The sequence below is a fragment of the Lissotriton helveticus genome, chromosome 1_1, assembly GCF_964261635.1.
Source record: "Lissotriton helveticus chromosome 1_1, aLisHel1.1, whole genome shotgun sequence".
In the NCBI taxonomy this organism is placed as follows: domain Eukaryota; kingdom Metazoa; phylum Chordata; class Amphibia; order Caudata; family Salamandridae; genus Lissotriton; species Lissotriton helveticus.
Genome location: NC_136057.1, coordinates 923,902,024 through 923,974,112, shown reverse-complemented (window position 1 = coordinate 923,974,112; position 72,089 = coordinate 923,902,024).

The window sequence follows — 72,089 nt, the reverse complement described above, 5'->3', positions numbered from 1 at the left end:
GAGTTCTAACTAACTGATATAATAAATACAACGGTGAGAAACTACTAAAATGGCGGTGACAGGAGTACGTAATCAATGTTTGGCGCGTCGGCACTACTTTTCAAATAAATATATAAAAAATATGACTATTAATACTGTACAAAAGTACAGCACCGGATGAATCACACAAACCGGGAAAAGAAAGCGACAGATTTACTAACTGATATAAAGAAAGGTTTGCTTGTTGAACTTGAAGAAAAAAACGTGAACTTCGAAACGACGCTGAGCATGCAAAGAGAGTACAACTGCTACACCAAAAAAAAGGAAAGCTTTACATACAAAAGGCGATACATTCATTATCACCGCTTTTATCGACAGGAAACTGCCGATAAAGCAGCAATACAATGCTTGATAATAGGCCCTTGTAACTTCCCATAGCAGCCCAGGTTCTGATCCTAACCTAGGCTGCTATGGTTATTCACAAGTACATATTATCAAGCCCATTATCTCCGCTTGATCGACAGTTTCCTGCCAATAAATGCGACGATAATATATCGCCTTTTGTTGACAATATGGACCGTTCCTCTTTTTTGACCAGTAAACTTAGATGCATATTATCAAGGATCGGTGTTAAAATTATCGCAGTTTTATTGGCAAGAAAGTGCTGATAAAACGGCGATAATGAGCTTCATAATACAGCCTTGTTATTTCACATAGAACCCCATGTTAGCACCAGAACATAGCCTCCGAGGGGTGCCGCTCCCAGAGACTGCGGAGAGTAGGACCGTAACCCCCCCACATACTTCAAAATAAAACCAGAGGAGTGCCGTTCGCCAGTGCTCGGGCACCTTACAAGCCTCCATTATGCAGAAAAATTGCCCCCGTAATTTAACCCCCCGGGACCTAATGAATAAAACAGACTTCTACTTTTATTTTCACCTTTTCCACCGCATACAAGTACTGCACGAGTACCTTTTATTTTTTTTTTAAATAAAAATTGAGCCTAAAGATCCATGTACCACACCCTGACCAAGAGTATAGGCTCAGAATGTTTCTACCCTGCCCCCTTTCCTTATTTCTCAACTTTGTTTTACTGTTTTCTTGTGACTCTGCCCTTCCGACAAACAACATGGCTGCCAATACTTCCTGGTTTGGAGTATTGACAGCCAATCAGCATGCAGCTCCTGCTCGTAATTGTAGGTATTTACATATGCGTACGCCGCGATTTTTCTTTAAAAAAAATAAAATAAAAAATAGAGCCTAAACATCCATATACGACCCCCTAAGCAAGCCTAGAGGGTCAGAATATCTCTACCCTACCTCCTTCCCCTTTTTCTCAACTTTGTTTTACTGATTTTTTCTGACAGTTCACAGCCAATCAGCATGCAGCTCGCGCTCGTAATTGAACAGATTTCAGTACGCGTACTGAACTCCGACTCTAGATATCGCTATGATTTTACTTGCAATTTTCTCAAACTACTGAACGGATTTACACCATTTAACAAATAACGGTGGGCGTAGTACGCGAAGCTCCGCAAAGTGGGGTGGGCGCTTCGTCCACCCACACACTTCGCGTAGCCCCGCTACGCACCGGTCGCCTCCCTTCAGCCCTCTTCTAGTCCCATATTTTTTACTATTAAAGACATTAAAAACAAAAGAAAAATACACTTACCTGGATGCGGCGTCCCGGGGCTCCCTCTTCCTGTTGACCCGCCGGCTTCTTCATAGGAATGCGCATGCGCGGCCGCCCGCGCATGCACATTTCTTGCGAGGAATGCGCATGCGCAGGTGCCCGCGCATGCGGATTCCTCTGAAGAAGTCGGCGTGTCAACAGTAAGAGGGAGCCCCGGGACGCCGCATCCAGGTAAGTACCTTTTCTTTTATTTTATGTCCTTATTAGTAAAAAATATGGTACTAGAAGAGGGCTGAAGGGAGGCGACCGGTGCGTAGCGGGGCTACGCGAAGTGTGTGGGTGGACGAAGCGCTGAGATGTCATCAGTGATGTCACTGACCATGTCATGAATGATCTAATATGTGACATCATCAGCAGTGGATTGCGGGTGCGCGAAATATAGTTAGTACAACTAACTATATAGGAGCAATTTCAATGGTTTTGTATGAGTAAAATGTCCAGCTAACTATAACACCACTAAAACTTATAGTTTTTTGAGTGAATTTCAAAGGTTTTTTAAAAGCTAATTCCTAACTATATAACTCCTGAAACCTATGGTTTTTTCAGTGAATTTCAAAGGTTTTTTAAATGCTAATTCCTAACTATATAAGGCCTGAAACCTATGGTTTTTTCAGTGAATTCGCAAGGTTTTTTAAATGCTAATTCCTAACTATATAAGGCCTGAAACCTATGGTTTTTTCATTGAATTCGCAAGGTTTTTTAAATGCTAATTCTATTAGCGGATAACGTTTTTATATATCAAAACGTTTTTTAAATCTCAAATGCCTGCTTTGCTACCATAGTTTTTAAGCACAGGCTCTTTTGTCTCTGGTGGCCATCTTGGGAGACTGCATATCAGAATTTTTTTATGAAATATAGGAGGATTTGAGAAGTCACTCAAAATGTGCCCTAATTTTTCTTTCTTCATCACTAATCATAATTTCTATGGCAAAATGAACCCCCTCATTTTGTTCCTTTGCAAATTAAATGTTTTAAGTGTTAACACTTTATTCCAATCAAGATGACTTCAGGTGTGCCATACTTTTGTCATAAGTAAGACTGTTAGCGCTCTAGTTGTTCTTTAGAACACTCTGGGACATTCTGTCATTGGGCTATAGTTGGGCTACATCTGGCTGATATTTGGGCTACATTTGTTTTTTTTTGTCTCTGGTGGCCATCTTTGGGCTACATTGGGCTACATTGGGCTACATTTGGACTCTAACATATATATATAGCCCAATGTAGCCCAATATATATTTTTTCAAAGTAAATTTTCGTAAAAACCACTGGAGCACATATCTTGAGACATAACAAAGGCACATCGGGCTACCAGTCCCTACAATTTTGCCAAGTTTGGTGGAAAACCATTCAGCCGTTCGGGCTAAAAGTGAGTCCAACCGCCCTATGGAAATTAACATGGGGAAAACACGTTTTGGGACCCCCCTTTTAGCTCGGCCCCCGCTTGATGAATCCCCCCCAAACTTTCAGGGAAGGACCGGAGCGCCGCGAGGCAAAGTTAAGGAAAATTTCAGGAAGAGTCCTCAACCGCCGCCAAAGTTATTCCCAGTAGAATGTTGCGATTTCCCTATGGAAAACAATCCTAACTATATATACCTACTGGCTATCGGCAGTAGGTAATATATATATATATATATATATATATATATATATATATATATATATATATATATATATATATATATATATATATATATATATATATATATATATATATATATATATATATATTCCAACAACTCCACTGCCAGCCGGCCTCTTACGAATTCCTCTTTCAAAGAACAGGGAGCACGGACCCAATTTAGTGCAAGTATAGTCTTTATTCAGTTGTTTCCCAGTCGGCCATTACGCGTTTCAGTACCGGAGTACCTTGATCACATGACACGTGAGTCAGACACCTGACATCTTTTGTACCAACTTTATACACTTTTTTTCTGTTTCTATTGCAGTGTTAAAGTGACAGTGCGCATTTTTGTGTTTACTACAACAAGCATTGGTATGCACCGTAGTCATGTTCATTGTCGCCCGACAGTTCAAAATTGTGGTATGAATACCAAATCTGTATGAGTAGTCATACAGTATTTTACAATCAATTCCAAATGTTGTTATGATCCTATGTACATGTGCAAACTTGGTTCATTGTGCAAAATAGTGCAAATTTCAGTATACTGCATACTTATTACACGAAATATATAAATAAAATAAATATGAATTTCATAAATATATTCCTATAAATAAATATACATCCAAACATTTAAAACATTTAAAACATTTGTGCAAAAAAGAAGTACATTTAAATCTTATTAGTACCCTTGTCCACTCTGACTCTTGCTTTGTCTGATTAGTGTGGACCTACAGTTTGCTTTATCTTGTTAATATGTCATAGGTTCTTTAACTGTTGGGTTCTAGAGGTTTTTATTGTTGGCCTCCCATTTATTGTAGTAATACACATCTGTCTCTAGAAGCCTCTATTGACAGTTACAATTTTTTTTTAAGTAGTGCAAAAAAAACGTGTTAAAAGGGAGTTCTCTTCAATAAAAGCCTTTATCTTAGTTTCTAATCTTATTCTTTAATTGCGGGGTCTTACAGTTTCTAACTTAAATTCTCTTTTCTCCATTTAGCCCATCCCATAGTGATATCATTCCATAAAGGGATTGAAGTTTCTTGCAGTTATAGATGACACGTGGTAGACCCATATCCTATCTTATAAACAAGTGTATAAGTCCTCCGTAATATTCAACCCATTAGGGTGTCTGAAATCCAGTTCTAAAATGTACCTGGTTTCCATTTTACAGAGTCTGTCCTCCCTATCTCCTCCTCTCTTATTGGAAGGTATACCGTCTATTAGATAGTACTTTAGGAGTTTTGGGTCTCCTTGGTGAAACTCATTAAAATGTCAGGCAACAGGGTAAGTTGGGTCTCCGTTTTTAATTGCTCTTATGTGTTGCAATATTCTTTTATGCCCCTGCAGCTTGGTACTTCCCACATACCTAAGCTCACAGGGGCACTCTAGAACATATACGACATATTCTGTTTTACATGACAGAGCTTTGTGAATCTGTTGGTCACCTTTACCAAATGCCATTTTAAAACTGGTTGTATTTACTCCATTTTGACAGGCCTTACAGGTCTTACATTTGTAAAAGCCCTTTCTTTGGTTAAGCCAATTCTTTTTTGGCTGTTCAATTGGGTTATTTACCACTAGTCTGTCTCTCATATTGGGTGTCCTTCTGTTTGTAATCGACGGTCTGCTTGGTAGGTTGTCACCCAGGACTGGATCATTTTTGACCAGTGACCAGTTTCTCTGAATTATGTGGCTGATTTCCTTATTTTGTTTGCTATACCCCACTATAATTGTGAATTCATTGCTGAGTTGGTCTGATTTTTGGACCTGTTTTATAGTAGTATCAGTTTTGTTATTTGGTTCCAATTCTGGTAAGGTGAGTTTTAAAAGCTCGCTTCTGTCTACCGAGTTACTCTTCTGTATTGCAGCATCAATACATTTGACCGTGTATCCCCGTTTAAAAAATCTAGATTTGCTTTCCAGTTGAGCTTTTTTCAGTTCTTGCTTAGTGCTACAAATGTGTTTTATTTTTTTTGTTTGAATATCTTTCATTGCATTTTCTTTTGAGAGTACATGAAAAAATAGGTTACACAGCGGTATTGCAGGAAATACATAGCATGTGATATCAGTTTTCCATACGTGATAGTGAAAAAAAGGAAAAACAAAGTAGTAAGAACAACATGACCAGATTGTTGGACATAGCTGTATGAGAATACATATCAACAACAACAGTTTGCTAGAATAATCTATCCTTTTATCCATGTCCTGCAAAGTAAATGATTAAGATGGGGCACCTATAGCAAAAAACTGATAAATCAAGAGGAATCGGGCGTGCTGGATGATTGATGAGAGGACTCCGAGCGGGCCAGGTCTGGTGCATTGCAGTCAGCAAGTGACGTCCCCATCGAGAGTAACGCGTGCAAGGGGAGGACAGGACAGTCAGTATGTGTCAGCGTGTGAGGTCATATGTTTTGCTCAACAATGTCTCCCAATTCCAGGGTGTGTCTCCTGCTCCGTTCCCAAAAGAAAAGCGCTTGTCCCTGAGGATAACTGTAGCTACTCATTCATGGGTACCTCTGCGATTACCGAGCAGAGTTCAAAGCGAACTGAGATTCAAACAATATTCAATACCGTTTGTTCATAACAATAAACTTTGAATATTGAAAACTGAGTAATGTCAAAACAAATGGGATGGGGTACGGGCAAGGGCGGGCATATGTGTCGCTTTGTCAGCAGTGGTAGCCATCCGGCGCAGCGCGCAATGGCCGTGGTGAGGGGGGGAGAAGGGGAAATCCGGCAAAAGATCCCGACCCAGAGCCAGGAGGGGAGAAAGGTGTGGAGGCAGAGGAGGGAGGGGGGGGAGTCGGACTACTTTCCAAAGGGGAAGAGTGTCTAAGTGATACCTCCCTGTAGGCACGCTTGGTGAAAAGCAGCCAAGGTGTTGTCCCAGTCCTGGGCTATGGGATACATGCGGAGCCCCGCTGTTTCTTCCCTGTGCAAGGCTACACTCTCCGCCTGTGCCCAATTGTCAAAAGAACTACGCCAGTGTATTGCCTCGGGAGGTTCGCTGTTCTTCCAGCGCATGGTAATAAGTCGTTTCGCCGTTATCAGACCAAAATCCCCAAATCTAGCCGGGACCTTCGTCTGTTTCGTCCGCCTAAATAAGCCTAATAGACAAGCTTCCCACGTGTGCGGTAAACTGCTCCCTGTTCCTGTCGCTAGAGAGGCCGATACTGCCTTCCAGTAATCGTGTAGGAGAGGGCACGACCAGAGCATATGTAGGAAGTGCGCATCTACTAGTCGGCACCTGGGGCATGTAGTCATGTCAAGGCAAAAATATCGGTTTATTTTATCCGGGGATAAATACGCGCGATGCACAATATAGTATTGGATGATTTTAAAGCGGGAATTGCGTGGAACATTTAGCGCATGGGCCAGTACCACTTCCGTAAGGTCACCCCAGGCTTGCGTTAACAAGTGTATGATCGCTGCGTGTGTTAGGGATTGACCGACAGGTAGTTCTGTGTTGGCCGCTAGGGTCTCGAATGGAAGTAAGGCGCCCTCTGCGAACAAGTTTCCCAGTCCCTCCAGCTCAGCTCGTGTCCAGCTGCCCAATGCCGTCTAAGAGAGTGCGCCGCCTTCCCAGGGTGTCCCCAATAATGGTAGGTTAGGAGCATACGGTTTGGTGGAGTTCGTGAGTTTCAGACTCCTCACGTAGCACTTCCGCGCTATAGCAAGGTGTAGCTGCTCAGGGTGGCGGACCTTAGCTAAGGGATGAAATAGTGCGTGGACCTGTGCAACCGTCATGATATTGTCGTCCGTGGCAGTATCACCTAGATTCTTCCCGCTCAGCCAGTAGATCACCCACTGCAGCTGCGCCACCAAGTAATAGAGCTCCTGATTAGGAACAGCCAACCCTCCATTTTCCACCGAAGCATATAATGTCTTCAGCGCGACCCTGGGCCGCCCCGTTTTCCATATCAATCGCCTGGACAAAGTTTCCAGCTCTCGGAAAGTTCGGCCCGGGATATAAACCGGAAGGTTGGCATAAAATACAGCAATTTCGGCAACGCTATCATTTTGGTCAGCGTGATTCGACTTGGGACATTGAGTGGGAGGGAGTTCCAAAAAGTTACCTGAGCCGTGAGTGATGAGATTGCCCTTGTTAGGTTGCCTTCTAACAAGTCATTGGGGGTCTCGATATATATAAATTCCTAGATAGCGGAAAGTGGTTGGATACCAAAGAAGTCGTTCGCCCAGGACCACAATATCACATTCCGGCGTGTCAGCATCAAAAGAATATACCCCTGATTTTGCCCAGTTAACTTGGAGTCCCGACACTTCACCGAATACACGGAATATGTCAGTAATCGCCTGCGGGAAACAAGTCAGGTCTCTGACGTAAAGTAGTAGGTCATCCACGTACAGTGACACCGTGTGTATCCCGTCAGCCAGAGGGATGCCCCAGTCTGCGCCAGAGGCACGGAGCTGTGCTGCCAGGGGCTCCAGTATGAGAGTAAAGATTAAGGGGGAGAGGGGGCACCCTTGTCTAGTGCCTCTGCGTAACCGAATCGGGTCCGAAAGAAGCCTGCCTGTGCAAACGCGCACCACGGGCTCCAGATACAGAAGTTCCACCCTCTGAAGAAAGGCATCTCCAAAGTAAAATTTCTCCAGCACCAGCATCAGATAGGGCCACTCCACGGAGTCGAACGCCTTCTCTAGATCGAGCACCAGGCACCCTGAATGAAGCCATTGGGGTGTTGCTAGACTCTGCACTCTAAACAGGCATCTGATGTTATAAGACGTACTGCGGGTCGGCACAAAACCGTTCTGGTTGGCGTGCACCAGAGCAGGTACCAAGGGAGCCAGTCGCTGGGCTAGCGTGGATGCCAGGATCTTATAGTCTGTATTGAGAAGGGCAAGCGGTCTGTATGATCCCATATTGAGTTCGTCTCTGCCCGGTTTCAGGAGGGATATTAGACTCACCTCATTTAGCGTAGGTGGGAGAGCAGAATCTGTTATTGCTGCCTTATACACTTGCAGCAGCTCGGGATTGAGGATAATAGAATAGGCTTTGTAGAACTCCGCGGGTAGTCCGTCAGGCCCCGGGGTTTTACCGTTGGAGAGGGAAAAGACGACTGTTCGGAGCTCCTCCGACGTGAGCGGCGCTCCTAATTCTCCTCGTTGCGCATTGGTAATCACTGGCAGGGGCAAGGTCGATAAATACTCTGAAATGTCAGCTGCGGTGACCCGCAAATGAGAGCGATAAAGACCCTCATAATGTTTCGTGAAGGCCTTGTGAATAGCCCTCTGCGTGTAGACAGTGGTGTCCTGAGTGGTGCGGATGGACATCACCGGCGTAGTTTGGGTGTCATGCCGTATCAGCCATGATAGTAGCTTACCCGGCTTGTCTCCAAGGTGGTGCGTGCGCGCCGAATGGGCAGCATAATTTAGATTCTCCAGCCTGTCTAAAAGTTGTGTGTGCTGCTCTCGGGCTGCCATCAGCGCCCCATCGTCTCCCTCAGCCACCTCCTGCTCCCCCGCCAGTAAGGTAACTTCAACTCGTGTCAGTTCTCCCTCTATCTGCTTCCGCATTCCAGCCTGCATGCCCAGACAGTGACCACTTGTGACAACCTTAAACGCATTCCATTCCAATTGTGGGGCGGGCGCAGTATCAGTATTTTCGTCAAAATATTGCAAGAGGCGGATTGAAAGCGCTTCCCTATATGGGGCGTCTAATAAGACATCTGGTTGGACTCGCCATGTGGGCACCGGTGGGCGGGGGCGTTCCCAAGTAAAGTCTAGGGTGTGAGGGTTGTGGTCAGAGTGAGTGCGGCCTAGGTAACAGGTGTCTGTGACATGGGGAAGTAGATCGCTTGATAGCATGTACCTGTCTAACCGAACGTGTAGCATGTGGGCACCTGAATAGTACGAATAGACCTTCGCGTGAGGGTTGCGACTGCGCCAGGCATCATGTAGGGCCCGCTGGGTCGCCCAGTTTGTGAGCGCTTTCATTTCCCCATTTGCCGGTGCATTAGCCAAGGGGGGGAATGACCGGTCCAAGGCAATATCTAAACACAATTATAGTCGCCCCCCAGGCCGTTGAGTTATCACAGATGACAACTGTGAGAGGAATCGGCTTTGCTCAGTGTTAGGGGCATAGATAGAGGCGAGAACAATGTGCTGTCCGTTCAATCTTCCATGAAGTACCACATATCTGCCCTCCGTGTCTACCGTACAATGAATGAGTGCAAAGGGGACCCCAGGGCGTATCCAGATCAGAGCCCCTCGTGCATATGTCGAGAAGCCGGTAGCGTGCAATTGTCCCCTCCATCTGCGGCGTAGTGTGAGCACCTGGTCCGGTCAAATGGGTCTCTTGCAATAATGCTATGTGCACTTGGTGTCGTTTGAGATATGAATAAATCTGGTAACGGCGTGAAGGTGTATGCATACCACCCACGTTCCAGGTGCAAAATTTAATCGTGGCCATTACACATCTGGTCTCTCGTTCCCCCCCCAGCCATCCACCACCAGCAAGCAGCACGGTTGCACAGCGGGGCAGACACCCTCTTACATCATTGAAAGTCTCTAGCACACACCCGTGGTCCCGCAAAAAAATATGAGAGGAGAAAAAAGTCAATTAAACCTGTAAACATGGAAAACAAAAACACAATACCAAAAGGTCGACAGCAGAACATGTTGTCGTCCAAACGCTCTAACGAGCTCAAGAAACCGTGAGTTCAAGGGGGGATCGCTGAGCACTTGGCTCTGTCCTTACGGGGGTAACATGCGATCAGGGTGAGGGTGCTTCCCCCCCCCATAGGCAGACAGTGTCATTCGGCCCAGTTCCAGTAGGGGTTCCTGTTACGTAGGGCTCTGGGCCCTATGGGTCCGGAGCTCAGCCATCCGGCAGCGCCTCGGGTTAGGCCACAACATGTCACTCACCTCCGGGGGTCCGTCCACCCCTACAATGTTGCCGTACGACTCACCAGCAATGGTTATATTCATGCCACACCAGGGTCAGTGGGGCCCGCTTCACACTGGCATATTAACCGGAACTGGGCGCCTCCCCGGAGTCAGGGGGGCCTCGCCAGCGTCACAGCAATGTCTCTTTGACACAAAATTCCATCGGTTGCAAAAGTCCTTAGAGTCAGACGAGAGGGCCAAGTGTCCTAGGACGCATTCACTGGACAAAGTCTGCAGTCTGTGGAGTAACATCCGGTAGGTCCACCGATATTTGGGAATCTGGCAATCCATAAATATGTTCGTCGTCGCATGTGATGGCGCGGGGGCTGTCTTCCACGTTGAGGTCCGCTTCCAGTGAGCTGCTGATCACCACCACCATCCGAAGGGCTTCTTGTAGCTCGCTATGTTTAAGCTCGGGCGTGGGACCCACCTCTGTCTCCGTTCGTGTCGATTTCGTTGGCGAGGGTCTCCCTCGACTGCGTCGCCGGGTCCCTCGGTCGCGTCGCATCGACGATGGCAACTTACTGGGTTCCTTATCAATGCCCGAGTCAAGTCAGGCCTCAACTGCCTCAGGAGTGTCGAAAAAGTGTGTCTTATCCTGGGCCACCACCCGCAGGCCGGGAAAAGAAGGGAATATTTCAGAGCTAGGCGGCGGAGTTGCTGTTTCACCGCTAGGAAAGAGTGACGCTGGCGTTGGACTTGCACAGTGTAATCAGGGAATAAGATGATCTTAGTGTTCTCAACTCTGATGTCCGACAATTTCCTAGTCTCTCGCAGTATGGCGTCACGGTCCCGGTAGTTCAAGACGCGAATTAGCATGGGCCTCGGATTGGAGCCCGCAGGAGGAGGTTGCGCCGGTACTCGGTGGGCCCGTTCCACTACAAAGTGTTGCGAGAGGGTGCCGTCTGGTAGTAGGTCCGTGAGCCAACGTTCCATGTGTACCGTCGGCTCTCTACCCTCCCAGCGTTCCGGCAGACCTACAATGCGGACGTTGTTTCTCCTCGCCCTTCCTTCCGCATCCTCCGTGCGGTCCTCCAAGAATTCCACTCTGTTAAGGAGATCTTGGACATGTCTATCCATCTGTGCGATCTTGGGCGTGACATCAGTCAAGGTGGCCTCCAGGGCAGTCGTTCGTTCCGACAATTTTTTATGATCAGCTCGGAGGTGTGTTAGGTCTATGGCCACACTGTCAATTTTCGTTTCTAAAGAGGTGCGGGTCAATTGCATCGACTCCTCCAATCGCTCCATCGCCGCCAGCATCGTATCCAATTTGGAGGCAGTCTGGTCTAGCTCAGCTGATTTCGCCATCTTCCCCTTCACCTGTGCGCCACCAGCACCAGCTCTCGTCTTGGGTCCCCCAGACATGGGCGGCGTAGTATAGTCGAAGCGTCAGCGCGTCCGGGAAGTTCCCCCAGGGCTCCAAGTAGGGTACAGTGTTTCGTGAGGTCAAAAGAAGTCCAACTGTAAGGGGACGTTGGTTGACTGCCTCACCTGTTCACGTGGACGTTCTCCGGCATGTACCAGAGCGGCCGGTCACATCTGGGAGGGCGCCCAAGAGGAATAAAATGTACTCTCCCCACCTGCGGTAAACGTCTGTCCGTGCGTCCAGGTGGCGGGCAGTTTTCCGTTATGGGGATCCAAGGCAGGAAGCGCAGTCTGACAACAGCAGCCTCCCCTAGTCAGCTGCCCGCGTGGATGATGCAGATCGCCTCAGTGTGTGAACCAAGGCAGGCGGCGGCTGCTGTATTTCTCCTCCTCGCCTCACATCAGTTCCACCGATGCCCCCAAGGAGGGAGTGGCTCTCTCAATAGTGGGGCAGCGAGGTCTAGAGTCCCAGTGGGGCAAGCGGTATTGTTCACTCTCTTACCCCAAGAGCCGCTCCTCGGGGACGGCCAGCGGATGCAGGGGAACCCGTGTCCACTCGAATAAGCGGTAGTTCCCGTCGGTGGATAACATCGTAGCCTTTTTGGGTTAGGGGGGTCGGCCACTTCGCAAGCGCCCCGCAGGCCCCCGCTCCAGCGCTCAAGTCAAGGGACCACTAGTGAGAGTGTCGGCGGCAGGACCCCCCGGGAGTCACAAGACTCCACACGCCTTAGTCCTCGTGTTAGGTGTGCTGCCAGCTAGAGGAGGCAATCTGAAGCGCAGTCCACTCCGCCCTGGTCCAGGTGGTCAGCCAGCGTCTCCATTCCCGCCAGGGGGTACCTGATTGTGAAAGGCCGCCCCCAGGAGTGCCAGTGCCTGAAGGGGCCAAAGTTTATGGCAATGTAGCAAGGCCACCGGGCCTTGCGCTGCGTGTGACTCACTGTTGGGCCCCTCGATTGTGTCTCAATCCCGGCCGCGCACCAGCTCCCGCGCCGGTCTGGAGGGACCGACAGCAAGTGTGCGCAGAGCCGCCTCCTCCAGGACAGTCAGCAATCCCCGTCGTGTCTCAGCAGTGGTGGGGGCTCAACAGCTGTTCCGATGTGGCCGCGGCGGTAATCGGGGCAATTTTGCCGTGTTCTAGGCTCGGAGGCTTCACGCAGCAGCTCACGTCGGCCGGGCCTTGTGGACGAGGATCAACCCCAGTCTTGCGCCGGCCGGGGGAGCCTGCCGGAGGGGCACCTATTCTTCGCCTCTGTCGGAGCAAACCGAAGTGCCCCATTGGCCCCAGAATTAACATGGGGCCCGGGGATCGCCTCAGGCAGCTTCGCTGATGTTTTGGGCCAAAAGTGGGCAATTGTCGCGGAGAAACGGCCTTTGGGAGCTTTTCACGGAGCTCTACCCAGGCACGTCCGCCGCCTTTGCATGCTCAGCCACGCCCCCCTACAAATGCGTTTTATACGTAGCATTTCCCCATAGGTGATGCTCTGTATCAGGTGTTTTGGATGGTGGCTGCTTGCGTGTAGGACTGAATTGACTGCAGTACATTTTTTATGCATTTTAGTCTCAATCTTACCGCCCTCTATATATATTTCCACATCCAAAAAGATAACCCGGTGTGCATTAATTTATGAGGTGAAATGTAAATTAATGTCATTTTGGTTTAACTCCTGAATAAAAACATTTGCTTCTGATTCTGATCCATGCCAAATTAAAAACAAATCATCACTATATCGCCACCAGCATTTAACATGGTGTTTTAGTGTGTTCTCAAATTTTCTTTGGAGGACAAGTTCCTCCCACCACCCCATATGGAGACAGGCGTAGCTGGGGGAGAAACTGGCCCCCATAGCAACACCACGTATCTGCTGGTATAGTGTATGCTGAAAAAGAAAAATATTGTTATGTAAACATATATATATACATATATATACATCGAACAATTTCCTCAGACCTCCACGCAGCGTGGCGAAAGAAGAAACGGACCCCACGGCTTCAGGCAAGATGTTATTTTATTGTTGACCTTTCAAGCGACGCGTTTCGAGTAACAAGTACTCTTGTTCACACACCTGATTGACGTGTCAGCTTGCTTTTTAAATGCTGTGTTTCCCTGACCCTTCCCAAGGACCACACCTAACGTGTGTCACATGACCTGGTTCATAGACATAGAAACGGTACTTGATAAATGTGGGATTAGAAAACAGCATATCGCATTTTCCATAATTTAAACGGCTTGCCTGTAAAATATATATACATCTCATCAGACAAATCACATTGTTTCTGGTGTATATGATAATCCCATAATTTCATAATATTTTAAAATCACTTTGAAAAATATTTTCATAATTGCACTGATTTCATTATAACCACATAACCTAACTGCATGAATGCAGATACCACTGGTACATAAAAATAATTGATCATTCAATTATTAAATCACATATCCTTACTGCATAAATGCAGATACCACGGGTACATAAAGTGACTTGTGCAAAAATAAAATTGTGAAAAAATATACTGGTTTGATAAACATTGTACCGATTATGAACCATTGAATCATGAGAGAGTCAGTATAAATGTGGTAAGAGAACCACCGTGTTTGCCCATCAAACTCCTGTCCTACATATTTATTCAAAATTTAGATTTAATAAATTTTGTATTTCATAAATATTAAGACCTATTTATAATTTACATTATAAAACCATGTATACGTGCTAATCAGTACAAGTGCTTGATTTGTGGTAAACAAAAAAAGAAAATTTCAAAAAGGGTGGACACAAAGTAAAAAGAAACTGATTGATATATACAACTATATACAATACTAGAAAAGGACAGGGTTGATCATACACACTGCTCTTAATTCATATATTTAACAGGTGCATTAATTTCATTTATGTGCCCTGAATATGCGCATGTGTACGGCTCTATGGGTATCTACTGTTGACATAGGTCCTAACCTGACTCTGATTACTCATAGATAAACCAGAACTTGAAAAAATTCTCATATGCTTGCTGCGGACCAATACTGACAAACAAAGATCAATTTACAAAAAGTTATGAAGATCTTCGGTTGCGTTCAACCCGTTAGGCAGTTTACTATCAAGCTCAATAATATATCTCGTTTCCATCCTCCTTAATATTCTTTCCCTTTCCCACCCCTTCTCAACGGGGATACTGCATCGATGACAAAGTATCTTAAACATGACAGTTCCCTGCCGTGTTTCATGTGAAAATGGCGTGCCACAGGATATGCTGCGTCATTGTTCACAATCGCCCGGAGATGCTGCAATATCCTGACATGCACCTGCGACCTCGTGCTTCCAACATAGCACAAACCACAGGTGCATGTCAGGACATATACAGCAAACTCCGTGCGGCAATTGAAATTGCCCTTGATTGCAGTTTTGGTATGGGAGAATGGAGTATCATAGTGCGTAGTGTTCTGCCCAAATCTGCATGCCTGGCAGGAGGAGCATTTGAAAAAGCCCTTCCTGCTGAGCCAGGCGCAGCCTCTACCCTGCTCAGGACTGGCTTTAACCAGTTTGCTATGCATGCTGTAAGCCCTTCTAAAGGTAACTGTGGGTGTGTCTGGGACCCTCGAGCATAATACACCATCAGTTTTTAAGATGGGCCAGTGTCTGTGTATGATGGATTTAATTTTACGCCGCTGCTGGCTGAACGTTGTTATCAACCTGGGTGTTTCATCACTGCCTGCTGCTTCAATAGGCTTGGATGTTAAAAGGGATTCCCTTGACCTTTCCTTGGTTTTAGTTGCAGCTCTAGAAAGGGTGGATTCACTGTATCCCCTAGCCCTCAAACGTTCCATCATTAATTTAGCTCCCTCATCGAACTTTTCTGTTGTACTGCAGATTCGTTTCCCTAGTGGTATACTGTCAATGACATGTTTTGGGTGTCCACTATTTGCGTGCAAAATACTGTTGCCCGCTGTAGGCTTGTGATACAATGATGTAGTGATTACTCCCTCATCTATTGTGATCTGGACATCCAGAAATTCTGCTGCCTGCCTGCTTATGTTCGATGTAAAAAAAAGATTGCTTTCATTAACATTCAGAGCTTACACAAACTGGCGTGCGCTGGAGATGCCGCCCTCCCACACACAGAAAATATCATCAATGAATCGCATCCAGTATTTAACTTGGTTGAAACCAAGCTCCGCGATGAGACCCCGCTCCTCCCACCAGCCCACGTGTAAACACGCATAGCTGGGGGAGAAGCAGGATCCCATCGCCACACCCCTGATCTGTTTCCATACTTCCTTGCCAAAAGTGAAAAAGTTGTTGTCTAGACACCATTGAACCAAATCACACAATATGCAATTGTGACCATAACATTCACAGGATTTTTGTCCCAAATAGTGTCTATATATATTATATTATATATATATATAAAACCAAAAGAAGTAAGTCCAGCTCCTAATAATGAAAGCTTTGATTCAAGTGACTCTTCTGTTATCAATCTCACCAATGTTGCTCTTAGTACTGCTGAACTAAGAACTCTTTCGCTGGGACTAACATTCAGTCCTGTGAGTAACTTCAAATATGCAAAGACCAGGATTGATCTTTAAACTACACTCGCAAATTGAAGCTACAGAAATATTTTATTTGCAATAAATTCCAGCCTAAAGCAAATATGACATCAACAACCAACCCGTTACCTGGCTTAAATGTTAATGATTTAGAACTGATATAGGACTTAGAAGCACTGCGCAATAAAATCCCCAGCTCTGGCTTTTCAGAAGAACATTTGGTTTTAAACACTCCGGGCAACACTAAATTTAAACCCAAATCTACCTTCACTCCATTAATGGTGCATGATAACATCGATATTTTTCATGAACTGGCCATCACGGGGATCAAAAACCTTCATGCAACAACACTGAGAGAAAAGCGCAAATATTCAGCACAAAACAACTGCTATGCAAATCTAGTCAAAAGATTACAGGCGGATAACAACATCATAGTCCGCCAATCAGACAATGGGGGTAATGTTGTTCAATGGCCCACTCTCTATACATGGAGGAGGCTTACCTTCAATTGAATGACTCCCACTGTTATAAACGGTGTGATATTTTTATTGTTAGAAAAGCACAAGCGGATTTCTACATGCAACTGTTGGCTTGGAGAAGCTCGGGATTACTAAATCAGGATGAATTTAAATTCCTCAAAAATTAACATCCAGTAATTCCCGTGTTCTACCTTATTCCCAAAGTCCACAAGAACTCTGAGAAACCCCTAGGCAGACCTATCATCTCTGCACGCAGTGGACTGTTGGAAAATACCACCATGTATATAGATTCCTTTCTCCAGGAGTTTGTCACGGCTTTGCCATCCTATGTACAGGATTCTGGTGACTTTTTGAGGAAACTAGATTGTGTAACATAGGACTCAGATTGTTGGCTAATAACTTTGGATGTTTCATCCTTATATACTAGCATCCACCACCTTGCCGGTCTGAGGGCTATTCTAAATTATTTGGGAAGTAGACCTATCCAATTGTCTGAGCACAATAAGATGTTGCTAGCCATGATCTCCAACTGTTTGCACAATACATTTTTCATGTTCAGCAACCAGTATTTCCAACAGATCAGGGTTGTTGCTATGGGGGGCCTGCTTCTCTCCCAGTTATGCCTGTTATGCCTGTTTGCATATTGGCTACTGGGAGCAGCAGGTCCTCCATGGCACCTATCACAATATTTTTGTTGAACATGTGGTGCATTGGTAACAATAATGCACCGAATCTTGCTTTACATCTAACATTAGCCAGGAACGTGTCTGCTTTTTAGATGTAGAAATTGTTGCTAAAAATAACAAACTAGAGACAGTGCTCTACAGGAAACCGACGGCAGACAAACTAGAGACAGTGCTCTACAGGAAACCGACGGCAGACAACACAATGCTGCATGAGCTAAAAAACGGTGTTGGATCTAGCCCTGATCTCTTGACAGGGTGAGAGTATTCTGCTTAATTCAGAGACTCTGTCCCTCACCACCCCTTGTTGTAAATATTTTTGTCCACCCTAAGCGTGGAAGGGTATACTCAGACATGAGTCCCTTGCTCATTGCACCATCAGGATTCAAGCAAGCCGGGCCGAAGACGGCTGTAATGCCAGAAACCGGTCCCCGGAAGCTTGTTTCCTTCCCAGTGTAAGAATTGGCTTTTGTAGTTTGGTTTGCCCTGTTCCCATCATGCACTGGGACAGGAACAGACTAATTTGCATACAGCCAGGTTCTGAAACTGGGATGGTGCAATGAGCTAAAAAACGGTGTTGGATCTAGCCCTGATCTCTTGACAGGGTGAGAGTATTCTGCTTAATTCAGAGACTCTGTCCCTCACCACCCCTTGTTGTAAATATTTTTGTCCACCCTAAGCGTGGAAGGGTATACTCAGACATGAGTCCCTTGCTCATTGCACCATCAGGATTCAAGCAAGCCGGGCCGAAGACGGCTGTAATGCCAGAAACCGGTCCCCGGAAGCTTGTTTCCTTCCCAGTGTAAGAATTGGCTTTTGTAGTTTGGTTTGCCCTGTTCCCATCATGCACTGGGACAGGAACAGACTAATTTGCATACAGCCAGGTTCTGAAACTGGGATGGTGCAATGAGCTAAAAAACGGTGTTGGATCTAGCCCTGATCTCTTGACAGGGTGAGAGTATTCTGCTTAATTCAGAGACTCTGTCCCTCACCACCCCTTGTTGTAAATATTTTTGTCCACCCTAAGCGTGGAAGGGTATACTCAGACATGAGTCCCTTGCTCATTGCACCATCAGGATTCAAGCAAGCCGGGCCGAAGACGGCTGTAATGCCAGAAACCGGTCCCCGGAAGCTTGTTTCCTTCCCAGTGTAAGAATTGGCTTTTGTAGTTTGGTTTGCCCTGTTCCCATCATGCACTGGGACAGGAACAGACTAATTTGCATACAGCCAGGTTCTGAAACTGGGATGGTGCAATGAGCTAAAAAACGGTGTTGGATCTAGCCCTGATCTCTTGACAGGGTGAGAGTATTCTGCTTAATTCAGAGACTCTGTCCCTCACCACCCCTTGTTGTAAATATTTTTGTCCACCCTAAGCGTGGAAGGGTATAATCAGACATGAGTCCCTTGCTCATTGCACCATCAGGATTCAAGCAAGCCGGGCCGAAGACGGCTGTAATGCCAGAAACCGGTCCCCGGAAGCTTGTTTCCTTCCCAGTGTAAGAATTGGCTTTTGTAGTTTGGTTTGCCCTGTTCCCATCATGCACTGGGACAGGAACAGACTAATTTGCATACAGCCAGGTTCTGAAACTGGGATGGTGCAATGAGCTAAAAAACGGTGTTGGATCTAGCCCTGATCTCTTGACAGGGTGAGAGTATTCTGCTTAATTCAGAGACTCTGTCCCTCACCACCCCTTGTTGTAAATATTTTTGTCCACCCTAAGCGTGGAAGGGTATACTCAGACATGAGTCCCTTGCTCATTGCACCATCAGGATTCAAGCAAGCCGGGCCGAAGACGGCTGTAATGCCAGAAACCGGTCCCCGGAAGCTTGTTTCCTTCCCAGTGTAAGAATTGGCTTTTGTAGTTTGGTTTGCCCTGTTCCCATCCTGCACTGGGACAGGAACAGACTAATTTGCATACAGCCAGGTTCTGAAACTGGGATGGTGCAATGAGCTAAAAAACGGTGTTGGATCTAGCCCTGATCTCTTGACAGGGTGAGAGTATTCTGCTTAATTCAGAGACTCTGTCCCTCACCACCCCTTGTGGTAAATATTTTTGTCCACCCTAAGCGTGGAAGGGTATACTCAGACATGAGTCCCTTGCTCATTGCACCATCAGGATTCAAGCAAGCCGGGCCGAAGACGGCTGTAATGCCATAAACCGGTCCCCGGAAGCTTGTTTCCTTCCCAGTGTAAGAATTGGCTTTTGTAGTTTGGTTTGCCCTGTTCCCATCATGCACTGGGACAGGAACAAACTAATTTGCATACAGCCAGGTTCTGAAACTGGGATGGTGCAATGAGCTAAAAAACGGTGTTGGATCTAGCCCTGATCTTTTGACAGGGTGAGAGTATTCTGCTTAATTCAGAGACTCTGTCCCTCACCACCCCTTGTTGTAAATATTTTTGTCCACCCTAAGCGTGGAAGGGTATACTCAGACATGAGTCCCTTGCTCATTGCACCATCAGGATTCAAGCAAGCCGGGCCGAAGACGGCTGTAATGCCAGAAACCGGTCCCCGGAAGCTTGTTTCCTTCCCAGTGTAAGAATTGGCTTTTGTGGTTTGGTTTGCCCTGTTCCCATCATGCACTGGGACAGGAACAGACTAATTTGCATACAGCCAGGTTCTGAAACTGGGATGGTGCAATGAGCTAAAAAACGGTGTTGGATCTAGCCCTGATCTCTTGACAGGGTGAGAGTATTCTGCTTAATTCAGAGACTCTGTCCCTCACCACCCCTTGTTGTAAATATTTTTGTCCACCCTAAGCGTGGAAGGGTATACTCAGACATGAGTCCCTTGCTCATTGCACCATCAGGATTCAAGCAAGCCGGGCCGAAGACGGCTGTAATGCCAGAAACCGGTCCCCGGAAGCTTGTTTTCTTCCCAGTGTAAGAATTGGCTTTTGTAGTTTGGTTTGCCCTGTTCCCATCATGCACTGGGACAGGAACAGACTAATTTGCATACAGCCAGGTTCTGAAACTGGGATGGTGCAATGAGCTAAAAAACGGTGTTGGATCTAGCCCTGATCTCTTGACAGGGTGAGAGTATTCTGCTTAATTCAGAGACTCTGTCCCTCACCACCCCTTGTTGTAAATATTTTTGTCCACCCTAAGCGTGGAAGGGTATACTCAGACATGAGTCCCTTGCTCATTGCACCATCAGGATTCAAGCAAGCCGGGCCGAAGACGGCTGTAATGCCAGAAACCGGTCCCCGGAAGCTTGTTTCCTTCCCAGTGTAAGAATTGGCTTTTGTAGTTTGGTTTGCCCTGTTCCCATCATGCACTGGGACAGGAACAGACTAATTTGCATACAGCCAGGTTCTGAAACTGGGATGGTGCAATGAGCTAAAAAACGGTGTTGGATCTAGCCCTGATCTCTTGACAGGGTGAGAGTATTCTGCTTAATTCAGAGACTCTGTCCCTCACCACCCCTTGTTGTAAATATTTTTGGCCACCCTAAGCGTGGAAGGGTATACTCAGACATGAGTCCCTTGCTCATTGCACCATCAGGATTCAAGCAAGCCGGGCCGAAGACGGCTGTAATGCCAGAAACCGGTCCCCGGAAGCTTGTTTCCTTCCCAGTGTAAGAATTGGCTTTTGTAGTTTGGTTTGCCCTGTTCCCATCATGCACTGGGACAGGAACAGACTAATTTGCATACAGCCAGGTTCTGAAACTGGGATGGTGCAATGAGCTAAAAAACGGTGTTGGATCTAGCCCTGATCTCTTGACAGGGTGAGAGTATTCTGCTTAATTCAGAGACTCTGTCCCTCACCACCCCTTGTTGTAAATATTTTTGTCCACCCTAAGCGTGGAAGGGTATACTCAGACATGAGTCCCTTGCTCATTGCACCATCAGGATTCAAGCAAGCCGGGCCGAAGACGGCTGTAATGCCAGAAACCGGTCCCCGAAAGCTTGTTTCCTTCCCAGTGTAAGAATTGGCTTTTGTAGTTTGGTTTGCCCTGTTCCCATCATGCACTGGGACAGGAACAGACTAATTTGCATACAGCCAGGTTCTGAAACTGGGATGGTGCAATGAGCTAAAAAACGGTGTTGGATCTAGCCCTGATCTCTTGACAGGGTGAGAGTATTCTGCTTAATTCAGAGACTCTGTCCCTCACCACCCCTTGTTGTAAATATTTTTGTCCACCCTAAGCGTGGAAGGGTATACTCAGACATGAGTCCCTTGCTCATTGCACCATCAGGATTCAAGCAAGCCGGGCCGAAGACGGCTGTAATGCCAGAAACCGGTCCCCGGAAGCTTGTTTCCTTCCCAGTGTAAGAATTGGCTTTTGTAGTTTGGTTTGCCCTGTTCCCATCATGCACTGGGACAGGAACAGACTAATTTGCATACAGCCAGGTTCTGAAACTGGGATGGTGCAATGAGCTAAAAAACGGTGTTGGATCTAGCCCTGATCTCTTGACAGGGTGAGAGTATTCTGCTTAATTCAGAGACTCTGTCCCTCACCACCCCTTGTTGTAAATATTTTTGTCCACCCTAAGCGTGGAAGGGTATACTCAGACATGAGTCCCTTGCTCATTGCACCATCAGGATTCAAGCAAGCCGGGCCGAAGACGGCTGTAATGCCAGAAACCGGTCCCCGGAAGCTTGTTTCCTTCCCAGTGTAAGAATTGGCTTTTGTAGTTTGGTTTGCCCTGTTCCCATCATGCACTGGGACAGGAACAGACTAATTTGCATACAGCCAGGTTCTGAAACTGGGATGGTGCAATGAGCTAAAAAACGGTGTTGGATCTAGCCCTGATCTCTTGACAGGGTGAGAGTATTCTGCTTAATTCAGAGACTCTGTCCCTCACCACCCCTTGTTGTAAATATTTTTGTCCACCCTAAGCGTGGAAGGGTATACTCAGACATGAGTCCCTTGCTCATTGCACCATCAGGATTCAAGCAAGCCGGGCCGAAGACGGCTGTAATGCCAGAAACCGGTCCCCGGAAGCTTGTTTCCTTCCCAGTGTAAGAATTGGCTTTTGTAGTTTGGTTTGCCCTGTTCCCATCATGCACTGGGACAGGAACAGACTAATTTGCATACAGCCAGGTTCTGAAACTGGGATGGTGCAATGAGCTAAAAAACGGTGTTGGATCTAGCCCTGATCTCTTGACAGGGTGAGAGTATTCTGCTTAATTCAGAGACTCTGTCCCTCACCACCCCTTGTTGTAAATATTTTTGTCCACCCTAAGCGTGGAAGGGTATACTCAGACATGAGTCCCTTGCTCATTGCACCATCAGGATTCAAGCAAGACGGCTGTAATGCCAGAAACCGGTCCCCGGAAGCTTGTTTCCTTCCCAGTGTAAGAATTGGCTTTTGTAGTTTGGTTTGCCCTGTTCCCATCATGCACTGGGACAGGAACAGACTAATTTGCATACAGCCAGGTTCTGAAACTGGGATGGTCCAATGAGCTAAAAAACGGTGTTGGATCTAGCCCTGATCTCTTGACAGGGTGAGAGTATTCTGCTTAATTCAGAGACTCTGTCCCTCACCACCCCTTGTTGTAAATATTTTTGTCCACCCTAAGCGTGGAAGGGTATACTCAGACATGAGTCCCTTGCTCATTGCACCATCAGGATTCAAGCAAGCCGGGCCGAAGACGGCTGTAATGCCAGAAACCGGTCCCCGGAAGCTTGTTTCCTTCCCAGTGTAAGAATTGGCTTTTGTAGTTTGGTTTGCCCTGTTCCCATCATGCACTGGGACAGGAACAGACTAATTTGCATACAGCCAGGTTCTGAAACTGGGATGGTGCAATGAGCTAAAAAACGGTGTTGGATCTAGCCCTGATCTCTTGACAGGGTGAGAGTATTCTGCTTAATTCAGAGACTCTGTCCCTCACCACCCCTTGTTGTAAATATGCATGCCAAGAACCCGGCTCACCTGATACGCAGTATCCCCTACGGGGAGATGCTGCGTATCAGATGCATTTGCAGCACTGATTCTGAATGCCAGCAAACTCAGGAGGCTAGCAAAGCACGGTTCTTAACTAGAGGGTATTCAGCCACGGTAGTAGACACCGCTATCATTAAGGCCAACCTCATCTCTAGGACAGAGGCCTTGCTATACAAAAAAACTCCGGTAGCAGACCCCAACACAACCATCCAGCCAGCTAAACTTATATTGACATATATTAGACAGCATCAAGCTCTCCGTAAGATCATCAATAGAAATTGGAGCTTGGTGCGCAATGACCTTGTCATTGGGGACCTGATGACAGTCAAGCCGGAAATATCTTTCAGGAAAGCACGCTCAATGAGCGATGCTTTGGTCAAGTCTAGTCCTGAGGTTGTAGCAAATACATGGTTGCAGGCCAGTAAAGCCTGCAAACACGGGGTTAGCAGAACTGAGTACAACATTCCTTTTTTCTGACACTCCCCATGTCATCCACAAACAGCTGACGTGCAAGACTGTGATATCATTTGATATGTCATCAGTGATGTCATGAGTGATGTCACTGACCATGTCATGAGTGATGTAATATGTGACATCATCAGCAGTGCGTTGCGGGCGCGCAAGTTATAGTTAGCTGAACTTACTATAACGGGGGAATTTCAAAGGTTTTGTATGAGTGAAATGTCCAGCTAACTATAACATGTGTGAAACCTATGGTTTTTTCAGTGAATATATATATATATATATATGCACTGGAAAACTAAACACCCACTTCCCTTACAAAGAAGTGGAAGGCTTGCATGACTGCAGCCTTTCTTATTTTTCACCTTATTCATCTTCCGCTCAATCAACACATCATCCACACATACACACACCTACTTGCTGCCTTTCTTGGCTGGGGTTAAGAATTATTGTTCTTTAATTCAAATTCAAAGTGCAGGCCTTTAGCGAGCCTTTTTATTGTAACAACTACCCCAGCTGAAGTCACAGTGAAATTTGCACGCTTGCTCCCTTTTTTGGCTGGGTTATCAATTATTCTTCAATTTGTTATTCTGATTCAAACTCAAAGCCCTTTATCGAGCCTTTTTGTTGTAAATACTGTTGCAGGGATTCTGCTCCTACACAGAACTGTACATAAAGACTGAGGACCTCAGTGAATTACAGTGTTCCAAAACCCACCTTAGTATCCAAACCCCCTAACAGACTAGCAATCAGTGACTCATTTGTTCTTCGTCCTATAGCAAAAAAAACAATAACTAGTCAACCTAGAACATGCAACTTAGATTACCTCAAGTAAGGTGGATAACAAGAGCACTCTTTTGTTATAGTCCTACACCAGTCCAAAACAAGCAGTATAATAAAGACACATTCAAGTTTGAAATGTTTATTTCTAACGCCGTAATCTCATGCGCAGTACCGTAGATAATAAAGCAAATATATTATCAGAAAAAAGATTGTCAGCATTGTTACTATTCCATAAAATACAAAGGGAGAAAGCATCCTATAATGCTAAAGGGAAACAGATTTAAAATATACCTAGATTTCACACTCCCTACCTAACAGGTTAGTTTATAACTACAGAAGGTCTCATAGGATTACATGGGCGGAACCATACCTCTGGTACTCAGCAGTAGTGGATCACATTGAGTTCTGCACAAACTGTCAGGAAACAAATGTTCTCCCACTGTGTGTAATCATGCCTGCACAGTGCATTATTAAACGCGCCAGTATAAGAGGTGGCCACAGCTGCATATGTGTTATGGCTCGAATGTGCGAGGATCATTCCGAATAACAGACACAGTCTCCAAGATAACCTTGATGTTCCATGCTCTCACTATACACACTAAACTAGCGAGGCAGTCTTCAAATGTAGCATAACAAATTATTCTCATGTGAAGCAAAATACTCAGCCTTCTCTAAACAATATTGCAAGTGCGTGTTGTGTGCAAAGCAGAGCAGGAAAGCAAAAATGGTGTTTAAGCTTCTAATAAACCATGCTAACTTAACACGGTGTGAGTGCAAGCCTCAGCCCCACAACACCCTTCCTTGATCGAACCACGTGATATAAACGTGCACTAATTATGAACACAGAGTCCAAGCCTGAAAAGCACAGTCAAGTTCATATTTGCAAAAGAAATGATTCGCTGTTTCATACAAAGCAGTAACTAAATAATAAAGAACAGGTAGAAAAATCAAAAAGTCTTATTCCAACAGCATATAAGCACAGTATGTAGCAACAGCTTCGAAGAGGAAGTCATTGTTCCCATCTGAAAACATTTCAGCCATCCAATTCAATAGTGGGAATGAACATACATGTTCCTCAACAACCGGAGCCTCTATCACCATCGCAGGAAAACTCGGGTCATCTTCAATGTAACTGCATGCCAAGAAGTCATGCGACGCTGCAAAAACATCCCAACGTCCCATCATTCCATTTATCGCTGCTAAGGCCATATTCGCACCGCCAGAACAGAGCAAGTCATGAACCACTAAGGGGCTCATCAGCTGGTCATAATCCGCGTTGGGAGACACTCTACAGCAGAGACACAAATCCAGGGCCCAGTCGAATTCGCAGCTCAGGCAATGGAAGACAGGTTGAACGCATGTGAAAAAGGAAAATCGAAACGATAATCCATAAGCTGCACTCAATGTAACCAGAGGCAGCGTTCCGTAATAACTAAGCATTCAGTTGCGCACCAGCAACAACCGAGAAATATTGTCGTGTGCTGTAGAATGTACATCCATATCTAAGTAAACAAATTAATAGAAGCACACCGGCAACTAATGCGAGTATTAAGGGGAATCCACCAACGATCCTGGGAAAAATCGATTGGAAAAATGCAGAAAAGACACCAAATATAGGGGCCTATTAGGATGGCAGACGGACCTGCGTCCATCCGCCACCCCAGAGGAGGAGGGACCGTCCGCATGGGCAGGGGCGGTCCCTCTGTGCCAATTAGGATGTGACCGCCACCCTGTTGGTCACATCCTGTATTCTTAACATTGCGGCAGGTGCTGCTTGAAGCAGCACACGCTGCAATGTTAAAAAATGCATGTTTACCTCTGCATGCACGAAGCTGCAGGCACCACGTTGTGCCTGCAGTTTCGTGCACGCAAAGGCAGGGGGGTACCATAGGTTCTCCCCATGTGCACCCCCACCCCCCCTTCACCCCTGGGGGCCCGCAACGGGCCCCCAAAGACAACACCGTATGCCTTTCCACGGCAGAAATGCCACCATAGAAAGGCATATGACCGCAGCTATCCTAATATGGCTGGCGGTGTCTGATAGACACCGCCAGCCATGTTAGTGCTTTACCGCCGCGGTCGGAAGGCGACCGCGGCGGAAAAGCGGCGGACAGAAAATAGATCCCCCAGCCATCCTAATCTGGCGGGGGGTCTTTTTCCAGTCCACAGCGGATAATCCGCATCCTCCGGGCCGGCGGTGGATTCCGCCGGCCCAGAGTATGCGGATTATCCGCAATCATAATCGGCCCCATAGTTTGAGAAGAAGTCACAAGGCCACTGCTTATAACTTTAAAAAAGTAAAGTAACTCCGTGGTCAAGGACGCATTAAAGATAGTCTGAATTAACTCCGTTAATACGTCTGTATTTAATAAAGCATGCACTTCTGTGCGGGTGTTTGCTACATGAAGGACAAATGTTTCTCTAGCAGATGTAAGAGCGACCTCTTTTTGACACAATAGTGCTCTTATACGGCTCATTTGGTTGACTCTTCTTTCAAGGTCAGAATCGACGGCCAGATAGAAACATCCAGCTTCCCATGCAGAGGAGTAAACACAACTTTTTTTATAGCAAACCACACGCTCAGTTACCGTAATCATGTAACCGATGCCTGCTAACATTGCACAACAATCTGCATTATTTCAAATTAAATAACTCTCGTTTCCAGTAAACTGAACGTTGGTGTGATTGCAGGTGTCGGAGTGCCTTTCAAAACTCAGGACAAATTAGGTGCATCTTGTTTACAAGAGCCATGCAATTGTATGTGTCTACAAATTAAGGAGTGATATGGTGCTATTGTGCAATCCTCGCCATTCAGATAGACTTCATTTCCCTCCCTCAGGCACCTATATGTAAATGATAATAACCAAGCTTCATGGAGATAAGCGCTGCCTAAAGATCCATATCTGCCTATAGCATAGTATTTCATGTAAACCTCAAACTTAAACAGGCTAAAAAGTAACGTTATGATACCGTGGATAAGCCGCACAGCTCAATCGGATGTCCAATGAGTGACCACGTCTAACCATTCTCATAGCGCGCCCTGTGCTCTGATTTGACAGTGAGAGACTGATCGCACCATAGTTTGTACTGCTAATCCTTCTCAGCATACGCTACGAATACGCTTTCACGTTACACATCGCATCAAAGCATCCGTGTGACGTCATGTACGGCGCCCCATACACAAAGACGCGAATGTTTTTAATTGTTTAAAAACATATATTTATGTATTTAATGAGTATTAAAAGTGCAGATGTGGCATAAACACAGGGTGTCTGGCTAAGGCCAGCATCCCACCAGAAAACTACCATTGTGCACTGCGGTGGTGGGCATGTGCATGTAAAGTTCGAAATATCAACAACGGATGTGCATGGGTATACAATACGCAGCGTATTGGCACAGGCATGCATCTTACCTTGTTGGGTGGTTGCTGCGCTGGAAGTATCCATTTAGGTGACTCCCACGACTGCCTCAGGCTCTATCGTCCCCTCAATGAGGTCCTCCATGGCTGTGTTGGTGGGTACTTTGGATGGTCCCCCTCCTGCGCCAGCTGCTTCCTTCACCCTTTCTGCTATGCTCTCCTTGGCATGTTTCCTGAGGTCGTACCACCTTTTCTTCAGCTCGTTAATGCTGCGGTGTGTGACTCCTTAATGTGCAGCCATATTTTGCGCTTCTCAGCTTCTGGCACCTTCAGGGACTACTTGCCAAACAGATTGTCGTGCCTGCTGCTCACCCCCTCTATCAGGTGTTCCAGTTCCCTCTCAGAGAACTTTTTCTTCCTCTTCCTGGGAGTGGCACTTGTCTGTGCAGCATTGTTATCCATCCTGGCTAGGTGTAGAGTAGCTGGATTGTGAGGATGAAGTCTCTCAGGTCAGCTTCAGACCTCTGCCTCCTCCTCTGAGCTCCTCAGGGCACTAAATGAATCATGGGTTGGATGACTTCCTGGTTGTGATGTCATCAGCCTGCTTCTGGAGCTACCCGTTTTTTGGGATTTCGCTATTACCGATTTCGCTATTACCGATTTTGCTAATACCGATTTCGCTAATACAGATTTCACTATTACCTAATTTATTTTTTGCGAATCGCAATCGTGTATTCGGTATTTTTTAGCGATTTGTAGCGAATCTCTAAAAAATACTGATTCTGTACATGCATCCCAATAAGCGATTCCTTAGTTTTCGGTAACAAGGAATCGATTTACCGAGTTTTGATGCATGTGCCCCTAACTTTCCAGCTTGGCAACTGTACTTTTCTAATGCAGCCCAAGTGCAACATTCCACACAATTGCCCGGGAGGCCTATGTAATAGTTGAACTCCAGTCCTGGAATATTTTAGAGAAAGTTAAACATTCTCCAAATATTTACAAACAGGTTTGAAATGGTGTAATTTAGCTTCTCTGTGCAGACCTAGGGGCTGCTGCCCTAAAGGTACCTCTGAAGACAGAAGACTAGGAGTATCCCATAACTCCAAAAAGTACTCCAGCCCTCACAGTAAGCAAACAAGCATTTACAATGCAACGGTTTCGCCTTTGCCAAAGTTAGAGCTATTGGCATTGTATCCCGAGCGACTATAAGTGATGTGATAGTCCATCAAAGACTGTCAGCAGTAAATACATCAGTGCATTAGGCAGGGTTGCTAGCAGTAAAGTAAATAAACACTATAAATTTGCATTGTATCTACATTGCTTATGCATAACAGCCATAGCAGCAGTCACCATGCACCAGGGTAACAATATGAGTGATACATCTCTCCAACTTAAATAACAGCTTTAAATTTATTTTGAAGATGTAAATGCTTTTTCTCCAAACATCACCCTGTCAGTTCTGAAAACACACACATTTTCGTCTCAAATATATGCATTTAAATTTTGACAAACTAATAAAATGTCGACCAAGCAAAGGCTTTCATGTTTAGTAGGCTGCACATAAGAGAACTACTCATTGGTAGGCGGCGAGCTACTGGTAGCTCACAAGCCACTTGTTGGAGATGCCAGGTTTAAGTAGAAGGGAAAGCACTGTTGTGGAACTTGGCTGGTTCAATGGACTATGGGAAATAGGGTGGCCACTGTCAGTCCTGGTCTGAGGCTAGATTTACAGTACAGAGAAAGGGGAGGTGAAAGGCCAGGCCATGGCTATTCTGAAAACGTTGCACCAAGGGTTACACGCCCTCTGTATCACGATCACCCGTCCCCTCACTTGCTTGTTCACTCTCTCTACACTCCTCCGAATCTCTTCCGTTTCTATCGCGATCTCCCATCTGCTCACCCCCCTCTCTAAGTCTTTTCCCCGTCGCTCTCTCTCTTCCCCTCTATTCACTCTCCCCTCTCTTCTTCGCCGCCCCTCTCTCTCCGGCGTTATTCTATTTCTATCCTGCAAGCCTCTCTTCTTGTTCCGCGGTATCCATCGGGGATTCACCTGTTATCGAGCGAAGCTGGCCTGTTCAAAACTTTTGGATTCCAGCGTACCGCAGCAGCCCAGTGAGTACTGACCAGCGGTACCAGTGGGGTCTACAGTATGAGCACAGGAGCACTTGCAACTCTACAGTTTGATTTCACACGTGCAGGAGCGCGCTGTCAATACTACATATTGTCGAGCGTAGGAACGCTTACATTCCTGCATTTATTTTCACACCTGCAGGAGCGCGTTGTCCTTTGTTGCCAATTGAGTGAGCACAGGAGCGCTCACCTTCACACATTTTATTTCTCACGAGCAGGAGCGCATTATCATATCTACCTATTGTGCAAGCGCAGGAGCCCTTGCATTCCTGCATTTGTTTTCACAAGCGCAGGAGAGGGTTGTCATTTGTTGCCGTTTGGGTGAGTGCAGGCGTGTTCACATTTACACATGTAAATACACATCAAATATAGCTCTTAAGCACAGGCATCTGTGGCCGAACCAAACTTGAGCACCTCTGGATCTCCCCGCTACAGAGCAGCAATTATTCCCGCGAAACCGCACCCCGACCAACAGTAGCCTGGCCTCTGTCAAGCCATTTACAAAATATATATTTTCCGCGTCCATGGTTTTGTTTGACAAAAGAACGACCGGATACCCAGAGGATGTTACGCAACCGAGCGGCAACCGACAGGCCAGCAAACGGGCATGGTTGCGGACCCTCCGCCCCGAACCCCACCATCCCGACGGGGGCACCCGAACCGGAAGAAACGGCACGCCAAAACTGAGGACACCACCACCACTGGCGAAACACTCCGTCCCCGCACGGGCGGTGCAAACAGCCGTCCCAGCACGGGCGGTGGAAACAGCCTATCGTGCCTGCCCGTGAACCCCGATGGCCAAATATAATATTTTATGTACCGTTTCTAAGCACTGTAGACCTCAGCAGCAATACTAAATGCGTCGCTCCCCCCTCGGGATCCCCACTAGTGATATGCGTAACACTTCAGGGGCAGTCAGCAGAGGCAAAGCATTTCCCGAGGCAAAGCATTCCCCGAGGCATCACCCCAAAATGGCCCCTGGGGGTGGGGGGTTCACACTCCGTCACACACCCTCCCGACCGCCGCACACTCCGCGCTCAAGACAAGCATGACCCAGTCACCCTCCCTCGGTGCCGCTGATAAATCTGCCGCACGAAAACAACACCAGCATGAGGGGCGGGGGTTCGCGGATCTCTCCGGCCCCGACCCCTGACCAACAACACCAGTACTTTCAACACCCACACGGAGCCACAAAAGGAAAAGGGGGGCCCACCGCCACAGTGCCAACACTCACCAGAATGAACACGACGCAAGACAGATCAGCGCAGAGCAGCCAGGGACGTACAATGCAGTGTAAACAGGGACACTATTCCTAAAAGTATGAGTGGGGCGAGCGAAAAAGCATCCCTCAAAGAAAAAGGTGGAGAGAGAACCAAGAGACGATAAAGCAGAGGAGTGAACTCTGCTGGGAGGGAGGAAAAACATCACATGAAACGATGTGGGAGTGAACATATTCGAAATCGGACAATAAGCTATCGGCAGTAGTGAAAGACTAGAAAAAGTAACAAGCACCACGAGCACAGGGAGGGAGGGTGGCGGGAACGGGCACAGGACAGGGGGGGGGGGCGGGAAGCGGGCGGGAAAGGACCCGAGCCGAGCTCCAGAAACAAATCCCTTTCACACGGGGAGGGGGCGGGAGGGGGAGGAGGGGGCGGGAAGGCAAGATTTAACACGCACTCACCAGGGCTTCCTCCGGCGGCCGTGGTCGAAAAACGGGAAACGTGCACAGGACAGCGAGGAGGGGGGACAGCGGGGAGGGGGGACAGCGGGAGGAGGGACACAGAGTAAGGCAGGACAGCAGCAAGCACGGCCCGGCCGGACCAGATTCGGGGGCGTTCCCGGCTGACGTCGCGTGACGTCGGCAAAAGCCAAAGAATCTCGGGAACGCCCCCGAATCTGGTCCGGCATTGACGGATAGGCCCCTCGTCCAATGGCTAGGCTCCATTTATGGAGCCAGCCAATGAATGACGAGGGCCGACCCAAAGCCACACTACAGTTCTCATAAGATTTCTCCTGCGCAAAAGCTGCTTGCGCAGCTTTTTGCAGTCGAAACCTAAAAAGCACTATATAATTGCGAGTGCAATACAGTTTAGATAGCTAATACATACTTTACTGCCTGTATTATTCTAAGAGAAACTTTGTCTCCGTTCGGGGAAAAGCTAATCCTTGCAGGACGGGGTTAAATTCCTACAACTGAAATGCTTCCGCTGCAGTGGGAGGCAAGGAGTCTCTTCTGCTAAAACCGAACAGCAAATGAACAGACAGTCCACAGTGCACTGTCAGTTTGTTCACTTTCAGTTTCAGCAGAGGAGACTCATTGCCTCCCACTGCAGCTGAAGCATTTCAGCTGTAGGCATTAACCCCGTGAAACTGCAGGAGCATGGGCACAATTTCCCCTTCTTCCACCCCCTCCAACCCTCCGTTACCACGGAATCTCTGCCCAACAATAAGCACCCCCACCCCCGGACTTTGAAAAAGCTCTCCCACCTGTTGCAGAATTCAAGATTTCAGCAGTCCTTCAGAGTGAGGCGACGGTAAACCATAGGAAAGCCTGCACAGGAAACCAGGAATAAAAGGCAGCAAGTAGTGGATGCAGGCGCTTTATGCCTGCAAATTCCGCTGCACTTCCTGCAATCTCAACTGCTGTCAACTGCTGTTGTCCTCATTGGTGGAATATCACTGGTGACGTTCCTTTGTGCTGATTCGAGAGAGCAGCAGCAAATCGAAATCCCCATTTGAAATGGGTGAAGACTTGCGAAGTGGGACAGTAGCGGAAAAAGATGACAACACAGATAAAATCTTAGGGAGGAGTGTGCGCCCCCACTGGGACGGTGGCGCGCTCGCCCAGGGGGGGGCGCGCCCCACAGATTGAAGAACTCTGTGCTAAAAGGATCTCACTTAAAGCACTGTGTTCAGAAAGGCACGCTTAGCACTCCAGCTTACCAGTTGCAGCTGCTACCGACCATATGTGGTGAGTGGGAGAGCTGGGGGATGGAGGGATGGGGGGGAATAATAAAAAAAATTGGACTTACCCTGTTGCCGGGCCTCTTCTTTCTCCGTCCTCCTCTCTGCACGGCAGGAAGCACACAGCCTCCCAGAATCCCCTGGCCAATCACAACGCTGCCTTACCAGCATTATGATTGGTCCGAGCGCCTTGGTTTGACAGTCAGACAGGGGCTGGCAGGCTGTGCATGTTCTCCATGTAGGTTGTAATAAAACCTGCGTGGAGAACTTGCAAATTGCGCATGATTCTTTGGCCGGCCCGAGATACCAAAACGATGTGCACTTTAGTTGCTGCCCTCACTCCTACCCCTGTGACGTGCTGGTACCCCAGCCCTACTCACCTGGAGTCAGATGTAAGCTGATTGCAAAAAACTAAATGATAATAATGAACGTTATCATTTTTGTTTTTTTGCATTCAGCTTGCAGCTGAAGCAGTGGGGCAATGCTCGTCCGCCTTAGCGGAGTAGCCGCCACAGCAGCTTACAGTTGTAATCACTTTACTACTGTTCTGGGTTTTCTGCAATGGCTGTCAATGAAGAGCAGGAGAAAAACTAAAACCACTCTGTAAAATACATCAAACGGACCACCAGTTGTGGCTCATGAACTTTGAACGTGGTGAGACATAAATATATATGTCGGACATGACAGAGCCAGTGACGGAGATAAACTAGGCCACTTTCTTATACAGATGTTGTATTCCTCTATAGAAAATATTATAAAACCGCTCCAAACGATACATATAACATTACAATTTTCACATTTTCACCGTTCAGTAAAAAAACAGAGGTTCTGAAGAAACTAGGGAAATACTTTGGCAGTGTACCAGGCAAGCAACATCCCATGGGTATTTGGACCCAGCCCCTGCAAGAAAGCATCAAAACAAAGTACCAACCAATCGCCCTTTCAGCACAGTTTCCCCTGAAGCATCCTTAAAGAGCAGTGTGTGTTACAAGCATTTAAGAGCATTTTGCTATGGAAGGCTGTACGTCTTATCCTGTTTTAAAATGTATACAGTATCTGTCTTTATTTCGATTTTCCATTGCGCCCCTTCCAAATTGAATCTGAGTCACGTTCTGACTGAGAATATATCTGGAAGATGCATGGTGAAAAATCAAAAGGTATACAAAGTTCAAATTAATAGTTTGCCCAGCTGAGATGATAAATATTAAAGGCTCATACAGCAAAATCTGCTTTTCAGTTACCCAGACATCACAAGATTAGGCCGCCAAAAAGTTACTATGAGCTCTTGATGGAGCAAGGTAATGAACAAGATTTTGTTCAAACTTGCAAAGTTAATCTCCCATAATAATAATAATCGAATTAATAAGCATGTGGTGAAATTACTAATCAACTTAGTATAAGGACTTTTTCATCAGAACACACAGGGTTAACTAATGTGCTTTATGTTGCAATCGCAGAGAGAAATAATAAACTAACCATGTCTATTGTCTTTGTCAGTATTAAATGCGGCTGTTTAACTAATGGCATGTGCTTATTATGTGTGCTTATGTTATGTCTTTTTTGTGATAAAATGCTCGCAGAGATTCACCCAGTTCAAAAGAAGAAAGAAGAATGGTAAATATAATGCTGCTTTTGTATGCTTTGCTAGGTAACATAATTAACGGTTTTAATTAGGATTGGGGGCGGGTAACAGAATGGGTTTCAATTCTTTTATTAATTGATGTCTTGTGTTTGTTTAATAATAGTTTCCGAGAGAGAGGCCTAAAGATGATTCAGAAAAATGGCTGACAGAGGTTCAGATGCGAAAAGCTGGTCCAAAGTGGAGCCTTGCACATGCGCAGTTGTGAAGACTTTTACCATGCTGCCATCAATGTCAATGTTTAAGAAGCAGTTCTTTTCTTTGTGCAGAACGTGCACTCGGAGGAAAGGCTCAAGGACAGGAACCCGACTTGTTTGCCAAGGCTAGGAAGTTAGATTGAAAACTTGCAGAAAGTATCCTTCTTGAGGAAGCCAAATGTCATGGAAATGAGAGACAATAGGGCTTAAGAAAAGCCTGGACTTGGTCAAGAAACGGTAGTGACCTAACCTTTTTTATCATGGACTGACACGGCACAGCCAATGAGAGGCCTGGATTTCTAAGAAAATATGTAATATGTAGAAAGTTTAGTTAGAAGGAAAGGTATAAAACCTGACGTTATGAGCAGGAGGGTTCTTCTCCTTCTCGCTTTCCGATTCCTGAATGGCGTGACGTGCTGTTGGACTCTTTGGCGCACGTAAGAACAGCAGACTTTAATGATTATTCCTTTCTAGGTGGAGTGAGTTTTAGACAGGGAAATAGAATTTGGGATTGGAAACTGTTATTATGCTTTTTATTCATGCTTACTGATTTGCTTTAAAAATATCAGTCTAATAAGTCATTTCCTTATTAAATGCTGCTTTCTTATTTGCTAATAAAATAAAGATTCTTAATAAAATGCTCATTCTTGAATAATAAAGTTAATAAAATTAGATTTTGAAACGACAAGCTGGTCTTGTTTATTCATGGTCTAGTTACCATCAGTTGATCCATTTGCCTTAGTGACTTAATTAAAATGTCATATGTTTCAAACCATGGTGAGATTAAATGAACTGCAGTTGTATATAATTATGTAAATAATTTGTGAATAGCTTGATTAATTAGGTCACATGATTCAGTTGCTCAGAAATTGTCTTGTTGGTTTATGGGCCTTTATATGAGTTATATGTTTAATGGTAAGTACTGAGGTGATATATAGCGTTTATGAGACAGTTTTTCATTAGGAGGGCTGGATCAATAACTTGGTATCAGAGTTCGGTTACTATGGTAACTGACATGTTACATGGTAATTACATAGGATTGATGACTAAAACATGTTAAAAGTTTGTTCAGTTGTTATATGTAGTCGAAAGGTTTTTTCCAGCAGTGTGAAAATTCCTGGCTTGCCGGCAAAAGAGTAGTGTGACAGGTAAAGTTACATTATTGTGTTTTTATCCAGGAGCCTAAATCGATATTACTTTTTAATGCCCTTGTTCGGTTATAATCAATAATGTCCCTATAACGGCATTGTAATCATATCCATATTCAGTCGTAGCACATGCTGTCACATTAAACAAGGCTACTTCCCCAGACTCCTAGAAAGCACAATAAGTTCTCAAAACAAACCAAACCTCCAGCAACCTGGGAAATCCCCCTTGCTTTTGTTTTGATTTCGTCCTAGAACTCCTGTAAAGCACTGTAAGAACGGCCAGTTCTTAGTGACATCTTTATTGATGTCTTATGTCCAACCTTACGTCAAACCCGGCACCTTTCAGGTATAAATATACCAACGTTGCCTTAAGCAAACACACGGTGGTGGTTTTGGAGCATAGCAGCTATCTACTTGCCCGAGAGCCCAGCTGATGCGAGAGCCCACGGACGCTGCCCCTCCCTTTTGACGCACTAAGAGAGACGCTGTCTTTTCTCCTGCCGAGAAATCCAGCTCCGGTGTTTCCAGATACCTTCGCGGGTTACTGGGATATCGAGTCCTGAGAGAGAGATACAAGACCTCTTGCTTTCTAATACCCAGGTACGGAGCTGACTAAACCCTTAAAGAGAATTCTTGAGTCAGATTCTTGGCAAAACCAACTTAACTTAAACTGCTACTTACTTACTCCTTCCCACGTATTAGGCTTAGGTCAGGTACACCGGGGTAGGCGTATTTAGAAGCACCAGTTGAGTACGTTAGTCAATGTATATAAGTATGTATATATTTTTTCTATTTTAAAGTATCTTATGGCTAAGAAAACATATCAATGCTTTTACAGTATTATTTCTTAATCCTCCTTTTACTGTACGCACTTTACTTTACTATGAGTATTGCAATTGTGGCAATTCATTTCTCTTGCATGAGAAAGAAGACTGCTCAATAAATAACATCTTTTATTGAAAACGCCCGTCTCTCTTTTCTCTGCACTCTGGTGAAACTAAGTATGCACACTTGACTGAGTGAAATAGCTGTCTATTGTTTTCACACAACTCTAGAGATACACTCTTATTCTGAGGGAGCAAAGTTGTCATGTTATATGGTTGTCAGAAGCTAATCCCTCTTGTCTATCCAGGGAGGTTAAACTCCTCCTCGTTTATTCGAGAAAGTTTCTAGTGACCTCTGAGCTAGCTGGCAAAACTTAAGTCTAATATAGTCAGTAGAGACCTAGTCGACCTCAGTCCTACGTCTACACTGCTGAATATATTATTCCAATGCGCAGAGCCTATTGGGAATATAGGAACTACACTACATGGCGCCCAACGTTTGGTAAGGTGAAAATCTAACGCAAGATGCTTTTTCACACAGACCCCTTTTTCCCGTAAATACTCCAAAAGACGTCTGGAGTGGGTAAAAGGTTAAAATCCGCCAGAACTTAGTAGGAAGAGATTCCTTTGTATAGTTTTTGGTATAGTCAACGTTGAAGGATACAGTGTTCCAAAATATTGTGCACCTAATCTTTGTTTCCTTGCAACTTGATCTACAACAAAAACCTTTCTGTCAGTAAAAATGTCAGAAAGTGAAGACGAAAGGGAGGCAGCTAGAATAGCAGCTCGACTCCCAGCGGATGACACAAGTCTCCAAGAAAATGACCCGAGTGTTATACTCATTCCGGTCAACATAAGGAAAACTATAACACTTAAACTTATAGAAAACGGACTAACACCGAGAGGTGGAATAGTCGTATTCGTAATTGAGGCCCATGAATATCGGCAGACACAGGTATTCTATTCATGGATAAACTTTCAGGCAGCAAACGCTGTCACACACGACTTCCACTATTACAAAATAGAGGAACCTCCGGATGAATACACCCCTTTCGAGGAGGTTGAAATCCCATTAAAATACCAAGAGCACCTGCTCTGGTTTAAAGACACCCTAAAACATAATAATCACATCACCAGGCTCGGTCCACTAGGTAGACCAGGAGCAACGTGGCCGGTTCTAGCCAGCTATATACCACATCCCGACATCGAAAAAATGTCAGTACCAGAACTTTTAGCCCAGCTAAAACAACTGATTAAAATACATAGACAATTAGTCCAATATGTAATGCGGACTACAACAGTCCAACCAGCTATTAACATTCCACAGCTGACCCCTCATCAGGGGAACACAAACAAAATTACACCACAGAACATACAATCATGTCTTGGTAAAGTACCCGCAAAACGGGAACAAATTCCATTTTGGTTAGCACAAAAAATTACTCAAATAGAGGCAGTATATCCGGATACTACCCCTACTGAGAAACACAGAATTCTGACTATCTGCCTTCCAATGGGGATCGCACCACATGTGGAGGACTGTGACACTTGGGGCACAGTCTTTGCTTCCATCTACACAAGAACACATGGTGTTCCGTCCATGGTGGTTATACCAGATGTGCTAAGACAGATTCAAAATGAATACGGTCCAGAACCTGCTTTAACTCTGGGTATGAAATTACTGAAAGACTTCAAGCAGGTCTCGGCTATATTATTAGCCAACATAAAAGGAGAAGCAGCATCTGTGGCGATCCACCAGAAATTGAAAGAAACAGATATAGCAGACCAACCAATTGAACTTGCCAGAATCATAGAAAAATCCGATGAAGAACTAGGAAGAGATAGTTTGGGTGGGGAACCAGTAAAACCCCAACTAACTGAAAATCCTGAAAAGATATTTATTAAAAATATTCTAAACACTCGAAAAAAGAGCTGGGATGGAAATAAACAATCCACTCCCAAAGAAAAAATATTCCAGTCCAGAGGAAGGTCTCCTCGGCGAAGAGAAAGATCTCCGGACCAAGGACACAAGTCTCCCCAGAGGGAGCCCTCTGAGAAAAGATACAACCTTAGAAATACGGATAATTTGAAAAAACCTGATAGATATCAAGATATTGATACACGTCCCTCTCGATCTTTTCAGACTTCCTCGCAGAAATTGGAAAGAAGAGGACGGTCAGAACACAGGGAAGAGCACGTCAAGTCCAAAGACAAAGATCTTGCTCATCAAAGTAAAAAATTACAATTTCCAAGAAAGAAGGTAGCCAGTATTAAAATAAGCAAACATGCCGAGGATACTGAGGACACAACTGAAAAACGGAGAGTGGGCCCAGACAATGCTAGACAGTGCAGCAGAAGTGACCATAGCTCGCAAGATCCTGATGAATCATCTGGAGACAGTGGACACGAATGAATACATTCAGGTGGAAACTGCAGATACCAGGGTTAGCAAACCTCATAAAATATACGAGATAACATTACGTATAGAGGGAGATAAGACTAGGAAAGTAAGGGGTCTATTTTGGGATAACCTTTCCAAAGGCTATGACATCCTTTTAGCTGAGAAAGACTGGCCACCAGAGTTTGTCAGGGAGTGCCCTTATGGCAAAGAAATGATTATGCCTGCCTTCTCAAATCATATTCCAATTCATAGAAAATATACATATGCAAGAAAATGGGCAGTAGCCCAAGCTCCTGCATTATATAAAAATCATGTAGGATGGGATGAGGACTCTCCTCCTCACAAAATCCAGTTAAAATGTCAACCAACTGCACAAAGGCAGTACCCAATTAAGCAAGAAGCTTAAAAACACGTCAGGGAGATCTTAGATCAACTTGAATACCAAGGGGTGATTGAAACATGCACCTCTCAAATGAACAATCCTTTGTTTCCTGTCTCCAAGCCAGACGATTCATATCGTCTAATTTTGGACTACAGACACCTTAACTCATGTTGCAAGACATTTGCAGTACAAAACTCACACAGTGCAGCACTAATGAATAACATCGTGCACAAAAAATACAAAACGACATTAGACATCTCTAATGGATGCTTTTGTCAAAACATTGCACCTGAAAGCAGGTATTTGACCGCTTTCTCAATAATGGGGAACAATTTCTGTTGACTCCCACAGGGATTCAAGAATAGCCCAGGATTATTCTCAGCAAGAGTAACAGAGTTACTACAAATATATGATGATGAGGCATTATCTTATGTCGATGACATCTATCTCACAGATGATGACTTGGAGACTCACTTGAAAAGAGTGAACACCATAATACTTGGGTTCGCAGCAGAGGGTTACAAATTCAACTTTAAAAAAGTCACGAATTGCCCATCTACCTGTCCTGTTTTTAGGATATGAATTATCAAGTGAAGGCAAAAGCCTAGCAGACAACTTCTTAGAGAAATGTGCTGTACTCCAAGCACCAAAAACGCTGAAGAACTTACAATCAATACTAGGTTTCCTGAACTTACATTCTAAATTATGCAGAGAGGGTTAAACCTCTCTATGAATTAATAAAACCTGATTTCAAACCAATCAATTGGACTCAAAAACACACAGAAATTTTGAGATCATTGCAAGCAGACATGTTAGCTAAAACAAAATTGCAAACTCGCGATAACACACGCAACCTTGTAATCCGAGTCATCCCAGGAAGATGCGGATTCACGTACCTGACCTCTAATGAGGGAGAAAAGGTACCAATAGCTTACAAATCACACTTGTACACACAAGCTGAAAAAACATTCAGTATTACAGAAAACATTGTAAATGCGGTTCAAACTGCTGTAGCAAAAGAAAGAGCCCAAGCATAAGGCAAAAGGATAACTGTTTTAACAGCAGAATCAGCCTTTGAGGCATTAACAAGCCCACGCAATTTAACTAACGTGGCATTAGATTCAAAATAGATCGAATGGGAAAATTCTCTTGCTGCAGAAGACGTAAAATACTACTTTGACCCAGAAATGAAAAAATTAAAAAATCTAAAATATGAATTAGAATATCCTCTGCCAATTGAGATTCTGCCTCTACAACTTTACGCCTGTGTAATATATACAGACGGATCAGCACAACCCGCAGTTGGGGGTAAACACAATTACAGTGCTGCATGCGCGGTTGTTAAATGCCGGTGGCACAAAGGAAAATTGAGACCATTGGTAACTATGACTCAATCTGTAAAAGATAGTTCGGATCAACGAACTGAACTGCTAGCTTTAAAGATGGTGCTCGATATTGCGGATTGCGAATTCCCCGCACTAATAGTGTGCGATTCGCATTACTGCGTCAAATCTTACAATAATGACTTGCAGAACTGGGTTCAAAACGGTTTCAAAGATGCAAAAGGTGGCACAATCAAACATAAAACGCTTTGGGAACAAGTAGTTCCTTTGCAGAAGGAACTACAAAAGACTCACGTGATACATACACTGAGTCATCAGCGTGATGGCGTTCACGCTGCAGGGAATTCATTGGCTAACACAGCCACAGCGGAAGCAACTAATCCGGCTTCCATAGCCACAAAAAAGCGTTCAGAAAAATACATAGACGGAGAAACCATGCTGGTGGTAAAAACGTCTTTACAAGGCAACTGTGCAGCATTACCTCTGAACTATCCACTCAATTATACATACATAATCGATGCAAACTCCGTTCCTTTTGCTCAAATCCCTGGAGTAGGGGATAGAGTGATTCCAAACACGAACAGGAGAATCTTCTTGATTCAAGAAGCACATATGGGATTGGGTCTAAGGCACCAAAAGATTAATGAATCTCTGAAAGAATTACAATCAGAATATTGGCGGCCGGGGAGGAGCCTGCAACAACACAAATTTGCAATAAACTGTCCAAACTGCAACAGAGATCGCAGTGGCGAACCAGCCGGAGTATTGCCATGGCTCTTCGTATAGATAGCATAAGGCAATCTATACGCAAAATCCAGCAGGAAAAATGCGTCCCATTTATGTTTAAGACTAGATTCACTTAAAATGTAGACACCAGCGCTCGGCTGATGCCAGAACTGTTATAAAAGATTTGCGAGTCTATATCGGCATATACGCAATTGGCATGCTACATTCTGACCAGGGACCTGCTTTTAGCTCTCGAGCTTATAAGGAGGCCATGACCAGCATGGGCATTGCATTGCGGTACTCTTGTCCCTTCCATCCTGAGGGAAATGGGATTGTGGAAAGAAAAAACCGAGACATAAAGCAATCTATAACGGCGAGGGTATTAGGTTCGGGTGATGGGTGGGTCAAACATTTAACAAGTGTCCAACGTAGTCTTAATAATCTGCCAAGAAATTCTCTAAAAGGTTTCAGTCCGTACAAACTATTGTTCGGGACTAGAATGCATATTCAGGACTTAGATAGTCAGACTTCAGTGGTAGAAGAAAAATGCTTTGATATCAAAGATCGTTTGGCTATTTTACAGGACTTAAATAAAACAAGAAAAGGCCTGAGCAACGTAAAGTTAAAACAACAGCCAACAGCCACTGAAGATAAACCACCTGTCCCAGCAAGGCCTGTCTGGATTCCAAAGATTGGGGATCTGGTCAGAGAGAAGATCGCGGTGAAGAAGGAATTTGGGCCTTCTTACACGCTGCTTAAAACGAAGCTTGGAAAGTGGTGCAAATTAAAACAGCAGAAAAAATACGAGAAATTGATCGTATTAATTTGGAAAAATCATTTTCTGTTGTGGACAATGGGTTAATGACTCTGTCCTCCAGAATATATTCACTGGACAGTATTGTATCATCTGCTATTGATATAATAGAGCAAGACTTACTAATGTTACAATTGCGTTCTATAGTACAGCTTGGCTGGACGTTGCAAAATCTGCGTTCAGGCTATGTGCCCTGGCGTTTAATCAACACAACGTCATTACTCTCTATCTTTAACCTTACTGATACACAAATCAGTTTGGCACAAAAAGGAGCAGACTATACGATTCTGAGCATTGAAAAACTTGAGAGATTACCATTGACAATGTCAGAAAGACCTGTCATTGAATGGATAATACATGGAATAATCACAATCCCGATAACAACTTTCCAATTTAAATACTGTCAAGAGTATATACCAGCGGGCCAGTATGAAAGGTTGGGTAAAGAGTACATTAAGTCATCATGGAAATTGCCTTACACACACACATGTTATAGTGAAAAGAAACAGAATGTATTTCTTAGTGGAAAAAATTGCAAACAATCACTAAGCGGTATACTTCTGTGTCAAGGTATTAACTTGCATGGGGCCTGTGCGGGGACTTCAAATAACCTTTCATGTCACCAGCATGGCACACCTGCAACACGAATAGAGCCATTCTTTAGACGGCTTTCTAACGGGAGTTATATTCTAATAGTGGACCACAGCTGTTGTGGCATGGTGCCAGGGAAAGCTTATCTTGTAAGCGTGAGATCCATGGTCACTTGCTGTATGCAAGTATTGTATCCAAACAACACTCCAGACATGGAGGCAAAAATGTGGCCTTCTTTGAATATCTCTTCTATTCGAATTGATACTTTAAGCAGAATAAAGTCTGTCCTTTTACAGACAACGGTGCCCTTGACGTCATCAAAAGAAACGTATGATCTGCAAGTTGCAAGGACAACGGCAGAGATACATACCCTTTTATCAACAAATTGCCCCGTGCATTTTGTAGAAATGCTAAGTCAAATTCTAAATATGTCAGATACCAGTGGTATCCCACATATATTTAAGACAATTTTTCCGGAACTGTTAACACCCTTCGAAACAGTTCTGGGCATTTTTACCTAATTTTGTCCATTCTGTCTTTGGCGGCCTACCACTTCTGTTGGGACTCGTAGCAGGCATTTTATTTTTGATACTTCTGCTTCAATATGGCAAGCCAAATCGCAGACCAGACTCCAGCAACAATGGAAGAAACGATCCTGGCTATACGCTATCGGGACCGCATAACTAAAGTCCTTGGATTAGCCCGGCTAAGAGATCTGAATATGACCTGGTTTCTTTCATTCAGACCCATCATGCAGAATTGCATCTTACCTGTGCTTCGATGTATGCTATGCGGAGAAGAAAGCGTGTTGGACGTCTGTCTTACACTACCATCAGCAGTACAAGTGAATACAGATACTTTGCTAAGTCCTGTAACGGCTCATGCATCGTGTTGTCCCCAGCGGTTACCCATCCTGATGACGGCATTCGTTGAGACTTCGCCACTACGATTAGGTGGTAGTGGAGTACGAGAGGAGAGCAACATCACCCAGGTACGACCTTCTGTGAGCATTGCTGATCCTGATATCGACGATAGCAATCATGCTCGAGACTGCTCAGTTGCGGCATTTTCGAACTTGATCGAACTTTCACCTGAAGCCGTAGACAACTTTTTTGCCAGTCTGTCTGAAATGATGTTCTCCCCTGAACAAAAAGAATACCTTTTAAGCAAACGAGCACACAGCGTTCCCTGAACTCTGAATTCGGCCTTCAGCTTTGATAAACAAAAGCTACTGAAAATATTTGGAACTATTTTCTCCCACTGAAAGCAAAATAATTTTTTCTTCGATTCCAAAATATTTACCTTTTTTCCTGGCACTTGTACTCTGCTTAAAGTAGAACTATTCTTAGAGAACAGAGCTTCTATTTTTAGGAACTCTAGAGACAATATATTACCTCAGATTCTAGCAGATTTACAGCGACTGTATTTATATGTGATGGAATGGTCTCGACCTTCTTTTCTGTATTAAGAGCCATTTCATGTGTAAATTTCACAAATCGTTCAGCTAATCATATATATGCATCGTTTTAACCGAATGATTACACTACTTGAAAAACGTACAGTACCAATATCATTTTCGTGTATTTCGCATACACCATTTCAAATGCAAAAAAATGTATTTTGGGGTGGGTTGGAATACACATGCACCTTTAAATGTTTACTATTGCTTAGTTTTAGTAATGATGGACATTAGATCGTGGAGTGGGTATTGTGTTTTTATCCAGGAGCCTAAATCGATATTACTATTTTATGCCCTTGTTCGGTTATAATCAATAATGTCCCTATAACGGCATAGTAATCATATCCATATTCAGTCGTAGCACATGCTGTCACATTAAGCAAGGCTACTTCCCCAGACTCCTAGAAAGCACAATGAGTTCTCTAAACAAACCAAACCTCCAGCAACCTGGGAAATCCTCCTTGCTTTTGTTTTGATTTCGTCCTAGAACTCCTGTAAAACACTGTAAGAACGGCCAGTTCTTAGTGACATCTTTATTGACGTCTTATGTCCAACCTTACGTCAAACCCGGCACCTTTCAGGTATAAATATACCAACGTTGCCTTAAGCAAACACACGGTGATGGTTTTGGAGCAGAGCAGCTATCTACTTGCCCGAGAGCCCAGCTGATGCGAGAGCCCACGGACGCTGCCCCTCCCTTTTGACGCACTGAGAGAGACGCTGTCTTTTCTCCTGCCGAGAAATCCAGCTCCGGTGTTTCCAGATACCTTCGCGGGTTACTGGGATATCGAGTCCTGAGAGAGAGATACAAGACCTCCTGCTTTCTAATACCCAGGTACGGAGCTGACTAAACCCTTAAAGAGAATTCTTGAGTCAGATTCTTGGCAAAAACAAACTTAACTTAAACTGCTACTTACTTACTCCTTCCCACGTATTAGGCTTAGGTCAGGTACACCGGGGTAGGCGTAATTAGAAGCACCAGTTGAGTACGTTAGCCAATGTATATAAGTATGTATATATTTTATCTATTTTAAAGTATTTTATGGCTAAGAAACCATATCAATGCTTTTACAGTATTATTTCTTAATCCTCCTTTTACTGTACGCACTTTACTTTACTATGAGTATTGCAATTGTGGCAAATCATTTCTCTTGCATGAGAAAGAAGACTGCTCAATAAATAACATATTTTATTGAAAACGCCGTCTCTCTTTTCTCTGCACTCTGGTGAGACTAAGTATGCACACTTGACTGAGTGAAATAGCTGTCTATTGTTTTCACACGACTCTAGAGATACACTCTTATTCTGAGAGAGCAAAGTTGTCATGTTATATGGTTGTTAGAAGCTAATCCCTTCTTGTCTATCCAGGGAGGTTAAACTCCTCCTCGTTTATTCGAGAAAGTTTCTAGTGACCTCTGAGCTAGCTGGCAAAACTTAAGTCTAATATAGTCAGTAGAGACCTAGTCGACCTCAGTCCTATGTCTACACTGCTGAATATATTATTCCAATGCGCAGAGCCTATTGGGAATATAGGAACTACTCTACAACACAGTGCATTTGTTCTGTTTCAAATAGTGGTATCGCCGTATATCACTAGTGTTGTGGTTGTACAGCACAAGTTTAGGGATTCTTTTTAGGTGTGTAAGGTAGAATGTATAGTGAGGATTGTCTCTGAAATCGTAGCTTTCGAGTATAGGGACCTATGTCCTGTTCTAAAACTCATTGTGAAAAGAGTAGTAGAATTTATTTAAACTTGAGTGAAGGGTAAGGAAGCGTTGTCTATTTTACTGGCGAGTGGGGATTTCTATTGGTGGGTTAGAGTCCTACTAAAAGATTCATGTATGCATGGTTAGGGATTTTATCTGTTTGGATGTGCGTAAATGAATTTGTAATATTCGATCAAGTGAAATTCTGAATTTTTTCAATATGTGCATTCAGAGGGAAACAAGTTTGTTATTACCTGCTAGAAGGGTAAAGTAGCCTTACTTTATCGACGAATTTAAATATTCTGTGAAAATAGCGTCGTCTATTTCATGCAAAAGAATACTTGAATGTTTGAGAAAGCTATCTCTTTATTTTAGCGAAACAGACAAATGGTTTGTTATTTGTGGAGTTACTAACTGAATTCAATTGAAAGTTTTGTAAATATGGCGCTGTGAAAATATTTTGTAAAGGGGGTGTAGTTCGAAGAGCAGAGCGAGAGACAGAGAAGCTGCAGCGGCAGTATACGTCACAGGTGTCGCGCTGTGATTGGCTAGCATACGTCACAGTAGCCGCGCACTGATTGGTTCATGTGACAAACACAAGCTTACAGCTGATTGGCTCAACCTGAAATACAGTAATTCTATTGGCTGAGCAGAATACTGACTTAACCTGATTGGCTTGTTGGTGATTTTCACGCACGGATTGGTTGGAATCACGCAACAACAAGAAAATAGTTACGATCTTTTCCGAAGTAAGGGAAATTGTTTAAAAACATGGATTATTATTACATAAAGGAGAAAAAGAAACTTTCATGGTTTCAGAAATTGAAAAATAAAATTAAACCTGACAAGAAAATTGAAGCGCGAGGTGGAAGATTACTTCATAAGTACAAAAAAAGTACTTTGGTCTGACCATATGCTGGTGACCTTTGATTTTCTGCATAAATCTGGCTCCAGCATTAGGGATAAAGGGCGCTCATCACAGATTCCCCATGCTTTCCATAGAGTGTCACCGGACATGATTGAACAATATCTGATGAACCACCCTTGCCTGTTGTCGGGTGACATAGAGGCAGATATTAATCTCTTTCAAATGTGGCTTGCACGCTGTTTGAAGGAGCTGGCGCCGCCTGAGCGGTCCTTCAAGATCTCGTCCCGCGCATCTGCTCCATGGTTTACCCCAGCACTTAATTCCAGCCGTAGGCTATGTACGAAAGCTGAAAGAGCATGGAGAGTAAGTTATCTCGAACCTCTGAAGGAGGCGTATAAGCGCAGTATCTAGGCCTACCATAGGGAAATCTATCTAGAGAAAAAAGCCTACTTTGTTAGAAGAATTGAGGAGGCCATTAAAACCAGCAAAGAAATCTTCTTGGTGGTGAAGGAATTTACTTCACCGGCCACCACTACGCCTAAGTGTTCCTTTTCGGAACCTTGGGTGTCCCAACTGGCAAGCTTCTTTGTGAATAAGATCACAAGCATCCTGGATACTTTCCCAGCTGCTGCGGTAGAGGGTGTGCTTAATCCAGGACCTGGTATTTCAGTGGCGGCCGCTGGACAGCCCATTCTGATGACTTTCCCCCCATTGAGCTTCAATCCTCTCTGGAAGTTTTGTCTAAAATGAGATCCGGCTCCCCACTTGATCCATGCCCCGCTAAGTTTTTAGCTAAAATGGCACATGTCGTTAATCCGATTGTCAATCTAATTCTAAATCGGTCGTTGGAAACGGAAATTGTGCCGCAAGCATGGAAACAGGCGATGGTTCTCCCCCTCCTAAAAAAGCCGTCCCTGGACCCCAGTATCCATGCCAATTATCGGCCTATATCGCTGCTTCCGGTCCTCGCCAAGGTGACTGAAAAACATGTGCATTCTGTCCTGGCCAACTTTGTAGAGTCAAGTGAGATCTTGCACTACACCCAGTCCGGTTTCAGGGCAAACTTGAGCACTGAATCAGCACTGTTGGAGGTGTCAGAGGCCATCAAGGAAGTCCTAGAAAATGGAGGGAAAGCACTGCTAGTGTTATTAGATCTCTCTGCGGCGTTTGACACAGTTTCCCATGACCGCCTCCTGGCAAGACTCTTGGAGATTGGTGTTCGGGGAACGGCGTTCAGATGGTTTGAGTCGTTTCTATCCAACCGACAAGACAGTCTGGGCTCCCCCGTACTCTGCTGCAGTGCCGCCTTTGGAGGTGGGAGTCCCTCAGGGGTCGATTTTGAGCCCCACTCTCTTTAATATCTACATGTTCCCTCTCGTGGCACTGGCAGAGTCTTTTGGTGCCCAGATTGTCTCGTACGCCGATGACACCCAGCTTCTCTTCACATGCGGTAGGAACACGGACTTTGATGGCGAGAGCATTAAGAACTGCTTGGGTGCGGTATTTGCCTGGTTTCAACTTAATCAGCTGAAATGCAACTCTGACAAGTCTCCTTTTCTTTGGGTGCCCCCCTCACCCCGAATGGAAGGCCTGGTGGCCCACAGGGATGTATCCTCCTTCCACTGACAACACGGTAGCTAAGAATCTTGGAATCAAGATGGACAACCGATTCTCACTGAAACCACAGATTCTTGGTCTGGTCAGGGAGTGTTTTGGGATACTAAAAATGTTAAGGAAATTCCTCCCTCTCCTTTCTACTGCCCATAGAAAAATAACGGTGCAAGCCCTGGTCGGATCGAGGTTGGATTACGCGAATGTACTCTACCTCGGCCTGCCGGAACATCTTTTGTCTCGCCTACAGGTAGTGCAGAACGCGGCGGTACGGGCAATTTTCGGCCTTGGCCGCAGTTCTCATGCCACCGGCCTTTAGAAGTCCCTTCACTGGCTTCCAATCCGAAAATGCATTAAGTTCAAGGCCCTAACCATTGCGTTTAAAGCCCTTCATAGCATTGGGGCTTTCTATTTGCGGAAGAGAGCTGTCTTTCACCATCCATCCAGAACCTTACGATCGGCTGCCTTGTCACTGGCCAGGGTCCCGGCAATCAGGCGTGCGCGGACCGGGGGCCGGTCCTTTAAATATCTGGTACCGCAGGCCTGGAATGCTCTGCCACTCGCTCTGAGAAAGAGCGAGAATTTAGCATCTTTCAGGAAAGATCTTAAAACGTGGCTGTTCTGTCTCTAATTCCTCCTCCGCCGCCTGGGTTATGCTGTGTTAGGTCTGTTAGCGCCGGAACACTCTGCTTGAGTAGCTGAGCGCTCAATAAAACTCCCGATAACATAACATAACATAACAAAACACCTGCAGCTTATATGTTAGGTGAATATGGTTATCATACTTTTCTTTGGATTGAGAATTGGATGAAGTATACCGAGAATGATGGTGCATTAGCATGGACAGAAGATGGATCTTTTAACATAGGGGTTTTGAAAAATCTGAGAGATAGAATTACAAACCTTGTACCAAAGCCTAGACCTACTCAATTTCAGGCTTTAGCTGAATGGGAGGATGAAATGTTTGAAATAGAACGAGAGAATAGAGGAATAGCAAGAGGTTTTAGAGAAACACATGAGGATAGAATGTGTCGATGGAGACGAGAAAAAACATGTGAAGGCTTATACCCAGCAAGAATGATTAATGAGGTGACTGGTCAAAAGAATGCCCAAAAGAAAAATAAAGATAGTGAAGAAAATGAATTAGAAGATGCGGTTTTAGAAGAAATTTATATTACAAAACCGAAAACGCCACCTTATCAACCAGTTTGTTCATGGTCTTCCCCAAGAACTCCACCGAGTTTTTCCCCAAGTGCCCCTCCAAGAGAAATTATTGATGAGACATCTCCTAAATCAAATTCGAATAATAGAGTCACACCTGAAAGAGTTGAAACAAGATGTAATTCTAGTATATCAGGTGAAAATAGAAATTATGCTGAAACTCCAGTTCAGAGAAATGAAACCCCAAGAATTGGAATGAGAACAGAAAGGTGTGAGGAGTTACCAAATACCTCAGAATATTTTCGTTCAAAAGATGAATTAATACAGCAGTTAACTAAAAGCATGGAAGCAGTAACCGTACCTGTAACGATTGGACCTGTTCTTCCAGTATTTGATCAAAGAGAAGTTAGACATTCAGCTTTAACTGTTCCATTAAATGCCAAAATACAGAAAGTGGCTGAAAAATTTTATTCGGATTTATCTGAAATTCAGCGAGAAAAATCAATGATGCCTGATTTAACTTTTAATCAAAGTTTGTCATGTAAAACTCCATCTGGTGCAGAATCTGATTCTGGAACTCCAGAAAAGAATTTGAATAAAATAGATTTAACACAAAGCCCTGATTCTAAAATACTTGATGTTGCAAAATTGAAAGCAGATATAGAAGAACTAATAATTGGAACAATTGGCACTGACAGTTTAAAAGCATATCGGGATGATGAATTGTTATTTATTTGTAAAAGCATAACATGGAAAACGAAAAGCAAATATGATCAATTAGAGGAAATAGCTGCTGAATTAGAAGTGGATTTGTGTAAACAGAAGAATTTGCAGAAAACTTACAGAGTGGATTTCTCTGAAAAAGACATTGAAAATTTGAATACCACAGGAAGAATAATTCATATAAAAGAGTTAATTGTTGTTCTGAGAAAATGGGGTGAAATAAGCAAATGGAGAATAAAATGGGCAAAGAAAAGAGAGGAAGACAGAATAAGTTTAGCTTTTACTGCCAGAGAAAAAGAAAAGGAACCAGTTGTAAATGAGTTTCCAATGAGAGAAATACCGGGAGGAGGGTATGTCCATGTCCCTTGGACAAGACAGGATATTTTACTGTTTACAAATGATTTTCCTCGATTGAGAGAAAAACCTGTAGAATGGTATCGACAGGTAGACAGATTTGTGAAAGTTTCAAATGTTCTGTGGGTTGATCTTGATGGATTCTTTGACATAGTTGTCCCATCAGATTTATGGACAGAATGTAAAATGTCTATAGATTGGCCTAGAGAAGAACCTTCTCGAGATAAGGTAACAGGTGCTCCTTCTTCAGAAGTAATGAAAGTGTACAAAAAAGTAATTGTGTGGTTGAAAAAAACAAGATTCCTCCAAAAGAAGTAGATTGGGTCAAAATAGATAGAACAACCCAAGAGCCAAAAGAATCAGTACATTCATACTATGAAAGGTTACTGCTGGTATTTAAACAATACAGTGGTTATGAAAATTTGAGTGAAAAAGATATGAGCCATTTTATATACAGATTTGTATATGGCTTGAGAGCTGAAATTGGTGAAATGATTAGAACTGGAATAGTTGGTTGGCAATCACTTTCAGTAGATGACATTCTGAGAAAGGCAAAATACTGTAATGATAAATTGGAAGCTAGACAAAAGAAACAGAAGAAAAGGCTATGTGGGCACAGGAAAAAGTGGCCGAACAACAAATAGCAACTTTAGGAAATAAAAATGTTGTTCAGAATCAAGGGAAATTCAAAGGTAATTATAATAAGCCAAAATTGATGGGTAATATTGAAGAGCTTAAACAGAAACTCCCATGTTTTAATTGTGGCGAAATTGGACACTGGAAGCGCGAATGTAAGCATCCGCCCAGAAATTTGTTAAAAAATGCATAATTAAATCCACAGATGCAGAATGAGATAAATCAACAGCAACAGCTACAGCGACAGGTAGTGATTCAGCAAAGTCAGATTCCACAGCCACCACTTCCAACCTGTGCAGAGATACATTGCAGAAACAGGATTCAGCGGAGGTGAACAGGTAAACATACCGCAAAAAGTGAATATGCCAAATGTTTCTCAACAATTTTGGTTGAAAGAAGATGGAGGGAGTGATTCTGAGGATTACTTCTGACAGTGCCGGAGAGAGGAGGAAGAGTGTGTGCTTGGAGCCACTCTTGAGGTAGATCAATCTGGTCCATTTGTTAATGGTAAAGTGAATGATGTAGAAATTACTTTCCTAGTGAATACAGGTGCTACCCGTTCTACTGTTAGATCAGTGGAAATAGAAAACCTACCTCTCTCTGGGGACAAAATCCAAGTAGTAGGCGCAGCTAATCAACAAATTAGAACAGATTTAACTGAACCAGTTGATGTTGAAATTGGCAAATTTAAGGACATGCATAGATTTGTAGTTTGCGATAGCAGTCCTGTAAATCTGTTAGGTGAGGATATCCTCTGCAAGATGAACTGTAAAATGTATTGCTCACCGGATGGTATTGAGCTCCAAACTCCAGAAGAAGATGGACTTTATAAATTAACAATGTTAATGGCTGAGGCTGAAGAAAGTAAATTATATCCTGTGTTTGATAAAAGTAATTTGCCTGAAGAATTAAAAGAGACAGTGAATATACAAATCTGGGATTTCACTGGAGATGAAATGGGTTTGATGAAAAATGTAGACCCAGTTAAAATTTCAGTAAAACAAGGAGCAGATTGTCCAAACATTCCTCAGTATAAAATGAAAGCAGAAGTGATTGAAGGAGTGACTCCTGTAATTGACAAATTCATAAAACAAGGTGTTTTAAAAGAAATTGAAAGCAGTCCATGTAATTCACCGATAATGGGAATTAAAAAGCCAAATGGAACTTTCAGGATTGTTCAAGACCTGACAAAGATTAATCAAATTGTTGTTCCATGTTGCCCAGTTGTACCAAACCCAGCGGTAATTTACCTGGAAAATCTACATTAGTGCAGTATATTGATGATCTCCTTGTGGCTGCAAAAACAAGAGATAAGTGTGTAACAGATACCATTACTCTTTTGAATCATCTGGCAGATGAGGGACATAAAGTGTCTCCTGCAAAATTACAGTTTTGCAAACAAGAAGTGAAATATCTTGGTCACAGAATTGCAAAGGGAGTTAGACAAGTGACAACAGAAAGAATAAAACTGATTCAAGCAATGCAACCTCCAAGAACACAGAGGCAGGTTAGAATGTTTCTAGGAATGGTAGGTTATTGTCGTCAATGGATTAGTGGATTCTCAGTAATTGCAAAGCCACTGCAGAGACTGACAAAAGCAGACATAAAAGATCCGATTACCCTAACAGATATTGAATTAGAGGCTTTTGAACAGTTAAGGAAAAGTTTGTGTGAAGCTCCAGCATTGAGAATGCCTGACTACGAAAAAGAATTTGAGTTGTGCTGCAGTGAAAGAGAAGGATGTGCATTATCAGTCCTGATTCAAAGACATGGAAGACTGAGAAAGCCAATAGCATATTTCTCTGTTCTTGACCCTGTTGCAAAAGCATTACCAGGCTGCTTAAAAGCAGTAGCTGCAACAAGTGTAAGTTTGGAACAAAGTGAAGGAATAAAAATGGGATTTCCTGTAAAAGTATATGTGCCACACTCAGTTGAAATTCTTCTCACTAGAAGTAAAACACAGCATTTGACAAATAACAGGTTAACAAAATATGAAAAGACTATCCTTGGATCAGATAATGTCTCTATTGCAAGATGTGTGAATCTAAACCCTTCCACCTTATTACCTGATGGTACTGAAACAGAAGTCAGGAATGATGTTGATCATGAATGCCTGGTTGTATTACAATATTGCACAAAACCTAGGCAGGATATAAAAGATGTCCCATTGGAAGAACCAGACTATGTATTATTTGTTGATGGTTCATGCTTGAGAACAGATGAAGGTGTTCTGAGCGCAGCATATTCTTTTTGCACAGTTGCAGATGTAGTCGAAGCCTCTTGTCTCAAAGGAATTCGTTCAGCTCAAGTAGAAGAATTGATTGCTTTGATTCGTGCATGTGAAATGGCAAAAGAGCTAAAAGTTACTACAGTGACTGATAGTCAGTATGGATACGGCGTAGTCCATGACTATGGTCAGCTCTGGTCTCAACGAGGTTATTTAACTTCTGCGGGATCACCTATCAGAAATGCTAAATGGATCAAAAGACTAATCGATGGAATTCAATTGCCAGAGAAAATTGCAGTTGTAAAGTGCACAGCACATCAAAAAGGTGATGATTACATCACAAAAGGAAATTCATATGCAGACACAATAGCAACATTTTGTGCAAAGAATAATATGCCCATTAAACGGGAAAAAGACAATGAACATGTTTTGAACTCACTTATGCTATCATCTGTAGTTGAAACTTGGCAAGGAGTAAAAGATTTACAAGATAAGGCAGATGATGAGGAAAAAGACACTTGGTTAAAAGCAGGATGCAGAAAGAGAGAAGAAGATGAGATTTGGGTTTACAAAGATGACAGACCAGTAATGCCAGACAGCATGATTGCTGACATGGCTCGCTTGTACCATGGTCCAGGACACATAGGTAGAGATTCAATGATTAGATTATTTAGACAAACATGGTACAATCCAAAATTCAGAATTATTGCAGAATCACTTTGTCAGAGATGTTTAGTCTGCCAGCAGATCAATCCAAACAGAAAAACAGTTGTAAGCATGGGATCCATAGGACGGGTAGGTGGTCCATTTACCAGATTACAGCTTGATTTCATTGATATGCCTCCTCATAACAAGTTAAGATATGTCTTGGTGATAATCTGTCTGTTTTCGAGATGGGTGGAGGCGTTCCCAACACGTCACAATGATTCAATTACTGTGGCAAAATTGCTTTTAAGAGAAATCATACCGAGGTATGGATTTCCAGTGACGGTCGAGACTGATCGTGGAACACATTTTGAAAACAGATTGCTAAAATTGATTTGTGAAGCACTGGATATAAAACAAAAGCTACACTGTGCTTACAGACCAGAAGCATCAGGTGTTGTTGGGCAAGTGAATGGTACAATAAAAAACAGAATAGCAAAGATGTGTTTAGCAACTGGTATGAAGTGGACAGATGCACTTCCACTTGTTCTGATGTCTTTGAGAAGTATTCCAGATAGAAAAACAGGTTTGAGTCCCCATGAGATTCTTATGGGCAGAGTAATGAGGCAAGCATTTGTTCCAGTCTAAAAACTATTGAGCATTAATGATAGTGTCATTATGGATTACTGCAAAAATCTATCTGATGTGGTAACTTCTGTGTTCCATCAGGTGGGAACTGAAGTGATTACCAAAGAGAAAGAACAAGCTCATGATCTGTTACCAGGAGACTGGGTGAGAACAAAAGTACACCGAAGAAGAAACTGCCTAGTACCAAGGTGGCAGAAAGCAAGACAGGTGATATTAGTCACAACAAATGCAGTAAAGTGTAGAGGACTGAAGAGATGGGTACATGCTAGTCATACCATACGAGTGCCAGCACCTGAAAATCCAGACGAAGGTGGTACAACAGCTGATTCAGATTCAGAAGAAGAGCCTGAAAGAAATCCAGATCCTGAAGATCGACAAGAAAGTCGACATCTGGAAAATTCAAATGCGAATGAGGCATTGAATGAAGGAAATGAAGAGATTGTGATACAAGATTCTGAATATGAAGAAGATCTGCTAGATCAAGTAGCAGAAAAAGAAACTGAACAAGAGGTGATTCAAGATCAAGATCTGGAGAGTACTGATAAGCAGATTGGAAGCTCTGGAAGAAGGAACTAAAATTCTCAAACTGGAAAACCGGAAGTAATTGAAGAAGAAGAACAAGACGAAATTCCTAGTACCAACTATAAGGATACTGTTCCTAACAGAGTGAAACTGCCGAGTAAAGAAGTGCCTGGATCTAAACAAGAATCTGATACAGAAAAACTGATTATCGATGAATCAGACGATAACACAGAAAGTGAAACAGATGAGAGTGGAAATGAATCAAAAGTGAAAAATTCAAGAAAAAGAGCTTGGAGAGTGGAGTATAATCTAGCTGAACAGAAAAAGAAATTATCAAGAAAAGGAGATAATTGGCCAAGTGGAAATGAAGGTCTAAAATTTAAATTAGAGAATAAAACAAAAGATCAGGTTAATGAGATCTCTAGTCAAAAGGGAGAAAACTCAAACAAGGTAAAACAAGCAGGAGAGAAAATTGAAGTGATAAACAGAAGAGCAAAAAGAGTAGTAAAGCAAAATCAAACATATAAGTCTCCTGAGTGGACTTATATCATCATTCCACCAGTTGTAGAAGTAGAAGTAAATAATAGTCAAGAAAATTATGATGATGCAAGTGATAATGATTGATTTTATTCTGACACAAGGTTGAAGAAATTGTGTTAGGTGACACAAGGTCGAAGAAAGTGTGTTAGCTGGAAAACACATTGATGTATGACATAAGGTCGAAGAAAAACTGTTAGACTAAAAAAAAATCAAAAAAGAGGGGTGTATATTTAGTAATGTTTAATAAATTTTTTATTTTTGATTAATTTATGAAGATGCCTTCTACTAATAATAATTCGAGATGCTCAATTCTTAGAAGATGTTGCAAACTATCTTCGATATGTGTAATCCTGATAATCCTAGTTTGGTTAATTTTAGCTGTTATTTTTCCTTTTGGTATTGATAAAGAAATGTATAAAGCTAACATGACTAGTAAAGTTGTGGTTAATCATGACAAACATGATAAAGTTGACAGGACTAATAAAATGTTTGTTCATAATCCAGAGATTCACCAAGATAGATCTGTAGGAGATTTTTCTAGTAATACTTTCTCAAGGCTTTTATCTGAATATGTAAAGGTGATGAATGCAAAAGATTGCTACATTTGTGTGAAATTGCCTACCTCTGTTTCAGAAGGTGTGACATACAATATGCTTCCTCTTACTCATTGCATAACCTGTAGTGTAATAGCTAGTTTGTTTTATCAAACAGGTCGTTTGGAGTATTATTACTCAGACTTTGATGAGATTTTTGCAAATTTAAAAGTCGAAAATAGCTTGAATAAAGTGAAACATGCTAAACAGATGAGGGAATTTTTCTTAGTGACTAGTGAACTAACTTATGAGTATGCTTTTAGAAATAATTTAACATGCAAATTGAGAACAGAAGAAAAAACATTCTTAAATATGGTAGAGGAGAGAAGGGCAATTCTAGGTTTTGGCAGAAGGAAGATGATAAGCTTAATGGTAGAAATGAAAATGTTGCAATTCATATAGATGAACCTGTTAGTGGAAAATTATGTATTAGAAGAGATAATACTTTGTTTAATAATTATTTTGTAGGTGCTAGTCAATGTGAAGATACTTATCGTATTATAGGGGGATGGGGATTTAAAGGAGGCAAAGATCCAATTTTTCCTGGAATTTATTGTGTGTGTGGGAATAAAGCTTATTACAATCTTCCTGATCACTGGTATGGGACTTGTTTTGTGGGATTAGTTTTTCCAAAGATTTTTCATGTGGATAGAGATGCAAAGGGATCATTTGAAATTGTCAAACACCTGAATAGGTTCAGGAGGGAAGGTTTTTAAGACATTTTGGGAGATATATTTGGTGCAGTAATACCCATGGTAGGAATAACTTTGAATGCAAATAAAATCAGAAAAATGTCTACAATTGTTGATAGATTATCTACAGATACTGCTAGTGGATTTCAATTAGTGAATACAGAACTTATTGCTATGAGAACTATGGTAATGCAGAATTGTCTTGCTTTAGACATTCTGCTAGCTAAAGAGGGAGGAGTTTGTGGAATTTTACATGTCCAGCATTGCTGTACATATATTCCAGACAAGAGTCAGAATATAGAGATGTATATTAAAAACATAACTGAATTACATGCTGAAGTCGAACCTTTAGAAGATGATAGTTTTTCAGAACGTTTAGGTAAAAGAATTACAGCAATTAAGCACTGGTTTCTAGAGATTGGTAGTTCAATCATAGGTAAAATAGTTTTTCCTTTAATAGTTATAGCCATAGTAATACTTTTGTTAAAAATTAGTTGCATGATACACAAGAGAAGAAAACATGTTTTAGAGAAGAAAAGAATTTACCATCTTAGAAAAGACAAAGAAAAAGAAATAGAATTAGAAGAGTTTCGGAGAGCTCAGTATGAGAGTTGCAGAAAAATAGATGAATCCAAACTTTAGAAATACTAATATTAAAAGTGACCAAAACATGTTCAAGGGTTGAAAATGTATAAATGTTAGGGTATAGTTTGGTGATTTTGAAATCACCAGATGAGGGAGTTGATGGAGCAAGGTAATGAACAAGATTTTGTTCAAACTTGCAAAGTTAATCTCCCATAATAATAATAATCGAATTAATAAGCATGTGGTGAAATTACTAATCAACTTAGTATAAAGACTTTTTCATCAGAACACACGGGGTTAACTAATGTGCTTTATGTTGCAATCGCAGAGAGAAATAATAAACTAACCATGTCTATTGTCTTTGTCAGTATTAAATAAGGCTGTTTAACTGATGGCATGTGCTTATTATGTGTGCTTATGTTATGTCTTTTTTGTGATAAAATGCTCACAGAGATTCGCCCAGTTCAAAAGAAGAAAGAAGAATGGTAAATATAATGCTGCTTTTGTATGCTTTGCTAGGTAACATAATTAACGGGTTTAATTAGTATTGGGGGCGGGTAACAGAATGGGTTTCAATACTTTTATTAATTGATGTCTTGTGTTTGTTTAATAATAGTTTCCGAGAGAGAGGCCTAAAGATGATTCAGAAAAATGGCTGACAGAGGTTCAGATGCGAAAAGCTGGTCCAAAGTGGAGCCTTGCACATGCGCAGTTGTGAAGACTTTTACCATGCTGCCATCAATGTCAATGTTTAAGAAGCAGTTATTTTCTTTGTGCAGAACGTGCACTCGGAGGAAAGGCTCCAGGACAGGAACCCGACTTGTTTGCCAAGGCTAGGAAGTTAGATTGAAAACTCGCAGAAAGTATCTTTCTTGAGGAAGCCGAATGTCATGGAAATGAGAGACAATAGGGCTTAAGAAAAGCCTGGACTTGGTCAAGAAACGGTAGTGACCTAACCTTTTTTTATCATGGACTGACACGGCACAGCCAATGAGAGGCCTGGATTTCTAAGAAAATATGTAATTTGTAGAAAGTTTAGTTAGAAGAAAAGGTATAAAACCTGACGTTATGAGCAGGAGGGTTCTTCTCCTTCTCGCTTTCAGATTCCTGAATGGCGTGACGTGCTGTTGGACTCTTTGGCGCACGTAAGGACAGCACACTTTAATGATTATTCCTTTCTAGGTGGAGCGAGTTTTAGACAGGCAAATGGAATTTGGGAATGGAAACTGTTATTATGCTTTTTATTCATGCTTACTGATTTGATTGAAAAATGTCAGTCTAATAAGTCATTTCCTTATTAAATGCTGCATTCTTATTTGCTGATAAAATAAAGATTCTTAATAAAATGCTCATTCTTGAATAATAAAGTTAATAAAATTAGATTTTGAAACGACAAGCTGGTCTTGTTTATTCATGGTCTAGTTACCATCAGTTGATCCATTTGCCTTAGTGACTTAATTAAAATGTCATATGTTTAAAACCATCGTGAGATGAAATGAACTGCAGTTGTATATAATTATGTAAATAATTTGTGAATAGTTTGATTAATTAGGTCACATGATTCAGTTGCTCAGAAATTGTCTCGTTGGTTTATGGGCCTTTATATGAGTTATATGTTTAATGGGAAGTACTGAGGTGATAGATAGCGTTTATGAGACAGTTTTTCATTAGGAACGCTGGATCACTCTCATTCTGGGGCCTAAAACAATGAGATCGATAATATGAATGATTGAATGAATGAATGTGAATTTGTAAAGCGCAGCAGCAACTTCATAAGAAGCATCATCCTGGCGCTATGTACGGTGGCGGAAGTAGAACAAAATTACACCCCCTGAAACCAAAAACTCTACAGCTGGGCCTCGAACATTCTTTCCTTGCGGATAGACCAGATATACCCTGGTAAAGCATTCCAGTGACTGGGAGCTAGAAAAGAGAGGCATCCACCACCTTCATAAACATAGGTGATTAAATGCAGGACATCTCAAAAAAGTATTAAAAGTGCAGATGTGGCATAAACACAGGGGGCCTCATTTACTTTTTGTGACGCACCAGAGGCGTAAAAAAATACGCCTTGTTGCGCCATATTTACACAGTGACGCATCTAGGTCACTGTCTAGGTTAGACTTTGAAAACCCCTGCGAAACATTATACCTACGCAAGAAAGGGTCATAGAAGTGACGCAGTGAAGTCTATAAGATTTCACTGCGCCACTTCTAGGACACAAATGCGTCAATTTCTTACGCCTGCCTCACAGCAGGCGTAAGACTGATGCAGGCCCAAGCCCCATGTGAAAGAACACATAGCTGGAGTTGCACCACTTTTGTGACACACTCCAGCAATGCGTCACTTTTGCGCCATACAGATACGTCAGAAATACTGACGTATCTGTAACTCCTTGCGCCATGATGCGTCATACTCTAAATATGACGCATCATTGGTGTCACAAGGAGGGCGCAGTGAAAAGTGACTCATCGCTGTTTTCACGCAGCGATGCGTCACTTTTCATAAATGAGGCCCAGGGTGTCTGGCTAAGGCTAGCATCCCACCAGAAAGCTACCATTGTGCACTGCGGTGGTGGGCATGTGCATGTAATGTTCGAGATATCGACAATGCAATGATATAGAAGGGAGTTTTTAAAATGTCAGGTGAATGATCAAAGGAATCTGCTTCACAAAGAAGAGTAGTTAAATGCTCGCCAAACCTTTTTGGCTCATCTAAACATATTTTCCAGCCTTAACCTTGGTGTGCAGCTTTCTGGTGCCAACCAGTCACCCAGATGTATTCCGTCTTTAGTTCTGGAATCCAAACACGTCATTTCCGTTCCAGTTATTGTTCTCTCAAGTGACCTTTTTGGACAAACAAAGAGGGCATTTATCTATGTCACATAGTAAAAAAAATAAATAAAGGCTGACGATTACTCAGTTCTAGTAAAGCTGCATAACTTTCCGCCTTGGGGATGATACAGTTTGTGCCGCAGTCTCCAGAATCGGAAGATGATATTGCAAGTCATCTTTCCTTTATTATTTTCTATTAACAGATTTTGTAGCGCACCGACCTAACCCTATAATCTAGCTGAGATGTCTCCAAAATAAAACCTTAGAAAGGTGTAATAACAAAGAGTGCGCTGGTGTTACACAATTTGCAATGAGAAACTGAAGAGTGCTGGAAATGACCACAAAAACTACTTCAGGTTCCTATTAGTTGAGGGTCAGTGTGTGGTAGGAGAAAGGGGATGGAGTCGTGAGGAGCAACGTCATGAAACGCAGAATATGAGAGTCAACTTATATATTGTGTCTTTAAAAAAAACTCTGCTGTTAAAAAATTTACAACAGGACAAACGTGACAGTAAATTTGCTCCGGCTTAATAAATTGGTCACAAACAGGCTGCGCTTCAAAATATCTCATGGAGTTAGGGCGTCTGATGCAGGGATCTTTGTGTGCCCAGCAATTTTCAGTGGGTTATATTAATGGTAAGATAACGTTGGTAGTTAATGCACTTGCAGGAGAGATCTCTGTTTTATCTTGTCACAATTTTGACTCAACCTAACGTAGGAAAGCGGATTAATGTGCCTGCTGCAAACGATAAAGTGTAACATTCAGAGCACAGGTTCGTATTAATGTAGATAGCTCAGTGGGTTATCGCACTTGGGACAAAAATCCTTTTTTTACTTGCAATTTATAAGCTACACTACTTTTAAGACATGAGAGTCACAGCTAGCAAAGTAGCTCCGCTCACTGAGCATCAGTTAAGTGATAAACAGGTCACATCCTAGCAGGGATGACTCAGTCTCTTATCCTTCTGAGATCTAAAACATCTCTTCACTGAATATTATATATACTTTGGAGTGAACCTTATTGTTAGTTACTTGCAGACCGCAAACGCTAACTTTTTAAGTCTAGCACACACATATTTACCGAGGTTTTTCCATAACGGACCATTATTTTTACACGGCGGGACCGTTTAAATACACGCGCTCCCCACATGCCATATTCTGGCTTGATCATTCTCTGTATTGTTATAAACACACATCTATCGAGACTAGGTGCCCTCTAAAGCGGTCATTAAATTATACATAGAGGGATTCTCTCTCACAGCTCTCCCCATATGCCGCTTCCTTCGAGCACCACCTCCTACTCTAGAAGATCCCCACCAGACTGACGGCACAACTTTGTCATTTAACCTAGCGACCTGCAGGTGCAAACGCTAACTTTTAAAATCTAGCACATACATATTTACCGAGGTTTTTCCATTACGGACCTTCCTTTTACACGGCGGGACCTTTCAAATGCTAGCGCTCCCCACATGCCGCATTGGGGCACACCAGTAGGTGGGGGGGGGGAAGCACAGACACAGACACCAACTTAGTGTGATAAAGGCCGCTTTATTTGGAATCAGGTGCACCTACACAAAACACCCACCTGGCCTGTGCCGAACAAAACTAGTGCTCGCTAAATAACAACTGCCTAACAGCCCCCTCCACCCCCACCCCTAATTGTATCCCCAACAGTGCAACAAAGTGTCCACATCCGCTCAGCAACCTACCCCCAACTGCAAATGACCTCAGTGACCTTACTGACCTCCGCTCCCCAACTGCCCATACAGCCCCAGGCCTCCTGTGAATCCCCCCTTTTCTCTTAGGGAAACGCCACCCAACCCGGCACCTGTTCCAGCGACAAACCACTCTGTCCCCTGACCTCCAGTGCACCATCAACCAGAAAAGCCCCTCGCAACCCCCAGGACCTACCCTGGCCTGTTCCCACCCCAACGGGACACAGGGAGGGAGGGCGGGACAACAATTTTTCAGACAACCCCCGGCTGCCGTGTCACTGCACCTCAAATGGTGCCTGGCTCTACAAAATGTCCGTATTTAACCTGGCCAGCCCAAAACCGCCCAAAAGGAGCCCAACCAGCCCAACCAGCCCAAACTACGGGGGCCCACAGTGCTCACCTATCCCCCCCCCTGCTGCCCCAAATTTCCCCGGGTGGGCAAGCCTCCCCTTGGTCGGCTGCCCCCCCAAATCCCCATTGGGGCACACCAGTAGGTGGGGGGGGGAAGCACTGACACAGACACCAACTTAGTGTGATAAAGGCCGCTTTATTTGGAATCAGGTGCACCTACACAAAACACCCACCTGGCCTGTGCCGAACAAAACTAGTGCTCGCTAAATAACAACTGCCTAACAGCCCCCCTCCACCCCCACCCCTAATTGTATCCCCAACAGTGCAACAAAGTGTCCACATCCGCTCAGCAACCTACCCCCAACTGCAAATGACCTCAGTGACCTTACTGACATCCGCTCCCCAACTGCCCATACAGCCCCAGGCCTCCTGTGAATCCCCCCTTTTCTCTTAGGGAAACGCCACTCGGAAGTCGTTTACTACTTCCGACCCCCCCCCCCCCTAGGACTCCTGCCTCCTAGGATACCTGAGCACCCCCAGAGCTCCATCCAGTGCCTCCTTCAACTGCACTATGTACAGTTCCATGCCATATCTGGAAAGGTGGACCCCATCGTCCCTGAAAAAATACACCGCTCCATAACGCAACTCTGGATGTACCATTCTCCCCACCCCTTCTTTGGCACAGAAATCCCCCATCGCCCGGTTAATCTTCCTCCGTGCCCTGTCTATCGCACCTGGGCGCTCAGCTCCCCTCCACACCCGCCTGGGGATAAATTCGGACCAGATCACATGACACCCCGCCCATTGTTGTTTGATCTCCCTCAAGTCCCTCTTCATTTGTTTAACCAAAGCCAACCCCTTGCACTGCACCAAGTCGTTTTCCCCTAAATGAATCACTACCACATCCGGACACACACCCCTTTTGACCACCGTATTCAACAGAGGCAACAAATCATGCCAACGCATACCCCCTTTGCCCCTCCAATGACACCGATACAGTCCAGTATCCAATCCCAAATTCAGTGCACGATGCTTGTCCCACTCTGCCTGCTCAGCCCGCTTGACAAATGAGTGTCCCACCAAATACAAATTCAACACTGCCACCTCCGGCCCCGCCACAGCACCTGCAAAGAAACACATATCAGACTCCGAAATCACAATGACGTCACCCCTTCTACCTCCCGCAGCCTCACATACGTCCGGTAACAATCCGACTTCCACCGTCCCAGCCTCTGTATCTCCTCCTTCCCCCAACCCCTACGCGCCGCCTCCGTCGCCGCCCCGATCCGGAAAGAGTGAGTCCCAAAAGCTAAGGGGTCCTCACCCAAGCCCCGCAGGGCGCGTCGCAGAACCCACAATGCCTGCGCCACCGTCACTCCGCCCCCACTACCCCGGCCAAACACCTCCCCCGCTCCCTGGCTCCGATCCACCATCAGACGTCTACCCCACGCCACGGGACAAACTCCCTCCCGCACCCCCGGGCCCAGGACCACCCAGGTTCCCACCCCCCTCTGGTCAGTTTTCGAGCGCCGCAGCTGCACCGCCACTTCACGAGCTCGCAAGTCCACATCCTCCCACACCACCCCTGGCGCCCCCTTCGTCCCCAACAACTGCGACACTCGAAACGCTCCATAAAACAGCCAGGACATTAAAGTAGAGAAGCGCACCACCTCGCCCTCATCATTGCACACCGCCGGTAGCGCGCCCATGATTTTCCCCAACAAAACCACCGTAACGGGACGCCGCAAGCAAACCGCAGCGCCCCTCTCTCTCACCCACCCCTCCAGCAGCCGGGCCCCCAGCTCCCCCGCCGACGGGACGTAACCCCACCACAACTTACCCATGAATGCCACAGCTGACAACTTGCCCGCGATAGTGACCCGCGACAATCCCTTGTCCATGAGCCCCAACATGAAACACACCACCTATTCCTCGCGCTGCCACCGGTCCCCCCGCCTTACCGCACCAGACAGCAAGAATTCCTCCCATGTTTGCTCGTAAGACTTCCACGTGGACACCGCTACGGACCTCTTTACCAGCTGAAAGACCCGGGCTCGCCCACCGACCACATCTCTCCCGGCACCTGCGCCTTGACCTCCTCCGCCGCCGTGGCTAGCCCATGGAACCTCTCCCACTGTGAACGAGACAAGGCATCCGCAATGTCATTGTCCACACCTGGAACGTGTCGTGCCTGAAAAAGGATGTCATTCTCCAAGCAGCGCACCACAAAAACCCTCATCAACTTCAACACCTGCGGGTCTCTGGCCGACTGCCTATTCACCACCTGCACGACCGCCATGTTGTCCACTCGAAACAACACGCGCTTGTGCGCCAGCTCCCCGGCCCACACCGTGACCGCCACCACCAACGGAAACAATTCCAAGAACGCTATGCTCCGGCCCCCAGCCTGCCAGTGCGCCGGCCACTGCTCCGCGCACCACCGTCCGTCCCAGTACAGGCCGAAACCGCCAACACCTACCACGTCAGAGTACATGGTGACGTCCCACTCCCAATCTTCCGCTGGCGCCATGGGCACTCCGTTGAACCGTTCCAAAAACGCCCGCCACATGCGCAGGTCCTCCTTCATTCCCGCCGACAATCGTACATGGTGGTGAGGCAAAGACAACCCGGACAACGCCAATCCCAACCGCCTGCAGAAAGTCCGACCCGCCCGCACAACGCGACACACAAAGTTCAAGTGCCCCAATAGCACCTGCACCTCCCGCACCGTCACCTTCCTGCTCGCCAGCATTCCTGCCACCAGCCCCATCATAGCCGATTTCTTATCGTCCGGTAGGCGTGCTTCCATGGCGACCGAGTCGAGCTCGATACCGAGAAAGGACAACACCGTACTGGGACCGTACGTCTTCTCTGGCGCCAGGGGAACACCAAAATCCCCCATCAACCCGGCCAAACCGTCCAGCTGCCGCTGGCAGTCCGCCGCACCGGGCCGCCCCACCAGGAAAAAGTCATCCAGGTAGTGCATCACTGACTCCGAGCCTATGCGCCTGGAAAAAACCCACTGCAGGAAGGAACTGAAACGTTCAAAGAGCGAGCACGAGATGGAACACCCCATCGGCAGTGCCTTGTCCACAAAGATGAGTCCTTCAAATTGAATCCCCAGCAGCTGGTGATCCGCCGGGTGGACCGGGAGAAGCCGAAAAGCCGACCTGACATCGCATTTCGCCATCAATGCGCCCCTCCCTGCCGCCGTAACGAGCCTCCGCGCCACGTCCACCGACGAGTAAGTCACCGACGCCAGGTCCGCCGAAATGTATGCATTCACCGACTCCCCTTCCGGCCACGACAGGTGTTGTATCAACCGGAACTGCCCCTCCTCCTTCTTGGGCACCACCCCAATGGGGGAGATGATCAAGCCAGGCATCGGCGGCTCCGAGAACGGGCCCGCCATTCTCCCCTCTCTGACCTCCTTGAACAGCTTCTCCCGCACAATACCTTTGTGCGCATTCACCGACTTCAGATTGTCCACCCAGCGAGCAATCCGGGGGCCCTCATAGCCCAGTCGGAACCCCTCCCGAAAACACTGACGCAGCACTGCAGCGTCCACCGCCCGCGGATACGCCGCCAACCAGGGCTCCATCCGCTCCAGCCTAACCAGCGTACGAGCCTTTGCCCAAAGCTCCCGCTCCCCCCCCTCGAACCCCTCCCCTCTGCCCCCCCTCCCTGGGACCTCCATGCCCGGGCTGTTGGCCCGGCTGGCCCCCGAGCCCCCAGCACTGCAGCGCCGGGTGCCGCCTTCCGCAGTTCGAGCACTCATGCCTAAAACGGCAAGCCGCCCGTCCGCACAAACCTTTATTGAAGTCCCAACAGGCCCCGACCGTGGCCTGTCCGCTGGACTCTCCTCGCCCCACCCCCGGGTGGGGCGCGCGGCAAAGGGGGGCCCCACCGGCAAACCGCTGGCCGTGTAAATGGTATGGCCGAACTTGGCCCTGCCCATCGTCTGCTGGTACAAGTCTGCGTCCAGCTCCCCCCACAATGCCTCCGGGTCAGCCGCCATGCACGCCCGAAACTCCTCGTCATAGTGCGACCACGCGAACCCGCCGTACGTCACCTGCGCCCTCCGCACCACATCCATGTACTTAAAGAGCGCCACGGAACGGTCAGAAAACTTCTCGCAGTACACACTTGCGTATATAAGGAAAGCCGCTGACCAGTTGTCCAGTGTCAACGGCACCTTCGGACGCCTGGCCAACTCCTGCTCTTCCTCCTTCGACCCTTCCTTAGACGTCAACTCCCTGTGGAGAAGCTTCAGTATGTCTATGTACTCCCCCTTCCATATCTTTTCTTTCGTTGCCAACGACAGGTGCGCTCCCAGTGGCTTTGTCAGACCCATATATGGCAACTTACGCACCGGCACCACGCAGCTCTCCTTCCCCCCACTAGCAGCGTCCTTTCCGGCGACCGCCTCCGACCCCTGCCGCGCGCCTGCCTCAACATCTGCCGCGCCGTCCGTGCCCACTCCCATGTCCTGCACATACCGCCCCCGCACCAGCCTCCAGCCCTCCTCCCCTTCGCCCCCAGTCCCCACTGAGACCTGTACACATCGCCGCTTGCCACTCCCCGCTCCGTCTCCCGTCTTACCTGGCGTCAAGGTCGGCGTCCTAGCCGGATCCCGCCGCCTAACCAGTGGAGCTGAGGGGGCCGTCACTCTCGGCACCTCCCGCCTCGCCGGCACCTGTAAAATACTGCCAACAACATTACTCGCCCCCCTTCCTCCCGAATCTCCCCTTCTTCCGCGGACTCCCCATCCGCCACCTCCACACAGTCCCGGTCCCCCCCTGGGGGGTCCAGCCGGCTCAAGCCCGCTCTCTCCCGACACACTCTCATCAAGTCACCCAAATCCACACTCCCACGCCGTTCCACTCCACTCACATCTGGCTCAAAAGTTTGTGCATCCATCCTCACTCCCCTGCCCCCGGCGGCCGTAACAACCCTTCGGGGTGGGCCGGCGGAGATGACTCCCGCCGCCAGCTGCCACGCTCCATTGCCAGGTCGCTCGTTGGAGCTCGGCCGCCCGCACCAGACAGAGCCGGCCCATCCTCTCAGTGGTGTGGAGCCGAATGCTGCTCACCCGAGCGCCTCGCAAACAGGTCCTGCCAAGGAAAGAAGGTGGAGTCCAGCATACCGGGGTGAAAAACCCACCATCCCCTCCCCACGCACCCCCCCACTCTCCACCCCAGTGGCGCCCCCCGACCCCACCCCGCCAAGTGACCGCCGTGGCGCGAGGGAACCCCCCCGCCTCCCACGCCCCACCCACTCACTACATGCCAGCCCCTCGGGCCACCCCAACCACCCGACCCCCAACCGGGCCCCACACCCCCTCCGTGCCCCCCTCCCAGCCCCCCGCCACGCCCCACATGCCCCTTCCACTCCCCGCCCCCCATCGCCCCCATACCACCCCACCCCACCCGACCCCCTTGCCACCCCACCACTCACCCAGACACCCCCGCTCCTCCCGCTCGCCACGCCACCCCTCCCCTTGGCACCCATCGCCCCCCCCTCCCCCGCTCCAGGAACGTCACTCCCTCCTGGCCCCCCACCCCCCCACCCCCCTCCGACTCCGAAGACCTCCAATCTAGCTCAGTGTCCGCCCCCCCACCCATCTCCTCCACCTCAGTCTCCTCAATTAACAAGGGTGAGACGGCCCTCCCCACCCCCTCACCCCCTCCTGCCTGCCCGCCCCCCTGCTCCCCCTGGGGCGTCCCCCCTAACCCCCCCAGGTTTCTCCCCCCCGGCACCGTCATCCCCCAACCCCCCCACCCCCCCAGCAGTCGACCCTGCCTGCACCTCAGGAACCCCTTCCCTCCCACCCTCCTGTTCTCCCAATCCCGCGTCACAAACCGTGGCCGCCCACCCCCCCTCCGCCCCCTCCGCCACCTCTGCCACCGTCTCCTGTCCTCCCCCCCCTTTCACAAACTCCAGCGCCTTCTTCTTTCCTCGCCGACCGGCCCTCGCTGCCCCTCTCTTCGCCGCCTTCCGCGGCACCGCCGCTCCTCGCTGTTCCCCGGCCTTCGCGCCACTGCCCCCGACCCCGCCCCCTTTTCCTCCGCTTTGAGCCGGCCGCGGTCGCGACCGCGGCGGCTCACAGGCCCACACGGCCGCCGCGGCGCCGTTGGCAGCGCGCCGCGGCGGAGTCCTCACCTGTAAATCTGGCCGAAGGACGTCCAACCGGCCTGCCTCCCCCAATAGCCGCAACGCTTCGGCCACCCTGGGGTCCCGCTCCGCCATTCTTGAACGCTGCCTCAGTCCCGCAGAAACAACCGCCGACCACAACTGATCCCGGTCGCGCCACCTGACACCCGCTGGCAAACGCCCCCGCACACGCCTCTGGCCTAATACCCACAACGGGACAACAATTTTTCGGACAACCCCCGGCTGCCGTGTCACTGCACCTCAAATGGTGCCTGGCTCTACAAAAATGTCCGTATTTAACTTGGCCAGCCCAAAACCGCCCAAAAGGAGCCCAACCAGCCCAACCAGCCCAACCAGCCCAAACTACGGGGGCCCACAGTGCTCACCTATCCCCCCCCCCCCTGCTGCCCCAAATTTCCCCGGGTGGGCAAGCCTCCCCTTGGTCGGCTGCCCCTCCAAATCCCCATTCTGGCTTGATCATTCTCTGTATTGCTATAAACACACATCTATTGAGATGAGGTGCCCTCTAAAGCGGTTATTAAATTATACATGACGGGAGTCTCTCTCACAGCTCTGCCCGCATACCGCTTCCTTCGAGCACCGCCTCCTACTCTAGAAGTTCCCCACCAGACTGATGGCACAGCGTGGTCATTTACCCTAGCCATCTTGTGAATATAACTAATTAACCTACTGAGAAACCGAGACATTTACTGTCCCGACCGCAGTCACGATCAGTATCTTTAATTTTCGCGGTTTTAACAACTCTACATATATATAACCTCGGCGAATACCTATACTGCCTAACTCCTACATAACAGCGACTTTTATGAGAATGTTGCCTCCATCCAAATTGACTACATGTTACCATTAACGATACATCAACATGCAACACAATCTCAAGGTGACCGAGGTTAGTTGTAAATGTTCTATACCCTACAGTGATGTAATATATAAAAACTCCTACGACGAGGCGACCTAGAATAGTTGTTTCTGCTCTAAAACTGACAGTGATGAAACATTCAAACATCCATTTACTACTTTTTTTGTGACAGCTCAGTGATATGAAACCAGGACTCAAATTAAGGGTTGGTTAAAATGTTTGTATATATCTTTTTTATCTCTCCAATCACCAGCTATCATACACAGGAGCAAAGCCTTGTGTTTGGCTCCACCGGGCAATGTTGAAGCCTGAGGACCACAAATAGTGGGTGAGTCCTCCATGAATAATTTCCTCTAGTATGTTCTGTTTTTCCACAGGGGCAATATTCACCTTAGCTCACTGCGGACAATCACCTGTTTTTAAGGTATAAAACCTTGTTTTTATCCTCGAACGCCTTTGGCGCTCGCACCAGTTCATAATTGGCATGCTTTGGACTCACCATGGGACATTGTTGGTCCTTGTGAACAGATTTTATATCACAATCTTTTCCCCTTTAACACCTTTTTCTCCCCCAACAGATCCAGGCAGGTTAAAGGAAGATTTGGGGTAAAAGTATAACCCTGATGTGCAATACTATATTTGCCTTTTTTCCCATAAATTGTAGATAGCTTATTCTTTACAAAGGTCCTGAAGAATCACAGGGTTAGTACACCATTAGCGAGAAACATGTTGACCCACACACTATAACAAGGACACGAATACGCACGAAAACTCTTCGGGCAAGTGCCTTGTACACTGTTTTTAATTAAGACAGGAGACCCCCAGAAATAAAATGTTGTCCTTCTAGGTACTCCCAGTCTTATTTTACTTCACTACACTACATCTACACAACAACGGCCCCATACCCCACTTCACCACACGGCAGTTGGATAGAAGATCTCCGACAAAGAGCCCCTTTTTAGGGAGCCCGTTGGGGATAGCACCGTTGCCCCAACGAGGAGTAGCCCCGATGATCAAGCATGACACCTGAAAAGGTGTGTGAGGGCATTATGAATCCGACATATGGATCCCCACTTAGGGTACAGTGAGATCCAGTCGCTTTGTGTCTCCAACTAGCACCTTTAAGAGAGGAACAGCATAAAATCCGTTTTTGTATTACATCAACATGGTAACACATGGTGAATGCTCCAGGAGATCAACAATGCCACAAAGTTGGACTCAGTCCTGATCAAGATTATGGATGCCCTCCTTAGAGGGTCGTAGCAGAGTTTATTAAGAGAGGCCAATGACTGGCTTGGCACCGAAAAGGAACACCTGATCAAAATGTGGAGGGTGCATGATAAGCTGAGCACCACCCCACAAGACTTAGTGCTGGAAGGGTCCCGTATCTTCATACCTGAGAGTCGAATCCCCAACACAGCCTGTCTCTCAGAAGCAGAGTAATAAGAGAACGAGTGGGAGAGCTCATATTGGCCGCCAGGCTCCAGGGGGCCCCTGCAAATAGCCTCAGCCCTGTGTCAAGTAACTCAAGAGACAATGCTGTCAACCCCCGCCAGGGCAGCCAGGAATCTGAGGACAATAACAACCGCTCCCGTCACCAGTGGCAAAACCTCAGCCAGAATCCACCCCAGGCCAGAGTCTTTGCATGCCACGCACAGCATTAAAGTCCAACGCCATGTTGGCGAGGGATGTAACAACCACCATGCACTGCCCCCGGGTGACGACATGCCCCGGAAGTGCACCTAATGCATCCTCTGGCCAGGCGTGGCCAGAGGCTATATAATAAATGCGCAAAGGCCAGACGTGGTCTTCTGGCTCACACTATAGTTCTGTGTTTGTGTGTCATTGATTCAGCATCGCGCTCAGGCCCAGTGTCCGAAGTGAGAGGCCTTGTTCGTTACACATACCACGTGCTAAAAAAGTGAGGGCCTCATTTATGAGAAATTACGCATCGCTGCGTGAAAGCAGCGATGCTTCACTTCTCAGTGCGCACTCCTTGCGACATTCCTGATGCGTCATATTTATTGTATGACGCATCATGTCGCAAGGAGTTACAGATACGTCAGTATTTCTGACGTATCTGGGACGCATTGCTGGAGTGTGTCACAAAAGTGACGTAACTCCAGCAGTGCGTCCTTTCACATGGGGCAAGCCCCATGTGAAAGGGCCTGCGTCAGTCTTACGCCTGCTGTGAGACAGCCGCAAGATTTTGACGCAACGGCGTCCTAAAAGTGACGCAGTGAAATCCAATAGATTTCACTGC